This window comes from Macaca fascicularis, chromosome 13, assembly GCF_037993035.2.
Source record: "Macaca fascicularis isolate 582-1 chromosome 13, T2T-MFA8v1.1".
Taxonomy (NCBI): domain Eukaryota; kingdom Metazoa; phylum Chordata; class Mammalia; order Primates; family Cercopithecidae; genus Macaca; species Macaca fascicularis.
In genome coordinates this window covers 38,047,804-38,119,892 of record NC_088387.1, presented here as the reverse complement: position 1 = coordinate 38,119,892, position 72,089 = coordinate 38,047,804, and the positions used below count along the sequence as shown (strand labels likewise).

The window sequence follows — 72,089 nt, the reverse complement described above, 5'->3', positions numbered from 1 at the left end:
GCATTCTTGAGTTAAGGAAATTGTAATTTCTGAACCTTTCAGAAGAATGAAGTCACTAAAAATTATAAAGAGATAATTTCTTTTCTGCTTTGATTCATGTTCAATCTAATGAAACTATTATAATTATCCAGAAGGGGAAACACCTATTTGTTCAGTGCTTGTTGCAACTTTCATTCATTTCCTCTTCATCTTTCTCTGTTTAAACGTAAGTTTTGTGCTTTTATTTGTGATAATAAAATCAATTTGTATCAACAATAACTCAAAGAAAACTTGAACATTTTAAAAGTGGTTAGTCTAAAATAACACTCAGAAAACAATTCCTTGCCCATTGTAATTTCTTGCTTGGCTGCCCAACAATTTTCTGCCAGCAACTAAACTCATGAGAGAGCTAAAATATCTCTGATGTAGGTCATACACCTAAATTTCTCTTTTCTTTTTAAAGTTACTTTTATATTATCTGTGGAACTATTATTTTCCTTTCCTGGTAGGTATTCTTTCTTGACATTTTACTTTCTCTGTGTAGTAAATTAAATAAGTGCACAAAGTAGAAAGAAGTTTACATAAATTTTTCATTTAAAAATATTTAATATTCCGGCCAGGTGCTCTGGCTCACTCCTGTAATCCCAGCACTTTGGGAGGCCCAGGGGGAGGATCACTGGAGGTCAGTAGTTCGAGAACAGCCTGGCCAACATAGTGAAACCCTGTTTCTACTAAAAAATACGAAAAAATTAGCCGGGCATAGTGGCATGTGCCTGTAATCCCAGCTACTTGGGAGGCTGAGGAAAGAGAATCGCTTGAACCGAGGAGGCAGAGATTGCAGTGAGGTGAGATCATGCCACTGCACTCCAGCCTGGGCAACTGAATGAAACTCTGTCTCAGGAAAAAAAAAAAAAAAAAAAAAAAAAAATATATATATATATATATATATATATATATATAAATACATGATATATAAAATATATATACTTAATTTCCCATCTAGACAAATTAGTTAATACTTATTAATTTATAAAATATTATCATAACCTGAACATGCAAGGTGTATTCTGGGCTTATTTCGTTTTATGTATATTCTCCTGCCTAGTCCCACAGAACTCTCACCTGATAAACACCCATTCTAATACATTTGATTATTCCTTTGTTCCTTCTTTACTTCTTACACTCAATATGATTTATTTTCTGATATGAAAATGTATCTAATTCCTGTCTTCTATGTGCTCTAGAGCATTCCATGAAACACATCAGCTCATCTTCTAGCCATGGCCCCCTCATAATGGAAACATAGGCTGCCTTCTCCTCTGTACTTCCACAATCAGTGTCACATGGACAGCTTCCTAATGATCTATATGGAAATATATGTGCGATTCCTGGGCATATGTCCTAACATCTTTAATTTCACTAAGTGTAGCCAAATTGCTTTCCAGAATTTCTGTCCCAGTGTGCACTAAAACCCAAGCCTCTTTCATCCGACATTTGTTATTTACTTTCTTATATACTTCTCTAATTTTGGCTTTTTTGGCAAATGCAAAATAGAGAAATACGCACTGTTTAAGTGCTGCTTTAAACATAGCTAATAATAGATCATATTATGAATTCTCTATTGACTTTCAATGGTGTGTGTCCGTGCTTGCAACCATCTGACACTGAGATGAAGAAAAAGAAAAGCAGAGAGACTTAGACTGAGATTTCCAAAAGGGCGAAAGAGAAGGATTCTGTGAAAGAAAAAATGCTACAAATACATTAATTGCCTTTGTCTCTCCCAGTTATTTGATACCGAAATTGGCAATTTTTAAAAATGCCGTGAACGCCTAGAAGCTGACATTAATGGCCACAGCCAAAGATGCTGAAGAGGCTAATGTTGATGCTGTCATCCATAACACCTCTACCAATGCTTCTGGCAGGAACATGACTTTTGAATAAAAATCAATGCATTTACTAGCACAGTTGACATTATTGCTAACATGGACAATCAATCGTGCCACAGTAACAACTGAACTCATCCCCAGTGTTCTTGCTGTGGTCAGCACCATCACTGGCACCAACAGCACTGCCAATGCCGGTTAGTCCCTGTGTAATCTCTGCCTCAGCTGCCACTGGCAATGATGCTCTCATTACCTTTTATCACCTTTACAACCTAATGCTCTCCAGAAATCATAGCAAAATAGCTTTAATTTCATTTTTAATTTTTAATGTATGCTTTAATTATATATGCTAAGCTACAAGACTATCCGTGTAGTAGATTTGTAATGTATTCAGAATTATTTGGTCCTGAAAAAACTTGCTTTCCAAGTTCCTTTGTCCCATAGAATGAGATAGCTCCCTTCAGGCTCCCTATTTTGTCATATTATTATTCCCGAAATTGATAAAGGCCAGGTAGGCCTAGTTAATGGAATACACAAAACCATTTTACAGCCCAGAGCCCATGCTACGGAAGGTGGTAGAAATTAATAAGTACTATAGAAGAGATCCAGACACAATTTTTCTTCTCCAGAATGCAGAGTTTTTTGTAAGTATTTTTTCCATTATTTGAAAGCATCAAAAATTTTAATATTTCATAATTAAGGTTAAAAAATTTAGTAAATTGCCGGGCGCGGGCTCACGCCTGTAATCCCAGCACTTTGGGAGGCCGAGGCGGGCGGATCACGAGGTCACGAGATCGAGACCATCCTAGCTAACACGGTGAAACCGCGTCTCTACTAAAAATACAAAAAATTAGCCGGGCGTGGTGGCGGACGCCTGTAGTCTCAGCTACTTGGAGACTGAGGCAGGAGAATGGCGTGAACCCGGGAGGTGGAGCTTGCAGTGAGAGGAGATCGCGCCGCTGCACTCCAGCCTGGGCGACAAAACCAGACTCCGTCTCAAAAAAAAAAAAAAAAAAAAAAAAAAAAAAAGTAGTAAATTTTATAAGAGATATTAATAATAATATAGCAAATAAGTCATAAAACTTTAAAGTAATGTGACTGAGGTTATATTTTTATTTAGAATATTAGCTGAGAGATGAAATAGAAATAAAAAAGTGATAATAATATAATTACATAAAACATGGTAGACAGAAACTTTCAGTTACATTCTTGCCCAGCAATCTCTAGCAGGAAATGTATCAGGTCTTTCAGAGTTAAACCCCTGCTTTTTTATTCTATTAAAACATTTGACTCTAGAAATAAATATTTTGGTCTAGGACACTGTTTAATTTTAATACATAAAGCCATATTAAAAGGGAAAAGAAGTCTCAGTCTCTCAATATTGAGTTAAATTATTTTGATTATAACATTACTTAAGTCTGTACAAATACAAACCAAAGTATAAACTCCTGGTGTTACAACTTCTATATAACCACAAAACTAAAATATATGTATACATTAAATAAAAGAAAAACTACAAAACCAATAAAATTTAAATCAACAACATTTATTAAAAGTGTCAGTTGAGGGTATTTCTGAGCTACACTGCCACTCGCCATAGGAATAGGCGATTGACTGCCATGGTACAGATTCTTTTGAGTCAGCACTTAGCTACTTTTCTGTGCCCTTTGAGAACTTAATTTCCCACCACATTTCTCTACTCAAAGGACTGTGGAAACTTCATTTGTAAAGCATGCTGTGAATCAATTGGCTTTCACTTGGCACAAAGTCATGTTTTACTTATTAAGTTTGCTTCTTTTCTCATTACCCTAAGACAATTAAAGTCATAATTTGGGTGCCAGAACAATTGTAAAGTCAAAGAAAAATGCTGATTCTGAAAGAGTATAGAGTTACTGAATATAAATTGGTAGTCATCTAAATAATCTGATACTATCATTGTATCTTAGATACTATCATTGAAATAAACACACACATGTACACATACTTAGTTAAATCTCAAGACTACTTCATTTTGATTTGGGTTAAAGGCAGAAAGATATACAAAATTTTAATATGCACAAAAAGCTAGAACTCTGGCATTAAATGAACATATGGGAGAGAAAATATTCTTATTTTAATGTAGAAACCTGGAAAATTGTGTTAATGGAATGCCATCATTTTTGTTCATTACAAAAATATCTTTATTGAGGATCTATCATTTATCACACACAGTTCTCAAGAAGCTGGCATAAAGATGAATAATTCATGGCATGTACCTTCAAAGGGACGAAAACCTAAGGGTAGATGACTGCACAAAATAATGATTATCATATAAGGTCGCGATGACCCTAATCATGGTAGGTATAAGCTACATTCAGACATTAAAATAGAGTCCTTGGTAAATTATATTTGATACGATGATTTACTAAAATATATTTCTAACTCGTTGAATTGAATATCTATGAAGAGATGTTAAGCCGACACACTAATTTTACACTTGAAACAGCAAGGGAAAATTTTAAAAGCATCTCAACTTCCAACATTCCATTAATCTATTGCCCTCAGAAGTATTTTTAACACCATGTTGATTAGAATACTTGGATACAATGGAAAGAAACTAACCCTAAATAATGTTAGCAAAAATTAATTGATATGGAGGATACTAGGTGCTCACAAAATCAAAGACACAGGAGAAAAATTCAGCCCTCACACTGCAGAAAAATCAAAGTATTTCCGATTATATAGAGCGAAGGAATAAAGAGTCCTTAAGTCCAGCCAGTTACAATTATTTCTGTCCTTGTTTTGTCTTAATCAACATTCATATTTCTTAGAGAATTAGTCCAAATGTCCTAACTGGAATCTTAAGACTTCTTCATCTGAAGTTAAGTTCCATTATGATAAACTACTTATCTACTTAGTGTGTGAATTCCACATTAAAATTTAAGTGCAATGAGGGAAGAATCATTAGTGTTTGGTTTACTACTGGATCTCCAGCGGCTGTATCAGTGTCTAAAACATAGTATCAGTTTAATAGGGATTGGTGAATAAACTACAAAATAAATGTGCCATGCTCTTGGCTAGAGGAAGCATTCCTTGGTTCATTGTCTCACAAACACTGAGCACAATGGGAGGACAGTTCTCCATGGGAAAATCAGTGGGCCTGATACTAGAGATAGAGGAAATTGATACTGGAAAGATAAAAAAAGAAGGGGAGTGAACCTAGGTGTCCATTGAAAACAACTACAGATTGATGTCTAGGTAAGGGGAACCTTTTGAGACTACTCCTGTCCCATGTGTAGTTTATAAGCATATTGTTTTATCAGCATTAAAGCTAATATTAGAAAAAAAATGAAAGATCTTAAAACAATAATGTAAGCTTTCACCTCAAAAAATTTAGGAAAAAGCAAATTAAGAAAAAAATAGAAGAAGGGAAATTTTAAAAAGTGCAAATAAACAAAAATGAAAGTAGAATTTCCATAAAAGAAATCAATGTAAACAAAATCTGATTAATTAAAAAGACCAAATAATTGGATAAATTTCTGTCTATATTGATCTCGAATAAGAGACAAGACAAAATTCACAATATCATGAATAAGATAGAAGATGATACCACAGATATTTCCGACATTTAAAGAAAGAAAAGGAATACTATAAATAGATTTATGACAATAAAGTCAAGAATATATATATAAAATGTACAAATCCTTCAAAGATAAGAACTAACAAACCTCCCTCAAGATTGAGATAAGGGAAATAGTTTATGAAAGAAATTTAATTTGTGATTAACTCCTTTCAATAACAAAATGCCAAGCCCATGTAGCTTAAAAAGTACATTCTTCCCAATATCTAAGTAAAAATAAATACCAATTCTACACAAAACTGAAGAGAATAGTTCCCAACTCATTTCATAAAGTTAGGTTCTCTGACCTCAAAACCAGATGTTGACATTATAAGAAAATTGTAGACCAATATCCCTCATGAACATACACAAAAATATCATCTACAAAACAATACCAAACTGAGTTCATTAAATATAGAAAGTATTATAAATTATAACTAAGGAAGGTTTATCCCAAGGATATGAGATTGACTCCATATCTGCAAATTAATCATTGATATTTATAATATCTATCTATATATTCATATATATAATCATCTCCATATAGGCAGGAAAATAGTTTGATAACATTACAATGTATTCATAATAAATAATAAAAATTAGAAATTAAAGCAAGAATAAGCATCTTTTTCCCTGTAAAGCGCTAGATAATCAATACTTTAGGCTTTATGGGTTACTGATGTCTCTTGTAGATTATCTTCTTGTCCTTAAAAAATAAAAGGCCTTTAGAAGTATAGCTTGCAGATCGTATACAAACAATACATGAATCAGAATTGGCCTGCAGGTTTTAGTTTGCCAACATCTGCATTAAAGGAAATTTCCATCTGACAAAGGGCATGTATGCTACCTCAAAATAGCATAATGCTTATTGATAAAATACCAGATACCTTCCACTTAAATTTGCGAGAAAGGTAATAACATTCATTCCCACTACTCATATTTAACTTTGTACTGGAGTATCCAGTACAAAGGATAAAAGGATAAAAAGGATAATTACAAAAATAAAAAAAAAATTAAAGAAAGAAAAGAAGAATCCTTGATGATATCATATTCTATGTAGAAAATCTCAAACATATAACAAAATATTAGAACAAATTAATATGCTTAAAATGGAAGCAAGATATAAGCTCAAAGTACAAACATAAATTTTAATTCCATTTTAATTATTAATTGAAAATTTAAATGTAAAGCTAGTTTTGGCAATACTATTGAAAAACATATAGCATTTACATATTAATTTAACAAAATGCATTCAAGATTAATAGCCTGAAAACTTAAAAAATCTAATGGGGGCCAGGCGCGGTGGCTCACACCTGAAATCCCAGCACTCTGGGAGGCCAAAGTGGCCGGATCACGAGGACAGGAGATCGAGACCATCCTGACTAACATAGTGAAACCCCATCTCTACTAAAAAATACAAAATATTTGGCTGGGCTTGGTGGCAGGTACCTGTAGTCCCAGCTACTCAGGAGGCTGAGGCAGGAGAATGGCATGAATCCGGGAGGCAGAGCTGGCAGTGACCCAAGATCGCACCGCTACACTCCAGCCCGGGCAACAGAGCGATACTCCGTTTCAAAAGAAAAAAAAAATTGGAATAAATAAAAGACCAAGATATACTGTGTTTATGTATAGGAAGAATTCATATTGTTGAGTTTTCTAATTCCTTTCAAAATGACATATAGATTCAATGCAGTCCCAAAGTTTAGTAATTTATTTTGTAGAAATTGGCAGGCTCATTCTAAAATGCATACATAAAGATAATGATCTATAATAATCACTATTAATTTCAAGTAACAAAAATTAAGTTGGAAAGTTCATGCTATGTAATTTCAAGATTTATCATAAAACTACTACTTAAGTCAATAAAATCAATCAAGACCTAGTTATATGGTGTCTATAAGAAACTCACATTAAATATAAGGAAACAGATTAATATGTGGATATTCAGAATTATATACCATGCTAACACAAATCAAAATAAAGTTTAAATAGTAACTGTATTAATTCCAGTCAAGCAGACTTTAGAACAAGAAGAATTAGCAGAGGCAAAAAGGGACAATGCATAGTAAAAAGGTAGTTAATTCTCCAAGAAAACATAACAATTATAAACATGCATGCATCTAACTACAATACATCAAATACAGTAGGGAAAAACTTACAGGCATGCAAAGAAATACACAGACAAATTATTTTAGTTAGTGATTTCATCACATCTCTTTTGGTAATTGACATATACACCAAAAAGAAAATGAATAAAAATTATTTGAACTAAGGAGCACCATCTGTCAAAAGTATTTAATTGACATTTATAAAATTGTTCATCCAACAACAGCATAATACACATTATTCTGAAGCTTACATATAATGTTTACTAAAATAGGCCACATTCTGACAATAAAACACTCTTTAAGAAATGTATAAGAAATTATACGAAGTTTGTTTTCATAAAACAGTAAATAAAATAGAAATCAGTAACAAAAAGGTAGCCTAAAAATAACATATAAAGCATATGTGGAGATCAAGCCACAACATAATATATAGGTCAAATAAGAAGTCTCAAGAAAAATTTTTAAAAATATTTTGAAATAAATGAAAATTTAAAAAGAATTTATCAAGATCTATGGGATGAAGCTGTAGCAGTGTTTTTAGGGGCATATGTATAGCGTGGAATTTGTATGTTAAAATAGAAGAAAAACATAAAATCAATCATGTAAGCTTCCAGACTAGGAAACTAGAAAAAGAAAGACAGTATAAGCTTAAATCTAGCAGAAAAATATATAAATATTTCAGCAGAAATCAATTAAATTGAAAACAGAGAAAAACACAGAAAATCAATAAAAACAAAAGATAGCTCTTTGAAAGTGTTAATAAAATTGATAAACCTCTAGCCATGCTAAACGTGAAAATAAAAAAGATACCAATTACCAAGATCGGAAAAGGAAGAGGTTGTCATACTGAACCCATAGGCATTAAAGGATAATAAATGAATATTATGAACAACTCTATACTCGCAAATTGAAAACACACGTGAAATGGAACAACTTGAAAGAAAAAAACTACAAAACTCATACAATGTAGATAGGTAATCTGACTAAGCCTATCTACATCTATTAAAGAAATTGAATTAATAATTGATCACCTCCCACAACAGACAGTACCAGGTCCAGATGGTTTCACTGACAAATTCTACCAAACACTTAAGAAAGAAATAACACCAATTCATTACAATCTATTTCAAAAATGATAAGGAGAAGACTACTTCCAAATTCTATGAGACCAATGTTATCCAAATCCCAAAACCAAAGAAATTACAGAAAAGGAAAATGAAAGACCATTATCTCTCAAGAACACAGATGCAAAACTCCTGTACAAATTATTAGCAAATTAAATCTGAAAATGTATAAAGAGAATTACTATGAACAAGTACAATTTATTTCACATGTGCAAAACTAATTCAACATTTGAAAATTAACATGATCCATTACATCAAAAGACTAAAGAAGAAAAATCATATAATCATATTAATAGATGGAGAAAAAACATCTGACAAACTCCAACATTCATTCATCTTAAAAACTCTAAGCAACTTAGGAATAAAGAGGAATAGCCTCAACTTAGGAAAGAACATCAACAAAAACTTAACACTAACATTATACCTAATGGCGACTAACTAAATGCTTTCAATCTAAGATTAGCAACAATACAAGAGAGTCTCTTCTTCGTTCCCATTCAACATTGTACTGAGAGTTCAATGTACAATCTGTTCACAAAACAACAGATGATATGATTGTGAATGTAGATGATATGATTGTCAACATAGAAAATGTAGAATCAACAGCAAGAGCATAAAAATTAAACTACTGGAAGAAATGTACAATTACAGCAAGGTTTCAGGATAAAAGGTTAATGTACAAAAATCAATCACTTTCTTATATACCAGGAATTAATACTTGGAAACACAAATTTAAAAGACAATATTATTTATATTGGCACCAAAGAAATTATATCATTAGGTTTAAGTGTAGCAAAGAATGTAAAAGATCTGTATGAGATAAGCTACAGAAATCCAATAAAGTCATATAAGATCTAAATAAACAGATATCCCATGGTTATGAATAGATGATATTGTTAAGATAACCTTTATTTTCCACTTGATCTATAGATTCAATACAATACAATTAAAATCCAAGCAAATTATTTTGTGGACATTGCAAGCTAATTCTAATAATTATGAAGATTAGTGAAAAGACTCAGAATAGTCAACTTAGTTCTGAAGAAGAACAAAGTTGAAGAACTGACACTACCCAACTTTAACCTATTACTATGGATTAAGAGTAAATCTATAGTAATCAAGACAGTCTGATATTGGTGAAAGAATATACAAGTAATTCAGTGGAACCAAATTGATGCCCAGGAATAGACCAACATAAATACAGTCAATTGATCTTTGACAAAGAAGAAAGGCAATTCAATGAAGAAAGAATAGTCTTTTCAGCAAATGGTGCTGCAACAATCAGATATCCAAATACCAAAAATAAATAAATAAATAAATTTTGGCACAGAACTTATGTCTTAAAACTTAAATCAAAATAGATCTTAAAGAGAAATGTAAAATAAATTTTAAGATTTCTGCTAGGTAATACAGAAGCTTCTTCATATACAATTGAATTGTATCCTTATAAACCCATCATAAGCTGAAAATATTGTAAGCCAAAAATACATCCAATACAACTCATTTACTCAACATTACAGCTTAGCCTAGACTACTTTAAACATGCCTAGAACAATTACATTAGCCTACATTTGGGCAAAATTATCTAATAGAAAATTTATTTATAATAAAATGTTGAAAAATCATGTAATTTATGGAATACTTTACTAAAAGTGAAAAACAGAAAGTTAATCTATCTTAAATCAGGGACCATCTGTATAGAAGAAAATGTAGGTGATGATTTGTTTGGTATTGAGTTTTTATATATGATACCAAAAACATGCTCTATGAAAGTAAAAAAAAAAAAAAAGAAGAAGAAGAAGAAGCTGATATTTACTTAAATTAAAAACTTATGCCCTGAAAAAAAGAACAGCAAAGGAAAAAAAAAAAAAAAAAAAAAAGCCCAGGAGAGGGATAAAAACATTTGCATAATAAAAGGAACTCTTAAAACTCTTTAACAGGAAAACAAACAACCTGATTTAACATGGATATAAGATAGTCATTTAAAATGACTTAAAATAACAAATAAACATATAAAATATGTTCAATATCATATTTTATTAAATTTCAAATTAAAACTATAATGAGATATCACTATACACACATTAGAATGGCCAACATCCAAAACTCTGAGGACACCAAATGCTGGTGAAGATGTAGAGCTAAATGTCCTCTTATTTACTAATGGTGAGAATGAAAAGTGGTACAGCCACTTTGGAAGACTGTTTGCCAGTCTGTTAGAAAGTTAAATACAGTCTCAGCATACTGTCTGGCAAGTGCACTCCTATTTAACAAAAGGCTGAAGATCATGTCCACACAAAAGCCTGTACACAAATGTTTTGACAGCTTTATATGTTACTTCCCAAACTTGAAGCAACCTAGATGTCCTCCAATAGGTGAATGGACAATCAATGTAATATTCTGCAGTAAAAAGAAATGAGCTATCAAGTCACAAAAGACATGAAGGAAACAAATTGATATTGCTAAGTGAAATAAGTCAGCTTGAAAGGCTACAGACTCCATGATTACAAATCTGTGACAAAAACTGCAAGAAAGTTAGAAACTCTGGAGCAGTACAAAGTTCAGTGGTAGCCAGTGGTTTGAGGAGTTGGGTAGAGATAAATAAGTGAAGCACAGGATATTTTTAGAGCAGTCAAACTATTCTACATAATACTATAATGGTGTGTAAATGATAATATGCTTTTGTCAAAACTCATGGAACTGTACAACCCAGAGTGAACCCTATCCTATGCAGAATGTAGTTAATAATAATGTGTTAGTATCAGTCTGTCAGTTGCAACAAATGAACAATACTAAGGCAATATGTTAATGATTGAATAAATTTTGTGGGAGAAAGACAAGGCATATTGGAACTCTATAATTCTGCTCAATTTTTCTGGAAACTAAGGTGCTTTTAAAAACAAGATGTATTAACTAGAAAATCAATATGTGATTGCTCTTCATGAAGAAAGACTACATTTGAGAAATAACAAATGACACTTGATTAGATATATTAATTTTAATGCTTCAGTATGAACTACAATATTTGTTGAATATCATAGTGCTATTAATTTTAGAATTTCATATGAAATCTTTGTCTACTTCTTAAAATTATGTGTTGACAATTTCATTCTCTTTAGCAATTATATTTCTTAAAAGAAATGACAGAAAAGTTTAGGATATCTGACTTTATCCAATACATTCTTCTCACATTGCCTCTTTCATTAAACAGATTTCATGCAGCAATCCACTTCAATAAAATATATATAATAGCCTGTCTTTAAAAATTTATTAGTATAGTTGAGTTCCTTTTATTAGTAGAATAGTGTCAAGACTTGAAATTCTATGATGGGTTAATTAAGAAAAATTATTCTGAGAGATACATTATCAAGCTTGATAAGATCACCCATCTAATTACAGAGGATTCCCTTGTGGCGTACCTACATTGGTACTTCAATTACTTCAAGAAAAGACAATCCCCTGTTCCATTTCTTACAGAGCCATTAATGATATGTTGCAACAGAATTAGGTGTCTATTAAGAGTCTAGTAGGTAAAAATAATAAGTGATTCCTTGTCATTTTTAAATAATAAACCTGATGCCGTGCACTCTCTTTGTTGAAGGTAATTTCTCACATAAATTTTCTACTCAACTTTATGTAAAGAAGAAAGTTTGTCATAAATAAAAAATAATAGCCCCTGCCTCACTAACCATATCCCAGCATTTACTTTAATATGATCGCCTAAATGCTCACATTGTGATAAGTATCACAGGTCATCATCGTATGGGTGACTGATAACACATTGAGGTTGCCATCATTTGGTCTCAGGTTAAAGTTTCTTTAATCTCTCTTGTGGGTCAAGCAATTGTCAAACTGAAGATAATGTCTCTCTCTCTCTTTCTCTCTCTCTCTCATTCTCAGAATGCTTCCACACTTTTTTAGCAAGTTCCTTAATTTCTATCAGCCTACGAATTTTCTTATTCACTTAATTAGTCATTGAAAATTAGTCAGGTGATCATATTTCTTGGGTACTCAAGTTTGTATTAGCATATTGAAGAATATATAAAGGAGCAAATATAATCCTCTGTATAACTCATTACATTTTTATAAAACTGCAGTGCAAGAATTCAATATGAACTCAAGCCCAATACTAGGTATATTTCTCTATATATTTGCATATCATCATCAATAGTAATAAAGCCATCATATTAAATTAAGAAACAGACACAAATCCCTTAATGAATTTTCTCAGGGTCTTCATTGCTTTGAAGTAAAGAGAAAATGTGTTCCAAGAAAACAGGGGAATCAGCTCAGGAGTAATAAAGTATTTCAAGATTGTAATCATCCTCAGAGTATTTTCTTTTCCCATAGTCACAAAAATCAATGAAGCCTCTCTCAGGGCTTGGAACCTAGTAGTTATTGCTATTCTTGGTGGTAGATAATAAGCTCATAGTCAGTAGGCACTGCAAGTGATCCAAGACATTTGAGAAGGGGAACAACCCCTTATCTTCCATTTTTCATGTAAGTTGGCAATAGCAAGAGAAACAGAAGTTATTACAAAAATAGAAAGCAAGACAGAGAAGACATAATTTGACTTTATAATTTATTAGAAAACTCCTTAAATTCGCAGTGGCCCACACCTGTAATCTCAGCACTTTTGAGGCCAAGGCAGGCGGATCACCTGAGGTCAGGAGTTCAAGACCAGCCTAGCCAACATGGCGAAACTCCGTCTCCACTAAAAATACAAAAAAGAAAACGAAAAAAGAAAACTCCTTAAATTCAAGACCACCTACTATACACACACACACACACACACAAAAAATATATATATATATGCACAAATATATATACACACACACCATATGTCCATCATAAGGCAATACATATATATGTGTGTGTATATATACGTATGTATGTCTGTGTGTGTGAGTATATATACCTATATATGTATATGTATATATGGTTATATATCTTACATATCTATATATAATATAGATATATATATCTTACCTTGAGATGGACATATGGTGGCATATATATACACACACAAAAGGTATGTCAGTATATGCATATATACCCAAATATATGTGAGGATATTTATGTATGTGTGTGTTTGTGTGTGTGTGTACATATATATATATATGGGTGTGTGTGTGTGTGTGTGCTTGTGCAGGTGTGTAAAAGACACAATGCTGGTCCCCAGGGGATAAAGAGTGAAAAATGATATAAGCCTTGTTTTCAAGGAGGCGAGACTTTATTAAGAGACATACACAATAAAAATGCCTAATAGAAGTCCTTGTGACTATGTTGAAAAATAGCCCAGAGTTGATGGATTCTACCCAGGATCAAGGAAAACATCATCTTAAAAGGAGACATATACATTGGGTGGAATATGAATGAGAGTTCTTAAATAGAGTACAGTATGTAGTGAGGACAAGTGTGTTGTGTGAAGAAAGTTCTGTGAGTCCTTCTAGAGAATTATCCAACTTGAGGGGCATTATGAAAACCCCCTAGATTTGTACTCAGTTGGTCCAAAGTGTGAATAATCAAGGGATCCCCCACTTGGTGGATGGCACTTGAGTGGGGGCAGTGTTGTTGGGGACCATTCCCTTAAACCTGTGGAATCTAATGCTACCTCAAAGTGGCTAGTGTCAGATTTACATTCTATCATGGTGTGACAGTTGTAGTCAGAATATAGATTCTCTTTTACTTAATGGTATGTTGTGATGATTTGCGAATAAGTCTGACTGAACTTCAAGGTGTCAGGAACGCTGGTGGCTGATACTGTGTGTTGGAGTTAATGTTTTACTTGTCATCAAATTGGGCATTTTTTGACTTTACCTACAATTGGATCTCCTTCAAAACAATAGAAATTACCAATTAATATGCTCTTGATATTCAAGAAAATGAAAAAGCATGAGACAAAAAAAATAAAAAATACACCTAGTAGCTGAATATAGTTATGAAGATAAACTACATCGTAGTACAAATGTTTGTCAGATAAAAATAATCGTTAGAATACAAGATTTAAATAAGAGTATAAACTGGATGGAAGGTAAAACCTGGCACCCTTTTCTTTAGCACATTAGAAAAATGAAAACTTGTAAGATTTTTTTTGATCCATAGCCAATAAAACGTAACAATGAAAAAAAAAAAAAAAACTACATCACTTTAGAAAGGACCATCAAACAGATTTAAGATTACTCCAGAGTCAAACTGTATCTGAAAAGTTTTGGCAATTGTTTAAGGACACATCACTGTGGACAATCAGAATGTCTCCTGGTAAAGGAAAAATAAAGTCATTATATTTTTGAGAAACAGAAAAATGGAAGTTTTGAAAATAACGGCTTTTCAAAAATTAAAAATATCTAATTTTCTACAACTCTAAAAAAAAAAAAAAAGCAGAAGCAATTTTAATATGTAGAAAACACTTTTCTCCCTCTGGTGAAATCTCAGATGACACTGGCTTATCGTTGGCTCAGTTTCACCTGCAACTATCCATTTGTGATCCATGACAGTACTTGCTCTGCACTCCTGTTCCATCAACCCAGCTTTTCCAATTACATTAGCATTCACTTTAATCCTCTCTGTTTTCTACTTGCCTAAGGATAAAATCCTAGCTTGCAATCTCTTCTTGGAATACAAACCTCACAACATTTTGGCAGATCTCAAATTCTCGGAGCCACTCTCCTTAACAGCTAAGGTTTATTCTCTTAATTAACTTAACTTTTCACCATTCCACAAACATGCCATCATACTCTATGACTCCACTTTGGCTCAAGTTATTCTTTTTGAAATTAAAGATGTGTGTACTTTGTCCTTTTTCTAATAATCTCTTATTCCATGTACATTTCCATTTACTTGTCACATTTCCTATAACAATTGCTTATTGCATAAAAAGCAAATGACAATAAAAATTAAGAATATCTAAATTAAATATATAAAGTGCTTTAAATTCCTGATTGCAAGTATATGGATGCTTATTGTGATATGCTATATTTTCTTGTAGAGTTGATTTTCTTTTAGGTTTAAAACCAAGAAAAAATCAATAGTAAAATTCCATAATAATACTGATTGCCTCAAGTAATCATTGATAACAGTTATGGTGTTTTTTTCCCCATTCAGTTTCTTTAAAGTATTTGTTGTTTTTATAAAAATGATCCTAGTAGCACTAATGCTTTTTTCTACTACTGCCATTAATCATACTCAAAAGATAACCTATGCAAAACAACTCATTTTATATTTTTTGTCTAGAAAATCTTTAAAAATTTAAGTGTCTAAGATAAGAAACAAGCTAACTCTTAAAATGCAAAAATATGTTCAACATGACCAATGCAGGTACTTAAAAGAGAAATTTGTATGTCTTTGAAATTATGTATCAAAAGCTCTCTGATTAGTGTTTGATTGATGGGTACACATTCACATATTGATCATTATCTCCATTCTGTGACTTTCAAAGTAATAGACAACTGTGTGCTTGTCTCTAAATGTGTTCCTTAATCATATAAGTACTTAACTGAAGAGTTAGAGGGGATCCTTGGGAAATTCAGTGACTTTTGTTGTGTAAATACCTTTGCATTATTAATATTATTTTCAAATGCAGAATGAAATTACTTAAATTATTTATTCTCCAAAAGCACATTGTAAATGGATTTGGAGTGATCATATTTTTGTCCACTAGAGGAAATGTCTATCAAGACAATGGGGAGGGACTACAAGAAAATGAATGATCACAAGCATAAACATAAAAGATGTTGCCCTATATTTTAAAAATTGTAATTCTGCATATTAGCACTACTTGCCACACAGCCATTAACACCAAGGAGAGTAATTATGTCTATTAATACATATGGAACACACGTGGATTTTGTTTTTCAGTTTGCTATTGCATTGTGCTGTCACACTTACATATGAAAGTTTAAATATTTAGCTGGTTTTCTAACTAAAATTTTATAAACTCTGTTATCACAATGTTTTGCCATTAGGTAGCTCAATAGATTCTGCTTCCAGTACAAATGATTTTTGCAAGTTAAAATTACAAAAATCAATCATCTACTATTTCCTTGTTCAATTATAATCTTTGCTAAGACAATATGATTTATAAAATTAGTTATTAGTATAAGTATGATTGTAATATGCTTTAGAAAATTTACATTAATTCACAGTAGAAATCAGGAGTAATAAGTACCAATATTTGATAGCCTCATTTATATTAATTATTTCAAATCTCTTCAGTATTTGCTAAGCTAAAATTCGAAACCCAGCTGGAATTTTGCTTGGTGACTTGTCAGTTAGCTAATCCTGAGTAAAAAATGATACAATCCAACATATCATTATAAATTAATTGCTACACATTTCACTGGACAATGATCAGATCTCCTGGTACATTTTTTAGTAAATCTGGTCCCAGCTCTGGGAAACCCCATCTCTCCACCCTGTGTTAAAACCAAGCTTATTGTTTTGTCTCACAATTTAGTGAGAAAATTGGGACAAACACATAAAATTCATCTTTTGGTTTTATTATGCCTACGAATCTGCCTCATCTGTAATCATGTTTTCTCATTTCTTTTGTATGGACAGAAACATCTGGATCCATCTGAATTTGATCAGAGAAGCAGCACAACTACACATGATGAAAAAGGAGAGGTTTATGACAGAGATTAGTGGAGCTGATGGAGAAGTCGAGGCAGAACTATCATCTTGTGTCTGGTACTGTGCCTAAAGTCACAACAGGTCTGCCAAACCAGCTGTTGGGAAAGGAAAGCCTAATATAGCAAGAACAAGGATAATTAGAACAGGTTGAGAGTACTGGGACCCAGAAAGACAAACCCTAACTCTTGAATGACTCTCACCAACTCCCAACCCAGTGCTATGAGAGGCTTTCAGGAGAAGTTGCAGTTCCTGGAGCTGGACATGCAGGACTCAGTGAAGCTGATTCAGGAGATCTTGTCAGAACCATTTCAATCAATAAACCTTCTATCTAATTGCTCAGAAAAAAATTAAAACGTTAGCCTTAATTCATGTCTTCTTTTTGTCTAAACATATCTTATTCTTCTTCAAGTCCTGTTATTACTACTACAATGGAATGTGAAGCTTCCCATTTCTCTCCAGATAAGCAATTACTATCTGGTTCCAAGTTGTGAGCGTGTTTCACCTATAAGCATATCTTTCATAGTCCAAGTTTTGAGCCATCCCACCTCAAAAGCATAGACTCCACACAGCAGCCTTACCCGAGCCCCAAATTCGTCAATGATTTTCCTTGACATAGTGAAATCTGAAGTCCTTGCCTGAGCTCCAAATCTCAATGCCACTCCCTTCATCTAAAAATGTATCCATTCAGCCTCACCCCCTTCCACTTCTTTTTTCACTTTATTTCACCCCGCCACCTTAGTTTCCTTTATATTTTGAAATAATTCTGTGTTCTTTATCATCATAATTCAGTTGTTTTACCTTAAGCCAGTTGCTCTTCTATCTGCATGATTCTTTATCTCTCAAGTTTCATTTCAATATAATCTGCTTGCACATTAATTTTCTAATTACCATATTTTTGGTAAACATTCCCCATCTCTTATTCTTCTACACACAGACACATATACACACACTTACTCCCTTCTCTGTCTTCTTCCTGGGCCTTATAGTAATGTAACTTATGTTTTCATAAACCTTAAAAACAAAACCTGACAGAGAACAGTCAATATATATTTGTAGAAAGACAAAATTATTGCTTCTATTTGTATTCATTTTATTAATTGTAATGCTTTAAGTCATTTCACATATTCATTTGCAGTTGGTAAGTCTTATGTATGTGGACAGCTGAATTAGCCCATTTGTTTCTTTCTCGTGTTCTTTGTCTTCTTTAGAGTGCCTTACTTTTTGTGAAGGCTAAGTATACCTTAAAATATTTATTTTTAGGCTGGGTGTGATGACTCACGTCTGTAATCCCAGCACTTTGAGAGGCCGAGACAGACGGATCACTTGAGATCAGGAGTTTGAGAACAGCCTGGCCAACATGGTGAAACCCCATCTCGACTAAAAATACAAAAATTAGCCTGCCATGGTGGTGGGTGCCTGTATTCTCAGCTACTCGGGAGGCAGGAGAATCGTTTGAACCTGGGAGGCGGAGTTTGCAGTGAGCAAAGATCTCGCCACTGCACTGCAGCCTGAGCCAAAGAGCCAGACTCCGTCTCAAAAAAAAAAAAAAAAAAAAAATTATCTTTAATCTCTCTTATATGTAACATATTTTTCATCATTTAAAAATATTTTATAGTTTTGTCATACAGATATTTTACATCTTCTAAGTCCAATTTATCTTATGCTTTGAATTTTCTGACATATTTCCTATGAAGTTATTTTTCACCACAGTGATATAAAGACCTTGACTAAAATTGTCTAGCCATCACACAATTTTATAATTTAAATTCGTATCATTAATACATGTGTGATATATTTTGTTATATGATATGAGATAGGGCTCCTGCATTTTAAAAATTTATCTATATTTGTTGCCAATGACCTAATAATAACCTTTTTGTTTTACTGATCTGTCTTATATGAGAATCTTAAAGTTTTAGTGAGTATATCTTCAAATTCATCTCTGGCATCTTACACCTTTTCCAGAACTTTCCCAATTAGTGCCATATACACTCTTCCAAATGAAATTAAAACAATTTGAAATCACTTTAGAAATGTATAATTATGTTTCTAAGTATTGATGAATTACTTAGATATTTGTTTCTGTCTTTTTGTTGTTGTTTGCTACGGTTTACAAAATAAATTATCATTTTGTTAGATTTTGAAACATTGGAGTTTTTCTATCATCCATATAAAATTGTCTTTCTTAAATGAAATCTTTGTAAATAACTCTTTATATACTTTCCTTAAAATGACAATATGGGAAAAGTGTCTCACCCAAGCTATTTTCACATTTGTCTAAATTCAGATTCATATTTTTATTTCCAAGAGAAAGTGCTTATCATAAACTCAGGCAAGGATTGAAATAAAATTAAAAACAGCCATATAAATTTAGCCTTAATTTTTGAAACTAATTTTAAAATAACATAGAGTATATAACACCTAATCGCAATACCAAGTAAGATTTTTATTATAGATGTCATCTCATTTACAACATTACAAAACGTAAGTCAAATAATTGTACGCTTAAAATTTGTGTCTTCCATTACACTAACCATTACTAGAGATTAAGAACCTACTGGGATTCCTTTGTCTCATTTAATACTACCTTCAGAGTACAGACCACAGATCCGGACACACAGGTTCTTCAATAAATATCTGTTCAAAATGTGAAAAAGTTAATGAATAAACCTATAAATTCATGCTTAGGTTGAAATGATTCTGAATGAAAATTAGGTACTCCAGGAGCTTCTTGCAAATGTGGTTTAATGTTTGTCAAAGGGATTTTTTTCTAGAAACTAAAAACATCTTTAAATTATCACACAAAGGAATTTTCATAGAAAAATACAAAGATATCAAAACACATTTATATATGATTTATGTTTATCTGGAACATGTTATAACTTCTTCCATGTGACTATAAAATAAACAAGAGTGTGAAATTCACTTGGAAATATATTCTTAAGTAAAAATTGATGGGAAAGAAAAAGCATCAAAAATTACCTCTTTTCTACATCTTTTTCTTAGCCACTGACATTCTGTATTTTGAAAGAAACTGAAGGCAAATCAATTTAATAAATGTTTGCCATATCTTGACCTTAACAAAGACAGCACCATAATTCTTGCAAGTTATGAAACTCTGTGCACATAGATGTTTTGAAATGCATTTGAGGGAATATGCAAACACTGAATCAAAGAATTAATATGGTAATTATCCTGGAGGCTGTGCAAGTCTATGGTTGCAGACCATTACCCAAAATAGCCCTATTCTATTTCTAAGCTCCTCTTTCTTCTACAAAGATACAATTCAGTTTGTAGATCAGTTTAGTATTTAGTGCTCAAGCATCTTTGTCAATAACTTATCAACCATTTATCTAGAATATTTGGTTCACTTTGCCATTATAGCAGTCGCACTAACAGGATGAAATAGTAGCCTGTGTCAAATTAGCTCTGCAGTGGTCAGATGAAACAAATTCAATAAATAAGGATTTTTGAGAGTCATTTTTCCTAGTCTTTTTTTTTCAGTAACAGAATAAACCATTATAATTGAATTCAACTTTATTATCTTCTTTCTTGATTTTCTCTTTTTTTGATCAGTATTTAGCTGAATCACCTTTGTGGTTCCAGCGATATATTTTGGACCAATTTATTAATAATAGTTTAATAAAGGTTCAACAATGTACAAAAGTCCTGTTGTTTAGGATTTTATTTTATTTTACATTTTAATTCTAAACTATTATGTTAGGGGGTAGATATTTATTAGATCAGTGGAGGCTAGAGTAGAATAATTCTTTTCTAACCTATCTGGCTGAAAAGAGTATTATGAGGCTTAGAAAATGTAATTCCTGCCCCAGTTGAATTTGAGCTTTCCTCAATTCATGTTTTCAAATGGCTTACCTTGCCTTTTGATTTCTTTCTCCCCTGAGCTAGCTAATCAAATTTCTTCATCCCGGCCCTCAAATCCTCTGGCTGGTGTTCATCACACTTCATTCTCTTCTATTGCTTTGTCTTTTTGAAAGTGCTCTTGCTATTTCTTTCTTTACTTTGCAGTACCACTTCAAAGTTTTCCCCGTATCCCCTCTACAGGAAAACATCATGTCAGTTTAATTATTTAGTAAAAAAGACTAACAGAAAAGAAGTTCAAACATTAGCGATTCAGGACTGCATATCCCATTTAAACAACGATACTGCCTCTGTCTCTGAGAGGAAATGCTCTCTCAGACGTTCAGTTTCCTTTCTGTGTAGTGAGAATGCATGTAACTGTTTCCCAGCTCCCCAGATTCACAGGAGAAAAGGTGACATAAAGCACACAAAAACCATTAGGCTTTGGAACCAGAAAAAACAGTTTTCAAATGTCAGTTTTATTGTTTATAAATCAATTTTATTGGAGAAAAAAAGATTTCCTAAAAAGGTGAAATCATGTAGATTAAAATAAATTTTAAAGATTTTATTCTTCTCATTAATGAGAGACCCAGGCGAGTATCATAATGTGTTCAAAAGAGAATCCAATGACATGTCAATGTGGATTGTATATATATATGTGGTTTGTGTATATACACACATTATATCTATACATACTAACACACATACACATACATAAGGAGATACATATATATGTATATATGTGTACATATACCCATGTATCCACACACATCAAGAGTATTGGAATTTGGGTTTCTGCATATCCAATTCAGATTTGCCATTATTGAAATTAATTTTTGACATATTTTAAAATACTTTCAGACCCTAAAGTGAATGGATTTCATTTTTAATTACTGAATTTGAATATAGACAATAAACTTAGGAGTGAAATACTACTGAATATATTTCCAATTTTCCTGCACAGTGTTTCATCAATATTATAGTGTTGTCTTTGCTGCTTTCATAGCAATATACCATTTCCTTTGGTCTATATTCTCAGAGGATGCTTTGAAAATTCCCAATTTTATCTATTTATATTAAAAAACGTCCTTGAGAGAAACATGCCTGGCTGCAGATTTTTAGCAGATCCTTTACAATCTAGAAAACTATCAAGGTGATGTTTAAGAGGAGAAATAGTTGTACCAATTTTGATATTCTGATTAATTAATACATCACTGGAAATATTAAATACCATTTATATTTGTTATGAAAGCTCCATGGGCAACAAATATGTGTAGGCAGCATTAAGGCAAATGCTGATCTTGTTATCTACAATTTGACAACACTCTTCCAAAGACCACATGTACTTGTTAGAAAAAATGCCATTTTCTGAGATGTAGAAGTGGACACACATGAATATAAATCTGAAAATGTTGAACTTTGCAGGAGCCCTAAGAGTCTAGAAAACAGTCAAGGTTAGGAATTTGCTCTGTTCTTCTGTGCTCTAGAAAAGGCATAAACCAAAGGAACAGCCCTCCCGATACGACTTAGATCAAAGATGTGGAGCCTTCTTTGTTTAACCTACTACAAGTTCAGACACAGAACCTTCAAACTCCCATTCTTTGTTTCATAAATGATGAACTAAATTGCTTGTCCCCACTGATCAACAAAAACAAAATGCTTGTTAACAAAACTTCAGTTAAGTTCCTCTTCTTCTTCAAGGTCCCTGAACTTTAGCCCACCCTCAGCCCAAGCCATCCAACTGCCCCTCTTGAGAACAGGCTGGCATCAGAATAAAACATCCTCTGATCAACTGTTTGATAATACTATGCTTTCATCCCACTTCCACACAGCTGGCTCTTTTTAGCCTTATTTACTCCTCCCTGTAAAAGAAAATCCCTTTTTGTCTAATTCTTGAGATACTTGTAGATCTTATCATGAGAGCATTTTTCCTATTGCAATAGTCCGTTCAACACTCCTTGCAAAAATTCTTTTGAATAAAGTCTCTATTTATGAAATCTTGATTTGATTTTTGATATCTCACAGACTGTTATACACTTGGGCATTTTGACTTGGAATAGTTTCTGAACATCATAATGGCCCTATTATTATTAAAGACTGGTGTAAAAAGGGTCTTGAAGAGGAGCTGGAATAGACACCCCACTAAAACAGTAGCTATGATGATGAAAATGTTGACATTGTTGATATTGCTGTTGCTGCTGCTGCTGATGCTGCTGCTGATGAAGCAGGGAGTATGCAGGGAGTATCCTCTTGGATCCAAATTTAGAGCTCAGAAGTCAGGTCTTCATGCGATATTCAAAAGATAAATTAGGTAAAAAGAAAAACTCAGCTGCCACTTGAGACGTCCAGTGCATAAGTAAAAGATCAATGTTTCACTGTTGCCTAATAATTGCCTACCCATTATAACCTGTTACTAGTGTGCTCAAAACTGGCTCCTCAGAGGAAGCCCATGGTCCATTGTGCATGTTTGACTATTTTTGGACAATTATACACACAGATAGATAGATAGATAGATAGATAGATAGATAGATAGATAGACAGATAGATAGAGTCATTGTGTGTGTGTGTGTGTGTGTGTGTGTGTGTGCATGCATATGTGCATAAAGTCATTGCACTTCTTACTGACCTAGGCCTGGTGCTGGCATTTATCCAGGCACATGACTGATACTTATTTAACTTTCAGAAACTCTGTTAACTAATTAAACCATTAAAATTATTTTATTCATGGAAATATGACTCTTATTTTAACTCTTTCTAGGAAACCTCTAGATTTCACAAGTAAATTTTTATGAAAACTTAAAAGAAACAGATTAAGTGGGGAGGAATTCTTTACTAAATTAGGCAATTTCAAGTGTCCCTAGAGAGCTGATGACTCGGCAACATGTGAGGATTCCCTTACGAACTGTAAAATGATCTAAATGTATTCTATTTTTGAATATAATAACTTACAAATGCATATTTACTATGTCCTATAAAAATAAATGCAAGTAACTTCCAAATCTAACAGAGCATTGTATGTGTGTCTATATCAAAGTCAAAAGCATGTTGATTATGCACAGTGCTTGACAGAAAGAACAAGGTTAACTCATTTCTGGAGTGTAAAGAATACCCATAACCAATTTATTTTTCCCCACAGACCGTGCTTGATAGGCTTATAGTATCACAAAGCTGCCACACCATTCACTACACTTTGACTCACATCCAAATCATTCTCAGAGAACCCACATAGAAATGTGAGTAAAGGGCTACACTGTAAATGCAGAAAAAATACATAGTTTTTTATTTAACTATGTACTCTTGGGTTGTGTCATAATAAATGGAGACTGAGAGACAAAATGATATATTCATATTGTTGTATAGTGTGTTAGTAAGTGGAGAACACGAGGACACTGTACAACATTATTAATGAAAATAAGAGATTGATTAATCTATCATCTATCTATCTATAGACCTATCTATCTATCTATCTATCTATCTATCTACCTACCTACCTACCTATCCATCCATCATCTATCAAGAGACAGATACAGAGACAAAGGCAGAAAGAGGGAGATTTATTATGAAGAATCAGCTCACACAATTATGGAAGTCAAGAAGTCCCTCAATCTGCCATCTGCAAACTGAAGACACAAAAGACCCAAAGTTCTAATTTCAGTCCAAGTGCAAAGACCTAACAAGCAGGTCGGCCGATGGTGTAAATCCCAGGCCAAGGGCAGAAGAAGACTAATAGCCCAGCTCAAAGCCAGGCAGAAAGAAAAAGGGATAAATCCCTCTTTGCTATGCCTTTTAGTTCCATTCAGGACCTTAAAAGATTTTATAATGTCCACTCACACTGGGGAGATAAATCTGCTTTACTGAGTTCATGATTCCAATACTAACTTCTTCCAAAAACATCTTCATAAACACACAGAGAAATATTTTCAATCTCGGCATCCTGTGCAGGAATCAAGTTAACATATAAAATTAACCATCACAGTTAGCTACAAGACCTAAGCTTAATGGTCACATTGCAATCACTATCTTTCACATATGTGTAAGCTCTATGCATGTCTCTTTAACACTATAAGCCATTGTGGAAGTGGCAGCAGACTTTACTCATCTTCCTTCCTCTCTTAGGCTCTTAATCTTTTTTCCTTCTCCTTTCATTTGTCTTTCTTTTCTTTCCTCCATTTATTTCCTTTTTCTTCTCTCCCTTTTTTCGTTCTTTGTTCTTGCTTCTTCTTATTTTTCTGTTTATTTCCCTTTATTTTTTTTTTTGTTTGCTTTCTTGATATTTACCCAAAGGAGTTGAAAACTTGTTCTACACAAAAACCTGCACATAGTTGCTTATAGCAGCTTTATTTATAGTTGCCAAAACTTGGAAGTTACTAAGATGTTCTTCAATAGGTGAAAGAATAAATAGACTTTAGAACAGCCAGACCATGAAATATTACTCAGTGCTATAAAGAGATGAGCTATCATGTTATGAAAAGCCATGGAAGAAACTTAAATTCATGTTTCTATGTGAAAGAAGTCAATCTGGAAAGGTTGCATACTGTATGTTTCCAATCATATTATATTCCAGAATAGGTAAAAATACAAAGAGAGTAAAAATATTGGTAGTTGCCAAAGGTTAGAGGGGATGGAGGGACAAATAGGCAGAAAATGGATGATTTTTAGGGCAGTGAAACTATTCTGTTTGATACTATAATGGTGGATCATTTAATTCATTACACATTGTTCAAACCCATAGAATGTACAACCCCAAGAGTGAATTCTAATGTAATCAATGGACTGTGGTGATTATGAGGTTTCGATGTAAGATGCACTTCAAAAAATGTACAACTCTAGTGTGGGATGTTGATGATGTCAGTTTTGCTGTGAAACTAAAACTGCTCTGAAAAATAATGTCTTATATATAAAAAGAGTCCAGACACAAAAGGACAAATAAGTGATTCAATTTATGCAATACCTCAGACAAATTTATAGAGAAGGAAAAAAAATTAGAAGTCACTAGGATCCAAGAGAAATGGGGAGATAAAAGAATATTTATTGCCTTATGGGTACAGTTTCTGTTTGGGGTAATGAAAAATTTTGGATAGACAGTGGTGAAGGTTGCACAACTTTGTAAATATTATCAATGCCACTGTATTGTACATTTATAAATGGTTAAAGTGACAAATTTTATGGTATACATAACCACAATAAATAAAAAAAAGCAAGAAAAAATAATTTTAACATACCAAAGGACATTTTACTGACAAGTATTTCATAAACAGTTAAGAAGGATGAAGCCAATAATCAATGCCTAACAGCTCACTGACCTTGGAAACAGAACTCCCCACCTGCTTTACTATGCCTTTTGAAAATCTTTGCACTGCAGTCCTTTGGCCATATTTGGAGTGACATCATATGCTTCATATTCTTAAAGTAGATATTACTAAAACATTCTGTGTGCTCATCCTCTACCTTGATCATTGCCGCTGCTCTAGTGTTGTGTGACCAAAATGCTGAATTCATTGCATTTGTTAATCCAAAGGCAGTGTGGAATTCTTCCTTGGCAAGGAAACATCTATGTATAGGTCTGTTTCCTCGTCAGATGGTTATTTCTGTGAGGTTTGATGGGTGAAACTCTTCACTGATAGGTTCCTTACATACTTCCACAAACAAATACCTTTGATCCATTCTTTGTTTCAGTACACATTTAGACACTGTGCTAATGTGTTTGGAATAGGATCATTACTAAGAAATTGAGAGATAAGAATACCAGTTTTGGCTTTGGTACAAGGTAAGTGACTGACCTTGGAAAAAACATTTGTTTCTCTTGGCCTTAATAGCCCTTTTGCTAAATGAGGGTTTGGCTTAGCTCAGTAATTGACAAACGTGTTAGCAGCAAAAATCCTTGTGCACATATACAAACAATAGTGAATCTGTTCTGTTTGACATTTCCTGATTCCCTTTCTTCATCTATGAAGCACCAGAGCAAAAGCATTGGACTCAATGGTATTTAATGCCTATACTTTCATGTAGCAATCCTCTTGAGAACTGATTGTGATTGTCTCCATTATATATTAAAGCATGTGTATACATACACACTGGAGATATCATTAAGAAAAAACTTCAATATAGTAATTTTTATTAAAATTAAATTCATATAAAATAAAATTAACTTTTTAAGAGTGAGTATGTAGTGGCATTTAATACATTCATGATGTTGGACAACCACCAACTCTATTTAGTTCTAAAATATTTTCATTATATTTGTCATTTTTAAATGACTTTTCCTGTACATTAAATAATACATTTTAAATAATGTAAAAAGATAGACTGTGATGGAAACCAAAATTAAATTAACTTGAATACTACAGCAGAAGGCTAAAATTAAAATTTTTGAGCAAACATGTACACACACACACACACACACATTTAATTAATATCATTGATACCTCTTTATTATAATGGGAAATAATAAGAACCCAAACTAACAACCTAATCTATTTGGATGTTCAAGTTCAAATAGCATTTCAGATATAAAAATATAGAAATATTTATAATCTACAGAAATACATATTATTGCCAAGAAGCAGGACAATATTTCAAAAGCTGAGGGAAACCCTGAGTCCCCTTAACGGACTTTCGATTGATAAGATGTAACACAACCTAAATATAGTTTTATTCAGAAGCCCAACTTGATTTCACAAACATTCAAATATAAAATAATATTAATGTATTACTTCCAAGAATGCCCCTGTAGACCTTTCCCTAAGACATTATGACCCTTCCCACGATTAAGAAAATAGTAACATAAAGAGAGGAATACATATAATAGTAATTTTTATGCAAAATTACACAGAACTTTGGGGGAGGAACTGGGAATTAACCAACACGTAATCAAAAAAGATAATAAAAGATGGAAATATTGTTATGTAAATAACAATATTCAAGATTACATGTTTAAGGATTTTTGGAGCACTCTAAACTTTTGCTTTGTCTATTATCTTTGGTCAACGTAATGATCCAGAAGTTGTATATCACAGAGTTGTATGTCTATATTGGTTCTCTTATTCTACTGATCAACATGACGCAAAAGCAAAGAAACAAATAAACAAAAAAACATGTTTTTCTGAGGTCCTCCTAGTACTACCTCTGGGTGAGGAGTAACCAATCTGCTGAAAAACATTTCCCTTTCTGAACATGGATTGCAGACACTCCTCCTTGAGAGCAGATAGAGTGTTGGAACGAGACATCAATACCATTGTGCATTATAATTTCTCCCAACTTGTTAAGATTCTGTAAATATCTCCTCATGACATTAAACGTTCTTCTATGAGATCATTTTAATGACTAAACCATCTTTTATCATATGGTTGTTACTATAATTTAGTGAGACTGAGGACTTTGAACTGGTATTTCATGAAAAAAAAAATACCACCTTCATAGTTGGTATATGATGACAGAACAAAACTACTTGGAATTGGTGGAAATTTAGGTTATATTTCCATGGCTTTCTGACCAAATCCCATTTTAGGTGTTTTTTTTTTTTCTCCATCATGTTCTGCATTAATGGTTTTAACCTGGAGGTTAGTTTTCTCCCACAGGACATTTGGCAATTACTGTAGACAATTTTAGTCCTCACAACTAGGGTGGGAGGTAGAGAGGCGGTGTTAACTAGAATTAAGTGAGCAGAGACCACAGATGCTGCTAAACACCCTACGATGCATAGGACAGTGCCCCCACCTACAACAAAGCTAATTAGCTGACCAAAAAGTGTCTCTAGTGCTGAAATTGAGAAACTCCACTCCACGTGAATCACAAATAAAAGGAAGGTAAATATTTCAGATAGCCCACTTACCACATTGTCTTCCTCATAAACACATTTTGGATTTGGGTTAAAACGAATTTAAATCACTAACGGTGATTTACATGTGTGTGGTGTAGAGACAATTTCAATCATCTTAATACAAGAGTGTGTTGGCCCTTGCTCCTGTGCTTGGTCTATTCACCTTTTCTTAATAAGCTTCCAAGTGTGCGCCACTACATCCTCTCTCTCTTTGAACCAGAAATTCAGGAGAGGACCCATAGACCCTCTGAAGGAAGTGGACTGCTCCTGCAGGGCCCGGGAGACACCACAAATACAGTGAGTGCCCAACTGTGGAAGTGGGAAAGGGAGACCCTCCTCTCCTTAGCACACGGCCCGACTGGGGAAGCTGAAGGTCTGTTTGCGGGATAAGTTTCCGATCTTACCTGGAGCTGAGCCAATTTAGAGAGCGGAAATACAGGGGTAGAGGAAGCAGCAGAAATGCCCTGGGAACTCGCTGTGTCCCCTTGCTAGGGACATTCCTTCCTGGCACCGCAGGGATCCATCAGGTGGGTGACCAAAGGAGCGTGGGGTATAACTCCACAGGGAGAAGAGAATCTCTAGCTGAACTTTGTAACAGTCTGAACAGGGTGAGAAGCCTCCTGGCCAGAACTCGAGGGAGAGCACAGATCTGTTGTGCAGACTCCACAGGCAGGGGAAGAACTAAGCCCTTTTCTCTGGCAGCTGGAGGTGAGTAACCCAGGGCAAGTTTTCAAGCCTGTCACACCCTCCACCTGGAAACAGACTCAGGGCTGTTGGTAGGGGCATGGTGGCAGTGAGACCGGCCCTTTGGTTTGCGTGGGAGCTGGGTGAGGCCTGTGACTTCGGCTTTCCCCTACTTTACTGATAACCTGCATGACTCAGCAAAGGCAGCCATAATCCTCCTAGGTACACAACTCCAGTGACCTGGGAATCTCACCCCATCCCCCACAGCAGCTGCAGCAAGACCCACCTAAGGAGAGTCTGAGCTCAGACATGCCTAGCTCTGCCCTCACCAAATGGTCCTTCCCTATCCACGCTGGTAGCAGAAGACAAAGGCCATATAATCTTGGGAGTACTAGAGTCCTACCCACCTCTGGTCCTTCTCTATACTAATTGATGCTTTCTGGAAAGCACCACCTCCTGGCAGGAAGCAATCACACAAAAATAGAGCATTAAAGCATAAGAACCCTCATGGAGTCCATTGCACCACCCCCCACCTTTCAACTCCATCTGAACAGGTGCTGGTATTCAAGTCTGAGAGACCCATAGATGGTTCACATCTCAGTACTTTGTGCAGACAATCCTAGTAACAGCCCGGAGCTGGGTAGACTTGCTGGGTTGCTAGACCCAGAAGAGAGACAGCAATCACTGTTAATTCAGCTCACAGGAAGCCACATCCATAGGAAAAGGGGGAGAGTACTGTTATCAAAGGAACCCCCCATGGGACAAAAGAATCTGAACAACAGCCTTCAACAATAGACAGTCCCTCTGACAGAGCCTACCCAAATGAGAAGGAACCAGAAAACCAACCCCGGTAATAAGACAAAACAAAGCTCATCAATACTCCCCAAAAATCATACCAGTTCATCGACAATGGATCCAAACCAAGAAGGAATTCCTGGCTTACTTGACAAAGGATTTCGGAGGTTAGTTTTTAAGCTAATCAGGAACAGACCAGAGAAAGGCGAAGCCCAATGCAAGGAAAAAAAAAATTGATAAAAGAAGGGAAGGGAGAAATATTCAAGGAAACAGATAGCTTAAAGAAAAAACAATCAAAACTTTAGGAAAATTTGGACACACTTTTAGAACTGTGAAATGCCCTGGAAAGTCTCAGCAATAGAATTGAACAAGTAGGAGAAACAAATTCAGAGTCCAAAGTTAAGGTTTTGAATCAACCCAATTCAACAAAGACAAAGAAAAAAGAATAAGAAAATGTGAACAAAGTCTCCAAGAAGTCTGGGATTATGTGAAATGACCAAACTTAAGAATAATCAGGGTTCCTGAGGAAGAAGAGAATTCTAAAAGCTTGAAAAACATATTCAGGGGAATAATCGAGGAAAATTCTCCCAGCCTTGCTAGAGACTTAGACATCCAAATACAAGAAGCACAAAGAACACCTGGAAAATTCATCACAAACAGATCTTCACCTAGGCACACTGTCATCAGGTTATCCGAAGTTAAGACAAAAAGAATCTTGAGAGCTGTGAGACAGAAGCACCAGGTAGCCTATAAAGGAAAACCTATCAGATTAACAGCAGATTTCTCAGCAGTAACCCTACAAACTAGAAGGGATTAGGGCCCTATCTTCAGCCTCCCCAGACAAAACAATTACCAACCAAGAATTTTGTATCCAGTGAAACTAAGAATCATATATTAAGGAAAGATACAGTAATTTTCAGACAAATGAATGCTGAGCGAATTCACCATTACCAAGCCACAACTACCAAGAATTGCTAAAAGGAGCTCGAAATCTTGAAACAAATCCTGGAAACACATCAAAATAGAACCTCTTTAAAGCATAAATCACACAGGACCTATAAAACAAAAATACATGTTAAAAAGCAAAAACAAAAACCAAAAAAATAAAGTACAAAAAAAAATTAAAAAACAAGGCAACAGAAAGCATGATGAATGCAATGGTATCAAGATGGAAATTAAAAAATTCTTCTAACTGAATGACAATAATGACACAACCTATCAAACTTCTGGCATTACAGCAAAGGTGATGCTAAGAGAAAAGTTCATAGCACTTACATTAAAAAGACTGAAAGAGCACAAACTGACATTCTAAGGTCACACCTCAAGGAACTACAGAAACAAGAACAAACCAAACCCAAATGGAGCAGAAGAAAGGCAATTACCAAGTACTTACAGTCAACTGATCTTTGATAAAGCAAACAAAAACATAAAGTAGGGAAAGGACACCCTTTTCAACAAATGATGCTGGGAGAATTGGCTAGCCACATGTAGGAGAATGAAACTGGATCCTCATCTATCACCTTATACAAAAATCAACTCAAGATGGATTAAGGACTTAAACATAAGACCTGAAACTATAAAAATTCTAGAAGATAACACTGGAAAAATCCTTCTAGACATTGGCTTAGACAAGGGTTTCATGACCAAGGACCCAAAAGCAAATGCAATAAAAACAAAGCTAAATAGCTTGTACCTAATTAAACTAAAGAGCTTTTGCATGGTAAAAGGAACAGTCAGCAGAGTAAACAAACAACCCACAGAGTGGGAGAAAATCTTCACTATCTATACATCTGACAAAGGACTAATATCCAGAATCTACAACGAACTCAGACAAATCAGTAAGGAAAAAACAACTCCATCCCAAAGTGGGTTAAGGACATGAATAGACAATTCTCAAGAGAAGATATACAAATGGCCAACAAACATATGAAAAAACTGCTCAACATCTCTAATGATCAGGGCAATGCAAATCAAAACCACAATACGATGCTACCTAACTCCTGCAATAATGGCCATAATAAAAAAAAAAATCAAAAAACAGTAGATGGTGACATGGATGTGGTAAACAGGGAACACTTCTACATTGCTGATGGGAATGTAAACTAGTACAGCCGCTATGGAAAACAGTGTGAAGAGTCCTCAAAGAACTAAAAGTAGAACTACTACTTGATCCAGCAATCCCACTATGGAGTATCTACCCAGAGGAAAAGAAGTCATTATTCAAAAAAGATACTTGCACATGCATGTTTATAATGGCACAATTCACAATACCAAAATCATGGAACCGACCCGACCCAAAGGTCCATCCATCATACGTGGATAAAGATATATACATATGAATGATGGAATACTATGCAGCCATAAAAAGGAATGAATTAACAGCATTTGCAGTAACCTGGATGAAATTGGAGACTGTTAGTCTAAGTGAAGTAACTGAGGAATGGAAAACCAAACATCATATGTTGTTCTCACTGATATGTGGTAGCTAAACTATGAGGACACAAAGGCATAAGAATGATACAATGGACTTTGGGGACTTGGGGGGAAGAGTGGGAGTTGGGTGAGGGATAAAAGACAACAAACGTGGTGCAGTGTATAGTGCTCAGGTGATGGCTGCACCAAAATCCCACAAATCATCACTAAAGAACTTATTCATGTCACCAAATACCACCTGTACCCCAGTAACTTATGAAAAAAGCTAAATTAATTAATTAAACAAAATGGAATAGAAAATAAAAAACTAAAGCACAATTTTACTCATGATTGATATGCAAGAATCATAAAAGTTGTGTGCTGATAAACTGTAGAATTAATGTACCAAAAGCAAATAAAAATTTCAATTAAAAGTAAAAAAAAAAAAAAAAAAAAAAATCAGCCTTCCCCACTTTGAGTATTGAGAATGATGGATTTACCCATGGGGAAAAACACATTTAGGATTTTAATTATTATTTTAGCTAATTGGCTCCTGCTACATACTACTGGGCTTATTCTCCTTATATTTTATTATTTGGCTTTTTATCTTAACCCCTATTGCTACATGGAGTCAGTCCTAACGTCCAGGTTTTGCACTGGTGCTTTCAATTTGTTTCATTTCATTTACAAATCTGGATCCTACGCTTCCTTCCTTCTTCTTCCCCAGTGGAAGCCATTTGAATGATTTAGCTCATCTTCACAATGTATTTCTGAATCCATCACTGAGCACAGTTTCTCAAGATAAGACCCCAGCACAACTAGTTTACTTGCATCTCTTGTTTGGTTCCCATGAACAACATCTTCCCTCTCCTGGCTTGTTGTTGCTCTGGCACGTGAGCAATTTTTGTGAACATATATGTGATCCAAATATTGACAGTTCACTATGCCACACCTTACCCCAGCCTCATCATAGCATACACTAATAAGTGGTCAATGTAAAGAAAAATTTTACCTTGTTGCTTAAATGTGCTATTTTCAGAGAGACTGCATAACCACTAATAGGTAACTTGCTCTCATGTTCTTGGACATAAAACATTAGAATAGTGGTCAATCTCTGGCCCACATGCATCAATTAGAATCTGTTGATTAAATACTTTGTTCATATTTTCTTATTCTTTTTTCTTTGTCTTTGTTGAATTGGGTTAATAGATTTCCAATTGTCATTCAGAGACTAATTCAGGAACCAGACAATTAACTTACTTTTATGAAAAGGAAAGAGGTAATGGGAGATAGTAGCAAATTAGAAAGTGTACATCTACTTTCTAATTTGTGCCCGTTACTCAGTTTCTAAGGATGGTTGATCTCTAGAAACCATGTCAAGTATTTCTACATTTTCTAATCTAATTATTAAAAAAAAACTAGACATTATATTTCTCTAAGAATTATCCTAGCAATTTGGGAGGTTGATGTGGGAGAATTTATCGAGGCCACGAATTCAAGACCAGAGTGAGCAATATGGTAAACTTTGGCTGTAAAAGATAGAAATAAATTTTAAAAATTAGCTGGGTGTGGTGGCACTCACCTATAGTATCAGCTACTCAGGAGGCTGAGGTAGGAGGATCACTTGAGCCCAGAATTTGGAGGCTTTAGTGAGCTATGATTACACCACTGCACTCTGAAAACAAATAAACAGACAAACAAAAACAAAAAGAATTATCCTAATTTTGAATTGTTGGCAAATTTTAACTTAATTTAAATTTAATTGTTGGCAAATTTCATGTTTTTGCCCCTGGACATGAATTTCTAGTTTGCAACTTTTATTTCTATTTGGTTTATATTGCCTTATTTTCTATTATTTTTTTTTACCATGCATGATATTTTTACAGCATATTTTTGCAAATGTTACCACAAACTATGCATAATCAATGTACATTGCTAGATCAAAATTCTTAATCTTTGATCTACAAAATAGCCATTATCACTTAAGAACACTAAAATTATATTTTAATTAAAAGTTTTGATAACTTAGCCCAAGGGAATAAATGATGTGGAATTACAAATGCTACAAGAGAATAGTAGGTAGAGAATTCTTATAATGTGGGACATGAAACTTTTAGGCTTCTCTACAAAATAACTAAGATTTGCCTAATAATTCATAATTAGTATTCTATGTCATAACATTAAAGAATTTGTTACACAGAATAATCTATGCAAGGACCTACTATTATCTATAATAGTAAAAAGTAAAAAGTAGACTTGAAGACTTGGTCAATCTTATACAGATTTAAGCAAAAGTTGTAGAACCAAATATTGATGATCTGACTTCAAGCTTCAGGTTTCCCCCATGACACAAGGCCAGTTGTATTTGAAACATACCAATTTTCATAAACCTGCCCAAGGGAATTGGCAAAACAATTAATTGACGCAATGACTTTGAAACATGGTACCTGATCTTAGTGCCTCTGAAATATCACTTACAGATGAAGAAATTTTCAGTATTATCATCTTCTAACACTTCGGCACTGAGGAAATTGTAAGAAAGAGGACCACGAAGTGGCCTGACACTTGCTCCTGGCTTTTAATTTAATATTGTTAAAAACAATTTAATAAAATAATATTGTTAAAAATAATTTAATAAAATACATGCTGTGCTGGCAACTTACAACTGTGAGCTATCCTGAGATTCAAATATAATGATGACCAACGGCAATTTCTTTCTTTATTGTGTGACATATGTGAGTGTGATTATATAACTTCCTCAAGGCAAAATGCTGTTTTAAAGGCTTACCTAAAGAAAACAAAACTATTTTTGTTTCTGAGTTGATTATACTTTGATTTTTGTTTAACCTATTCTCCTAATTAATGGTCTGAAAGAGATATTTGACTTTCCAAACACTCCTAGTCCTCGTTCATGGATTTCACATTGTGTAGACAATTGGAGAATTTTCTAATGCAGTTGGTGGAACCTGATTTCTGTTGGTCTTTAGGGAAAGCATAAACTTTGCTTTTTTTTTTTTTTTCTTTCTAAACCTCGCAGGAAGAAATTCTAACATTGTACTCACTGCTGAAGGTCTGTCCTTTACAAAGAGGCAAAAGTTGTGTCATTCCCTTGGCACATTGACGTGTACCTGTGAGATTCTCCAACACTGAAGATTTATTTTCCCCAGTGGTTGCTGGTTAAAGACCTGCCTGGGGCCTCCTGCTTTCTTGGGTGGGCCTGAAACCTGAGAGCTAGGCAGAAATGTAGGTGGGTCCCAGAAAAAAAGTATCTATGGGGTGAATGGCTTATCTTCTACTTTGTATGATGAGAAGAAAATATCATTTCTTATTTCCGTTCTTCCTTAGCATCATCTTTCTTTGCCACTTTACATTAGAATAGTAGTAAATTCTTAGAAGCCATGTAAATAAAGTGTGGGCCTAAGGGATAACTAACAAGATAAGACTCAGTGTTTATTCAAAAGTGGTCCTTACAGGTTTGGATATCTCACAGGATTGTGATGTGCAGATAAGAGTTTGGGACTTTGAAATATATGCATATACAGTAATACACAGAGCAAATTTACCTGGACTTTTTATTTGGCCATATACCTACACATTTTTAGTATTCTAGAATTATATCTGCCATATTCTTTTTTCTATATTATGCATGAGAAATATGTGGATTAGTAAACTAGGGGCAGACATGCACAAAGGCCCAGGCTTTATAAAGGAGTCTTACTCCTCAAGCAGTTTTCAGCAGTTTAACTATGGGCAAAATCCCATGCAAAATTCTTGTTCAATAAGACATTCTGGAAACCACCTAATTTTAAAAGAGTCTGTGTCTAGTTTTAGAGTTAAATTAGGCTCGCATGGAAGCTCAAATCGCAATGGCAACCACTCTTCTCATGTGCAAATGTATGCATTTAGAAAGGATACTGAATTTTGTATCTAAGGTAATTAGTTTTTGGTAGGAATGGGATTCTTTTCTGGAGATGCATTTACTGTGCTGATAAGTTGCATAATATATGAAGCATGGCACTATATCAATATATTTATAGGTATTTCAGTGTTCATATTTACTGCTGGGAATGGAGAGGAGGTGACTTGCTTTTGACAATGTAGGTGTTTAAGGCTGATATCCATATTCAGACAAACATTATTCACTATCATATTCAGGCAAACAGTATTGATTCACTGGAAGTTAGAAATAGAAGTATTTCCAACTCAAAGTATTTATCTTCCCTTACGTATTCCAAGGATTCTAAAAAGCTATCTGTTGTACAAACATTCTCCAAAATAGTTAGAATTATTCTATTAGATTTTTCTAGTAGGACAATATAGCATGATCTTTCCTAAAATGTGTTTTCTTTGCTTCTGCCTTGAATCTGATTCAGTCTTTGAAATCAAGTCAAGGATTCCGAAGTTCAAGATCCGGTCATTTATTTTCTTTTCAAACTCAAATATATGCAAAACCCTACCCATAACACTGCAGGGCTATTACCAATTCCCTTAACCACCAAATAGTCTTAATCCTCTATTTTGAGGAAGCATCAGTTCTATCCCAGCTCTGATGCCTATAAAAAGATAGCAGCGGGAATCAGAAAGATTCTCTGTTCCTCACAGAACCAGATTTCTGAGACAGAATGATGAGGGTCAGAGATGACATTTAGGATGACAAGCTTAAGGGTAAGAATGTTGCCTATCCTGGGTTGAAACTGTTTCATACAACGTCAAAGCAAAAACTTCAAAGCTATGTCAGAGAGAAAAGTATTGCAAAGAGTTATACAGAAAGAGATGAGTTTTTTTAAACAAGCAAACTGAACAAAGGTACATAATGGGGCAGAGTTTGTGTTCCTTGGTTGACATCCCATGGGTATTAACCAGAATGATAATAGTTCTTTGGTCCATTCACCTTTGGCTGTAATGCAAGATTAAGATGATAGTTTCAACTTGGGAACATTTGGAGTTTGTGAGTAGGGTTATTTGTATGCATCTATGTGCCCTTTGGAAGAATTTGTAAATGATTTGCTTAATAACTTTTAAAATCTGGTTTTGTTCTGACATTGCTCCTAGGTAATTGGTTGTTACAAGAGAAGAGAAAGAGCAACAGTGAAAATAAACACACGCACAAAGCAAAGGCATTTTTTTCCACTTCAACAGAGCTCCTAGGCCTAAACAGGGCAGGGGAATTGTGAATGTCACAGTGCCATTAACAGCAAAGCCCAGTGACATGAGTTTGTCTATGTAACAAACCTGCACATGTACTCCTGGATCTAAAATAAAAATTTAAAAAATAAATAAATACAGTTAAATTAAAAAGAGTACTCTCACTTAATCAGCAAGGTCATGACGCTATTGCCAATTGATTATTTTTTGTCATATAATGACATTTGATTGAGAACATGATTTATTTCATTCTATTACCATATAATTAATTTATAATTAATAGCTGCAATTCTGTCAATTATCAAACATTGAAAGGTGGGCATTATTAGTTTTATTGATGTTGAAACCTTTACTGTGAAACCTATAGAAACTTGCCCAGAGCAAGGTGGATTTGATCCTAAAGTCCGTGTTCTTTCCCTCAGACCACACATGTGCTCTTCAAGCCCATTCCACCAGCAGAGTTCCTTTCACTTATGGTAATTACTTTATCAATTTAAACAGTTTGGCCAAGTCTTTTTTGGAGAATGACAGAACATTTAGTGGCCTTTTAGTAGCTTTCTAGGCCAAAATCCCATCCAATGAAAGAATAACATCTTCATATTATCTGAAGAATGGTCTTTCATCCTTGATCTGAACATGTCACATAATAAGGAAGTATAGTATTTCAAAAGGATGCTATTATTTAGCAGAAATCACATCGTTTGAGTAACTATTTCCCTCTTTTCTTCATCCTGTTTTTTGGTGTTATTTAGAAAAAAAAATCAAGTCTTTCTTATACAAAGCCTGTAAAATATTAAGCAATAGCTAAATCATTCCTTCTCTGAGTCAAACCTCTTTAATATCTTAAGCTACTCCTATGCCAGGAAACCCCTAGGAAATCTTCTATTCAAATCACAGGCATCTCAGTCACTCGCCAAATAACATCCTTTTCTTCATCTAGAAAATAAAGGTTTCATAAAATGTCACTAAAGTAATTTATCTAAATTAAAACTAATAAAGGAAGTAGAAGCATGTAAGGTTCTGCCAAGCTCTAACATCTTGATTTCTGTCTAGACAAATTACAAACATTCTCTATTTTAAAATTATTTTTAGTCTTCAATAGAGGCCCCTTTTCTCAGGGTCTCAAATTAGGAAAGATATAACTGGATACCACTCCTATTTATCAGAATATTAAAGAAGGGCCAAGAAACCTCAGTCCTGAGAAAACAGAGAAAGGCTACATCCACAGATTGTGGTTCTAGATGATTCACTCTAAGTTGAGATGCAGGAAGAAGGCTTCGCTTCCTAAACATTGGCAACAAAAGAAAGTTGCCATACAAACATAAATCACAAAATCTTGTGTAGTGATATCCAATTATTATCTCATATTCATTCATAGAAAATAAAAGTGACATTTAAAAATCATTTTGATTTATGAACTTAATATCCTGAATGCTCTCATTGGTATATAAAAAGAACCAATTAATTAGGGCTTCAGTTGTGTCAAAATACTGTAAAATAGTAACTATAATTTATAATGTATAAATCTTTGTTATATGATCACAGATATCTGAATTTTATCTTGTTTGTTACTATTTCTTATTATGCTTTTGCTGACAGAAAATCCAACTAGTTATAAACTATTAATGAGTCCTTCTTTTAGGGTGTAGCTCTAATAATTAGAAAGAAAAATAAACTTTTTTCCCCATGCAAAAAGAATGAAACTATGTCCCATGCAGCAATGTGGATGAAACTGGAAGTCATTATTCTAAATGAACTAACTCAGAAACAGAAAACCAAATATCACATGTTCTCACTTATAAGGGCGGAGTTAAACAATAGGTATATACAGACACAAAGATGGAAATAATAGACACTGGGGACTCCATAAGCCGGGAGGGTGGGAACAGGGTGAGGAAGAATTATCTATTGGGTGCAATGTTTAATATTTGGGCGAGCTGGGTGCAGTGGCTAACACCTATAATCCAAACACTTTGGTAGGCAAAGGTGGGAAGATTTCTTGAGCTCAGAAGTTTGAGGCCAACTCAGACAACATAATGGGATCCTGTCTCTATAAAACAAATACAAAAATTACCTGGGCAGGCACCTGTAGTCCCAGCTACTTGGGAGGCTATGGTGAGAGGATCCTTGAGCCCAGGAAGTCAAGGCTGCAGTAAGCCACAATCACACCCCTGCCCACCAGCCTGGGTGACAGAGCTAGGCCATCTCAAAAGAAAAAAAAGTCGGGGTGATGGGTACACTAGTTCAATCTCCACCACTGTCAATATATACCCATGTAACAGACATGCACATATACCCCCTGAATCTAAAATTTAAAAAAAATAATAAAAACAAATACATTGTTTTCTTGATTCTAGAATTCCTCTTCCCTGGTGGAAAGACTAAGGGATACATCATAATTTTCAGAAAAGTACAGGGTAATGGCAAAATGCCTGCGTTACTTTTACTCTCAAATACATCCAAGGAAAGGGGAGCAATCAGAAGTAAGCATGAACCAGAGAGTTAAGGGAGGTCCTCAGAGAAGAGTGTGATTAGGTCAGCATAAACCAGGATGAGGTCCAGCAGATATTGAATATCAGAGATAAATTCAGTGCCCATAGAGACAAGAGGACAGGGTGTTAATAACAGTAGTTCAAAGAGGCAAGAAATCTGTCCTAGGAAAAATGCTGCCTAAGATGGAGCTGCCAATGGTTAGGGATGTATTGCTGAGGAAACCTGGACTCTTTTGCTTCTGGGAAGCCCAGGCTGAGAGAAGATTTCTAACCTGAACTACTCTGACCACTTATTTACATGAATGACACTAAAAATGGCTACTTAACTGTATACGTATAGGTAGTTTTATGTAACTATATGTGTATAGACACACATATATATTCATATATATATACATATATACAGAGTAGATAGATATCACTTTGGTCACTCAGATCACATAAAACTATTATATGAACTCCTAATCTGTCACTACTCTGTAAAAATTGGCTTTCTTTAAAGATTCTCTATGTGAGTACATTTCCTAAGTCCTATTGAAAGAATTACTAGGTGGGAATGGTCATGACCATTATGCCTTTTCTGCAGGACATTAATGTCATGATTACAAAGAGTGAAAACAAGATAACACAATAACTACAACAATGAAAATAGCACTGCTTTATCTGATTGTATTACCCTAAGGCTGGCATAACAACGTACTGGACACCAGTTTACTTCAAACAACAGAAAATTATTGCCTTACATTTCCGGAGACAGAAGTCCCAAATTAAGTATCAACAGGGTCATGCTCTCTCTGAAATCAGTCAGGAAGAACCCTTCCTTGCCTCCCGCTAGCTTCTTTAGGGTTTTGTTTTGTTTTGTTTTTGCCATCCTTGGTGTTTTTTGACTTGTATTTGCAACAATTCAACATACCTGTCATCACATGGCATTCTCCTTGTGTGTCTGTCTCCAAATTTTCCTTTTCTTTCAAGAACACCAATTATAAGGCATTAGGGACCCATTCTATTCCAGTATGACTTCATCTTCTTGAATTATGACTGATTAACCTTCAGTGAACCCATTTCCAAATAAAGTCACATTCTGAGGGACAAGGGGCAAAATTTCAACATATTTGTGGGAAGGTCTCATATCAATCAAGTCAAGATAGATTATGCTGCAGTAACAAAGTCCAAAACACATGTGGCTTGCAGTAACAAAGACTTACATTCTATTCATGCTAGATGATAATGTTCTGCCTTATCAGAGTCACTCAAGGATCCAGGTTATCAGGGAAGTAATAATTTCAAAAGTTTTCAGTCACTGTGCCAGAGAGAAAAGAGCACACTACCAGGTGTCATAGGTAACCATTGAGTGTTTATGGGCCTAAGGGAGCCAGAAAGTGTAGGATCAGAACACCAGTGATTTCAGATGCCTTCAGCCATAAGAAACAAAAAATCCAACTAACATTGACCTAAACTTTAAGGTCATTTTTTGTAACTTAGCAAGCTATTGAGTGACTAGAAGTCAAAGAGTTGATCTGTTGGCTTATTGATGCCACCAAGAACCCAGGACAGGAGGACTGCTTGGGTTGCAGTGAGCTATGACTGTGTCAGTGCTATCCCACCTGGGTGATGGAGCAAGACCCCATCTCTGCTAAATTAAACATTAAATAAATAGAAAGAGCCCAGGAGTCAACCTCTGTTTCTCTTCTCCCCTTCCCAGAGCTATGTCATATGTCTAGTCCTTAACCATATCACCACCACAGGTGAAACGAGATAACCATAATTAGCATGGACCCATTCTATCTCTTGAGGCCAAGACCTGGTCACCCAAACTAAACTGGGTGCAAGGACAGGGAGAGTTAATAGGTGAATTACTGTAGAGTAGGAATAAATGTATGACACAAAAAAAGATGATTTTCAGATTTAGCATTATTTTACATCTCATTCAATGTGTGGATATGTGGATAAATAATAATTTTTCTCAACTTAAATGTTTTTAGTGTATTAAAAATAAGTAAAATTTAAATGCCATCCCTAGTTGGTTTATTTGCTTAAGTGTGTTTAACAATTTTTAAGCAAATAACAATAATAATAATAATTTCTTCCATGTGCATAATATTTTATTATGTGTATTCTCACATACATGTTTTGTTGTCATTTCTCAGAAAAATTATCATAATGAAGGCAGGGAGAGGGAATTATCCTTTGTCTTTATTTAAAAAATAAATTATATATATGTATACACATATATGTGTATATATATATGTATAGGCACTAAGTATAGGACTAAGAACTGAACTTTCTTACTCTCACCAGTGCATTTTCAGCTATCCCCTGGTGCCTCCTGCTCTTCTTGTGCTTTGCCTGTTTCTGTATTAATGCACATTCTGAAGAATAAAACCCACAGGACCAATTAAATAGACCATATGGTTAATCTTTGGATTTCCCTTAGGCCAAACACAACTACAATTACAAAATACTATGTTGGAAATTACTAAAATATCAAAGAAATAAACCCTATCAAATATGTATTGTGTTTCAAATGTATAGGTAAGATTAGATATCAAAGAGTAATAGAAATTTTAAAAATATGTCTGATTTTATAAGATTTCATTTTAAAATGTATGCTACTTAAATATATATTTATATAAAAATGAAATATATATAAATATATACTGATATACTTGTATCAAATGCAATCTTATGAAATCAGACATATTTTAAAATCTGTTTATTACTGTTTTGTATCAAATCTTACCTATACATTTACATATATACATAAATATACCTACATATATATATGGAATTTGTGATGTGAATAGCACCTAAGCCAGCATTATAAAAGCCTTCCACATTTGCTTTAGAAATGCCATGGTTATCACAGTCACTCAAGGGTGACTCAATGCATTTGATTGCTCAGAACTGCAACAAAAGCAACTGTAACTCCGATAGGATATTATCATGCTGAAGGATCTCAAGGTATTTTGAAAATATATTAAAAATAAAATGTGAGTCCAACTTGAAATGTTTGTAATTCATGAAAGGTTTGATGCGCAGGTCTCAGCACCCGCATCATGATCAGTGTTAAGTGTGTGCCTGTGGGGATTGTGGTATCGTCGTTAGATACCCAGGACAATCATGTCATACAAAACAGAGACGGCATGTGTCCCTGCCTGACAGATGCTGATAAAGTGGTGACGAGAATAACAAGTAACTAAAGAGATCATTAAGCCAAAATCCTCTGTCTGCGACTACACAGAATGGTATAAACATCAGCTGTAGTGTTATACAATGTCTTCCCAAACCAATAGAAACCGTCATGCCCTGCAGACAGAGATACAACAGAATTAAAAGGCAGGGATACCAGACCATACCAAAAGATAAGATGTGTAACTTGTAGCGGTTTTATGGGCCAATATATAGAAGCAGGATCAAAAGGACTGAGTGTTAAATGCTAAAGAAGCTACTTAAAGTAAGGAATAGAGATGTTGGCAGTTTTCAGCAGAGTTGACCGGAAATAAGATACAAATGAAGAAATTCAATGATATGCCACGAATCCTACACAACTGCTCAAGATGTGTCTTCCTGGATGGTTGGCTCAGGCCTAATTCATAACAAATACTAAATAATCATGTACTGAATGAATAAAGGTAGATTTTAAAGAAAGTATGTTGCAGTCATAGAAATTAAAATTTTTGTTCTTTCTTTATTTTTTTCCATTGGCTTATGGTTCCTCTCTCTCACTGGACCATGAAGAAGAAAAGACATTATGTTATAGTGGCTATAACTGAGACTATGTTATATAGTCTCAGCACAAAGGCCAGTACCTTTTTGGCAGAGCAAAGCCAGAGGGTGTAAACGTCCATTGCTCCTTGGTGATCAGTGAGCGATATTTACTAAAGAGAGGGAAGAGCTGCTGGATGACAAGGATAAGAATGGTGAGCATAGGCCCTGCCAGCTGCTCACATGGAGCTTGGGCAGACTACAAGTGCTGGTTTACTTCTTCCATAGCTCCATGTATCGGTCACAGTGTTCACTTCATGGCCAACTAGGGGCCATGGGTGTCCTCTGCTGCCAACACCAGATGTTCCTCTCCATGAGATTTCTATGTGTATGACTTTGCCATCCTGAGCTCTACTGATCTCTCTCCTTCTTTCTCATTTTGGTTTTTTCTTCCTCTCAATATTGGGAAAATCTTTTCTACTTTCTAGTGCTAAGACATTAATTTTTATCTCTGCAGATTTCCTAAGTCCACAGGCATCTTAGGGCCTTTCTATGAAATTAAAGCATATATTTCTGCTTTATCATTTTTTTCTCCATGCTATTGGATATTTCAGAATTTAGGTATTTTAAAGAGGATAGGAGAATCAGGGTAAGCAGAAACTGGGAATTTTGACTTCCTTTCTCTCACAGCTTTTCTCTCTCATTTGTCATCCTCTAGCCACACTCTCCTATGCTCATTTTCTTAAATATATCTGTCCCCTTGGAGTTCAGTGTCTTCACACATTCTGTTCCCACCTCCTGTGCCTGTCTTCCTTCCCTCCACAAAGCTGACACTTCTCCTCAAGTCTCAGATGCAATGTCATTCCTTTTAAAAACTCTTTCCTGATTACACAATTAAAAGTTGGTCACATCTTCCCTAACATTCTGATATGGTTTGGCTCTGAGTATCCATCCAAATCTCAACTTGAATTGTAATCCCCATAATCCCTACATGTCAAGGGTGGGACCAGGTGGAGGTAACTGAATTATGGGGATGGTTTCCCCCATGCTGTTCTCATGATAATGAGTGACTCTATGAAATCTGATGGTTTTATAAGAGGTTTGGCATTTCCCCTGCTTGCACTCATTCTCTCTCCTGCCACCCATGAAGAGGTGCCTTCTGCCATGATTGTAAGTTTCCTGAGGCTTCCCCAGCCACGTGGAATTGTGAGTCAACTAAACCTCTTTTCTTTATAAATTACCCAGTCTCAGGTATTTCTTCATGGCAGCATGAGAACAGACTAATACACACTCACATATTCTGTATAATAGAATTTGTTTTTCTTCTTATATAACATTTATCAAAATTTGCAATCGTATGAGTATGTTACTTACTAGCTTACCATACATTTTTTTCATTACCATAAATTTTGTAAGGGTGGGAACTAGGAGCTATTGAGGCAGGAAATTAAAAAAAAATTAAATTAAAAAGAAAGAGAAATAAGTTTTCCTGTATTAGGCTGACTTGTCCCAGAGGCAGCAATAGTCACAGCCCAGACCCAGGAAAAGTCTTGATAATATTATCTAGTGTGCCCTGGAGATTCTCCCAGCATTCTCTCTACATAAGGAGAAGAAAAACAAATATTCCTTTGTTTTATGGAATAAGTTTATAGATTCCTGTTCTCTGTAACTAGTGACTTCAAGTATTCTGTTTTATCTACAAAGTGCAATGAAGGTCACGAGAAGCCTGAGTAGCCCTTAACTACAGCTTCCTGGGCACCATAGTGAAGGTTAGGATAAGTCCACACCCAGGTAAACCTAGATAATGGACATCTGGGTTGCTTGGCAACAGTCATGTGCAATCCTGTCTTTGTCCTGCCTCTGTATCCCTGCTTTCATGCCACTGTACTTCAAGCTAGCCCACCCCCTTCTGTGAAGCGTGTATAAAAAGTACTGTCTTTGTTTTGGGTCCAGTCTTTCGGATGTGAGTCAGCTAGGCCTGAGTGCATTCAATAAAGATTCTCCTGTTTCCAACTCGAGGTCTCTCTCATCCTCCTAAATCCCACAACACTATGTTGATTTATTTCAACATCTTATAATCTGAGCCTAGGACAAAGGGATGCTTAATAAATATTTGTCAAAGAAGCATGCAACAAACATTACGATATGCAATATCCACTCTCTCCTTTCTGTAACTAGCAGAACCCTAGTTTTTGGAGATTCTTCTATTTTTTATATGCCCAGTTACAATACTTTCTTCTCCCTTGTCTGAGGATAAGAGCACACAGTTTTATACAACTCAATTTAAGTCAAATTATACCAGGAAGGGTCAGACTCAGTCTTTCGTTTCTTGTGTGTTTTCTTTTATTTATTTATTTTTGCGTACTCTTTGTTGGCTGGAATGTGAGTATGATGTATCAAAGAGAAGAAGCCATCACAAAAGCATTGGTGAAAAAGCCACATGCTAAGGATAATGTAATAGAAAGGAAGAAGGTCTGAGTCCTTACTGGCTTCTTTAAATCCTCACCCAAGGCATGGGCGGTACCACTAGAGTTCTTCACCTGTGAGGAAAATCAGCCTTATTTGGGTTAAGCTAGTAGAGTCAGGTTTCTATTAAGTGCAATCCCAATTCAAAATGTGATTTTAGGAAAGTCATTTCCTATGACAACTTATCCAGATTGTAATTTAATCACTTTGCCATTGCATAAGATAATTTCTAAGATCACCCAGTTCTGTCACAGATTTTCCTTTAACATAAAAACACTATTACCTAACCTTCAAATTTTAATTATTCCTCTCATTTTGAAAACTAATGAGCTATATGAATTTTCAAATAACTACTATGTGTAAGACAATATGCCAGATGGCTTGATTAATGATATTTCCTTTTTAAATGTACATGTTGTACATTTTCCCTATTTTCTACTTTTTCTCTGACTTTTTTAAAGTTTCAACACATCATTAATTTAAATGTTTATAATTAAGAATTCATGAGAAGACTGAAAGGGTCAGTTTTCAGATTTAATTGTATGGAATCAAATATTTTCTTCAGCAAATTATACTGAAGACCAGCTTGTGGTAGGGCAGAGACGTGTAATTTAAAGCAGTGATTTCAAAATGCTGCTTCATAAACCAGTGTTACACAAGGTACATGAAATAACTTGGGAGTGTTTACAATCCGATATCAAACTCCCATGTGCAGTAAATAATTTAACTTTGCCTAAAAAGAGGTCTGGCCTTTATCCTTGACTTCTTGGAGGTAACATCCAAGTCCTTGGAATGTCATACACGATAAGATCCTTTCTTTGTCTGTGAACCTAATAATGTCATTTAGGATGGGATTATAAATCATACCATAAATGTGGTTTGAGTTACAAGGTGTTAGCAAGATCTCCTGAGAGGCTGGAAAAAGAGATCAGCTGATGGACAATCAACCATGCCTAAATGATGGAGCACCAATAAAAATGCCTGACACCAAGGTTCAGCTGAACTCCCCTGATTGACAATATCCTATGTTTTCACACATCAGTGTTGGCAATAATTATTGCTGTCTATAATTCCACGGGGAGAGAACATCTGAATACTCCATGTTGGATCACTTCTGGGCTGTGCCCATGCATCTCTTCCCTTGGCTGATTTTAATCTGTATCCTTTCTCTGTGATAAACCATATCTGTAAATAAAACAAATTTCATTGAGTTCTGTGAGTTCTGCTAGTGAATTATCAAAACCAAGGGCCATTTGGGTAATTTTCTGAACTTGTAGTTGATGTTACAAGGGAAGGTACATTATGTGGGCCCTGTTCCTAACTTCTGGTTGCCCAGCTGTTGCAGCCCAGATACCCTAATTTTGTAGCTATGGGGTGTTTATAGACACTTTGATTTGGTAGCTATTAAGAAATCAGTTGTGGCCGGGCGCGGTGGCTCAAGCCTGTAATCCCAGCACTTTGGGAGGCCGAGACAGGCGGATCACGAGGTCAGGAGATCGAGACCATCCTGGCTAACACGGTGAAACCCCGTCTCTACTAAAAAATACAAAAAACTAGCCGGGCAAGGTGGCGGGCGCCTGTAGTCCCAGCTACTCGGGAGGCTGAGCCAGGAGAATGGCGTGAACCCGGGGGTGGAGCTTGCAGTGAGCTGAGATCTGGCCACTGCACTCCAGCCTGGGCAACAGAGCGAGACTCCGTCTCAAAAAAAAAAAAAAAAAAAAAAAAGAAATCAGTTGTGTTTAGCAATTGGGAAAGAACCATTTCTATATTAATAATTTGCACCATACATATTAACAATAAGCATTTATTTAGTGTATATGTGTACTGTGCCTGTATGTTTGTGCATGTATAAGTAGTTGTATGAATAATCACAATTAATTCTGTAATTAAGCCAGGTCAATTGCATTCTTCTTAGAAAAGTATTTCTTTTGATTAAATAAAGTTACTGTAAGTACTTGACTACATGAAACATCATTTTCCTTGGAAAATTATACATAGAAAGAAAAGATAAATTTAGTTAATGAATCTGAATTCAAATTATATGATTTAACAGCTGTATATCTTAGTAAAAAAGTAGTGTTTTAGAAAGGCAAAGTGTTAAATTTAAATCACATGCAAACCCTTTTTAAGATATTTAAAAATCTTTGTTTCTTCTCTAAAAATTCTTTTACATTTCTCAAAGACTGCCTGCATTATCAAAGTGCTCTGGGGACACATAGTTTGCCATTTTTGTTTTACTTCTGCAATGAATTAAAACACAACCTGTACAATCAAACTCATAGCCCAGTCTTGCCATCCAAGCTTGTTGTCTAATTCCTTCAATAGGAAAGTAAAACAGCTAGGGACCATGGTTTCAAAGATTTTTGTTATGTTAATAGTATAAATTAAATGAAATAATTTCCTTGCCTAAGAAGGGGAAAATCATACAAACTACATTTCATATTTGCCTATTTTCTTCCTATTGCTTATGCCAATAGAGGACACAAGAGGCGATTTCAAGAAACACTAGTAGGATTGTGAGAAAGTTGGTCAAGGAAGAGGAACAGCCAATAAACGGTGACTTGTCAATACAGTTAGGACCTTGGGAGCTAAATCTGCCCGGAGAACTCTGGAAATCAGTGTGGAACACATACTTCAGCATTATTTCAGCTAAGGGACAAGTAAGGTGGGATATTTATACCCTAATTCTTGTCAGTCATTGGTTGGTGGATATTGCAAAAGGGCATTAATTTTGCAGCCTTTCTGGCCAGCTGTGGTGGTAGGCAGAAAGATTTCTAGCCTCCAGAGAAATCCCTCAAACAAATGGCATCTGAACCCACCATATACTATGATAGTAGGACATGAGGGCACAGGAATTTGCAAAAACAGTGTTTACTATACGGGTTGATACAAACTTGGCACCAGAAATGGTTGTTAGAAATAGTCGCAAAAAGATGCACGCCAAATCTAAATGAGAATCATGCCTAAAGATAATTTTGCTGGTTGTAGAATTGCAATGGAAGTTGAATTCACTACTTTGCATGCTTCTTATGTAAAAATAAGGGCATATTTTTAGCAAAGAATGAGATTCAAAAACACTTAGAATAGAGACATCTGTGTGTATTCAAAGTTGGGAATCTTGAATCCATAACTCTCTCTGAGATATCATTCCCAGCATAGCAGCTTGTACCCTCATATCTGAAGACATCCTAACTTAATGACTGTGTAATAACATCATTAAAGTAAGCTGGATTACAAAGGGATTTCTATCTTCTCAGGACCCACCGCAACCACTCTTTATTCCTTCTATTACTGAGATGCTAGAGTGACAGGGGCTAATTGAGAGCGCTGAAGCTCCAGAACACGTGGGTTTGATTACTTTAATAGACAGCAAGACTGAGGATATTTTGACCAACATAGCTTTTTGCAACACTTAATTGATCATGGTGTTCCTGAAACCAAAACACATGAATTATCTACTAGGCTTAAAAGGTTAACTCAGCAGACCTCAGTTGCTCAAACTCTGCACATTCCAAACAAGGCCCATTTTAGGATTGGTCCTTGACTGGTTCCTGGGAGATAATCTCTGAGCCCTTGGAATATTCTGCCTGACAAGAGTGTTTTTGTACGCCTGAAGCCTTGGGTCTTGTGCAGATTGGAACAAATGAGTTTATTCTAATGACATGATTTATGGTGAATGTCTATGTTTGCTCTGAGGGTAAGGGTGAAGTTTGAGCAGCTGAGTTCAGTTATGTGGGTGCTGTGTATCCACATGACTTGCCCTCAATAAAACCCCAGAACACCAAGGCTCCAGTGAGGTACCCTGGTTGGCAACGCTTTACACATGGTGTCACACATTATTGCTGGAAAAACTAAGCACCCCCTTTGAGACTCCACTGAGAAGGACACACCTGGAACTTGTTCTTGGTTTCTCCTAGACTTCACCCTCTCCATGGCTTCAGATTGCTCTTTTTGATATTTGCCTTTTCTCCATAACAAACCATAACCATGAATATAACAGCTTTGGGGAGTCCTGTGCATCCTTTCAGTCAGTCATTGAACCTGAGGGGAGTCTTGAGAACCTCTGATACACCTGCTAAAATATCACTTCATCTACATAAAAGAGAAAACTCTAGGTCCAGTCTCTAGAAACCTGACCTGAATCAACATAAAGGGCAGCCATGGCTTCTCCCCCAGCTTTCTGATTGAAGCCCATGTTTTGATTGGAGCACCTTGATTAAACAGAAGACCCTCTGAGGAAACACCAGAGACAAAAGTGTACTTGGTAAATATTCCTCCAAGATTTCCCAAAGGGTCATATGGCTGTTTTCATCATGATAGAAAAGTAAATATGCAGACTGTTCATGGCTTACTAGACCGTGTCTTTGAAATGATGCTAATTTCTAGGAAACTAAAATGTCATTGTGATCCACCAGTCAAAGTAGGAGCTTAAAGTTGAGGGGGAGAAAGTGAAATAAAACAAATGTCCCCACACATGTAAAAAAAGATTATTTTGTAGTTGATGCATACATATACAAGTCTCTATTTTTGATTCATCATCATTTATTCTATTTGAAATAAAATCTTTATTAATTTTCGTGAGAAAAAATAGTATGTTGTCACAAGAGAGTTTGTTTATCAGAATCTCCTCCTATACAATGGTTATAAGTTGTCACTATAAATCACTAAGACCATATTGGTTTAACACATATACCATAACTTCTAATAACTTTAAATCCCTTACATCCTCGGGCACTCATCTTAAAAGGCAATACATTAATTCAAGCAAATCAGTGCTCTCATTAAATTTGTGGATAATCTATGGGATTGTTTTAGCTTATTTTCTTAAGAGGGACTGTATTATGTTCATTTATGTTACTGTTATCATTTGAAAGATGATCTTATTTTCTAGAAAGGACAAACAAGTATTTATAGGCAAATATAGCCAATAAGCAGCTATTAACTGAGGAACAGAGGTTTGGTTAACAAAAGGAAAGGTCTTTTAGGAGTCAAAAGTGCACGAGAGTGTTTGCATATAAAAGAAGTCAATCAACCAGTCATAAATATTGTCTTCAAAACGTCTGCATTAAGTTATTTTTTTCTGATCGACCCTGTGGGCTGGGATTCCACAATAACGTCAGGAATGTCAGAGAGAAAAATCATTATGCTCTTCACATATTTTGACATATAGATAGTCTCAGGTCTCCCAGGGCCTGCGTGGTTTTCACCAGCAAGCTATGCTGTTTTCTCTCTAGGTCATTCTAGAAGCACCATATTTTATGGCTAGTTGCTACCTTTTCACAAATATTGTTTTTTGCAAATCCTATGGAAAAATAAGAATAAATGTCAAACTCGCTGTGTGTCTTTGTCACTCAAAATAAACAGCATGATACGGTTTTTCACATCAAAGTTTTTTTTTTTCAAAAATATTGCTTTATCTGATTTTTTATCTTTGAATATCATACACATGGCAAATTGTCTACTGAATGAACTAAATCTCTGGAATTTTTATTTTATCACATATTGGGAAATTGTCTGCCTATGCCATGTACCATAATTGATATCTTTCCTCTCTTTTTATATGTTTGGAGGCAGTTCAGATATGTAATCTCTTGACATAATTCTCATCTTATTGCTAAATCTATGGACAGATTTGCTTAACTTCACATAAAAAATTATATTTAGATTTTGCTCTATATAATTGTTGCTCATTTTTATACTGACACTGAACACTACCCACATCTAGTCCCACATCTGTTCAGAACAGAGAAAAAGGACCAAATACCTATTAGTTCACCACAAAGGCTCTGCTTTTGCTTCTTGAATCCCATTGTAAAAACTCTTGTTCAAAATATCTTTATTCTACTTTTTAAGATCCAAAACCCCAAATAGAAAACCTTTCATTATCCTACAGTTAACTGGCTTTATCTAATACATAAAATTAAAGAAACTCCATTTGTGATAAAGGAAGGCCTCACTTCAAATAATACAACCTTCTGAGGTATCAGGTGTAAATAGCAAAGTGTCATTCTTTGTGAGTCAGAGAGACTAATCTCTGTTTTAAGAAAATTAAATGTGTTATCTACCCAAGAATTAATCTAGGCCAGGCGTGGTGGCTCACGCCTGTAATCCCAGCACTTTGGGAGGCCGAGGTGGGTGGATCACAAGGTCAAGAGATCGAGACCAGCCTGCCAACATGGTGAAACCCTGTCTGTACTAAAAATACAAAAATTAGCTGGGTGTAGTGGCATGCACCTGTAGTCCCAGCTACTTGGGAGGCTGAGACAGGAGAATCACTTGAACCCAGGAGGCAAAGGGTGCAGTAAGTCGAGATCACGTCACTGCATTCCATTCTGGCTATAGAGAGAGACTCTGTCTCACAAAGAAGAAAAAAAAGAATTAATCTTATGCTATACCACCTTTATTCACCATATCTTTAATTTTCATCCTGTATAATTTTCTCTTTATTCTGTATATTTTTTTACTCTAAATTCCATACAGCATGCACTTAATTTTTATTTGCTGAGATATCTTGTGAATGTCATTTTTCAGCAAACAAGAAAATAATTAAAAATTAAACAAATAACAATACAAACTTGTGACAGGCCTGCTGGCATTGCTACTCCAAGCTTCCCTGGGTCTGTTACTCATCCCCACAGACCCAGGAAAAAATAAACTCCTGTTTCCCCGCCCTTCAAGTCAACTTGCTGAACTTCATTCCAAGCTACAGTTAGAACTACAGCCTTCAGTAAGCAATCACCTCTAAAGTCAGCATGACTTTCAGATTCCTTCTCCTTGCTCATCTCTACAGTTTTTCTGCTCATTCATCAGTTATAACCATTAACTTTATTTCATGCTTAACAAGGTAAACAAATAATCAGATTGAAATTATCATCAATTTCAACTCCCAGATGCATAAAACTATCAAATTCCAAGCCCTTCAATGCCTCTTTCTGTCATTGCAATAAATGAACGTCCTTTGTCTTATCTAATATCAACTCTCCATCTGTGCTCTAGACTGAGAGATCTAGACACCCCCACACAACTTCTCATGGATTAGACCATCTCTCTCCTCCAACATCGTCCTATCTCCTCCACTAGTATTTCATATCCTCTATTACTGCTTCAGCACTGTGGCACCATTGTCTCTTATTATCTTTTAACTTACCTCCATTCTTTTCTCTCTAGGGAAAAAAGAAGGAAGAGGGGGAGTGAAGAAAGAAGGAAGGAAAGAAGAAGTAGGAGGGTCTAGAAAACAAGGGAGAAAAGAGAAGAAAATAAAAAGAAAAAGTCTCAAGTGTACTTATCTATGGTCTCATCTTGGTTCTCTCAATTCCTTCAGCTAGACAAAAATAAACTTCTTGGCAGAATCCCTGTCTTTATTTTCCAGTCTTCTGTGTCATTTGGGATGTTTTTCATTGCACATCACAGAATACCCAGTATAGATGACTGGGTTAAAAATAGCCCTTATGGGCTAAAGTCATAAGGGTCTTACATCTCACATAATATATAAGACATGCAAAGGCAGGGCTATGTTGATGGGTTAATTCAGCTACTTGGCAATTTGATTAAGGGCTCAGGCAATTCCATTTTGACATTTTATATATATTCCTATATATATCATATTATGTGGACATCACCCCATAACTGATGTCCTTTTAAGAAACCCACCAGGATTGGATGCACAGTGGGACAACCACATGAAGAGGCAGTGAAAGGATGCCATCTGCAATCCAAGGAAACAGGGCTCAGAAGAAAACAGTCCTGCTGGCACTTTGATCTTGGACTTCCTGTGTCTAGAACTATGAGAAAATGAATTGCTCTTGTTTAAGCCACTGAGTCTGTGGCAGTCTTAGCAAACTGATACATCCAAGTTGTGTTTTTAAGGAATGAGGGCACATTTGAGAACACAGTACAAGTTTTATAACAAGGCTTCTTCTTAAAAAAGAGTGTACTAGGCCTCCGATTTTTGTTTGTTTGTTTGTTTTTGCATCTGGCTGTACTGTTTACTTATTGTCTTCAGGGAAAATTTCTAAACTCCCTTGTTTAAGAAGCAGACATTCTAGTTGAGAGTAGTCATCTACATGGAGATAATAACAGCATCCCTATTGGATTGGTGAAATGATGATGAAATGAAACAAGGTTTATACATTTCTGAACACAGGGTCTGCTTATAATAAGTTCTCCATAAAAGTTATATACTTAATTTGCAATAACTTTCAACATAATAGAATTGATTCTCTCATAGAAGTTTTTATTTCCTTGAACAGTGATTAAGCTTTCTGAAATTTCATGCAAAAATACACAGATACCATAGCTCTCTTTTAGAATTCTTTAATGTCTACTCTTTTTTTTTTTTTTTTTTGCAGAAAACATTTGTTAGGGGTTGCATAATATAAAGGTAGTTAATGCCACTGAATTGTACACTTATAAATGGTTCAAATGGTAATTTTGTTTTATATATGTGTATATATTTATACAGCTTTTTGTTTTATATGAGTATATATAAAACAATACATATGCACATATATGGTGTGTATATATATATATGTATATATAAAAAAACACAAGATAAAAAGTAATAATGAAATATACCAAAAATCATTTAATATTATATTTTAAAAGGATGAATTGTACAGTCTATCAGGAGTGATATTTATTTGATTAAGGACATTTTATAGATATTATCAATAAGATAAATGCCATTTAGGATAGCTTCAATTAATTCCTTTATAAACTATTTTTTTACAGCAAGAAGAAAGTAAAAAATAAGCTTTCAGCAATTTAAAATGCAGCAAAAGGAGTTACATGCCATTTTCCAGAAAAAATATCAACCTGTAACAGATTTGCAATCTGAACCTGAGGTTAGTGCTTAACAGTAGTTGTTGGAATTGGAAATACCACCTGCTTCCATTTCTGCAGTCACTTGATAGAGACCAAATACAAAGCATGGTACCAAATAGAGTTGAGGGCATTGAAGTGGCAATCAAACACGCTGCAGAAACAAATGGAAGAGAGTGATACCACAGACTCAGGGAGGATACAGTTCATCCATCACATAACCAGCCAAAATTGCTATTTGTTCTTTTCAAACTTATGAAAAGATGAGACTCACTTCTCTGTCTTCACATGGAGAAGCGGCTCAGGAAATTTAAAATCCCCAAATACACCACATGTTTCAATGTAACCTTACATCAAACACTTAAAAAAAAAGAAGGAAGTAATTGAAACTATAACACTAATTAAAATAACGTACTGGATCAATTACAAATATTTGTGGTTTTTCAATCATTTTTTGCACATTAAGTATTTACTAATTTTATATCCTATTTAATTTTATATCCTAGTTTAGATATCCTAGGATTTAATTCTTATTATTATTCTGAAAATATGGGGAAATTTGAAAAGAATTTTAATTATTCAAGTACTTTTTAAAAAATTTGTTGTATGCGTCACTTCTTACATGTTGGTTTGAATCCTCTCATCAATACTTGTCTTATTTTCATCTGCGGCTGCTGTGATTACCAGCTCTTCATGGACATTGCCAAACTTCAAGCCAGCAAATCAACCTGAGAGAACATCTCCTGAGGTCCCTGCCTCCTGCCTCACATCTCATACATCTTGATTACCTTGCTGAGGCTGCTTTGTTGACCCTTAAGCAAGCCTCAGAGCAGAGAAAAGATTTCTGGAAAGACTTTTATTTATAGTTCTGTGGAAAGAACCTTTGGCTATAGTTGATGAGAATTAATTTGTCTCCCCTATCACCTCCACGCAAAATGCAATTCTGAATAGTTTCTTAGTAGATGGTACAGAGACTTCAAGAGATCTAACAATTAGCTCTTGAATTGCAATTAGCAATTAGTGGATGCTTTAGTAAGTGGCTTGACATAGCCTCAAATGTTTCTATGTCCTTTTATAACTTAATCCTAGCCTTGTCTTGCTCTCCTGTTATTTAGAATTGCATGCAAACCTAGTATCAGGCTCTGTTTCAGGTGAAGCTGGGCTATAATCTTTTTTTTTTTTCCTATTGACACCCTAAGAGTGTTACAGCAACATACCCTTCCCTGTGTTCAATTCAATTCGATAACTTATTTCCATGGCCAAGCTCACTGAGAGCTCATTATATATATATTCTGAAGAGAGAGGGTCCCATCTGAAGTGTCATGAGGATGCCATCTTGTTTCTAAAGACATTCATTCATTGGTATGCATCTGAAATTAGAATTAAGATGAAAATAAAAATAATATTGTGTGAATTTCTATGCCAAGATGTTATATAATTTGCTAAATGTATTCCTCATATTCAATGTGTATAATGCATATGATTGATAACATAAAATAGCTATTATTATTGCTTTCAAGGATTATCTTCCTTTTCTATTTTCTCTTTTAAAATGCAGCTGGTCTCTGAACCAGGGGATGACAAATCCTCCCTGAAAGAACAGGTAATAAATATTTTAGGGTTTGTGAACCAAGAAGTAAAATCAAGGATATTATGTAGATATTTACATAACTATTTAACATGTAATCATGTAAAAATAGAAAACATGGTTTTATTTGTGGGCCAGATAAATGTGTAGATTGGCCAGATTTAGTCTTATAGCTTGAGAATCTCTAAATCTAGAAAATACAAATTATTTTATATGTGTATTATACTTCAATAAAAAGCTCTTAAAACTCAGCCACTCAGAAAAGGTAGCACAATAAGACTGACTGACTGAAACTACTTCCAATTATTTTCCTGGAGGAACCTGAAGCAAAAGATCAAGGCTGATCCTGAGCTGGAGCACCAGCACAATGAGGGGGCTAGCATCCCTTCTGACTCGCTGGTCCTTCAGGATTACCACTATTAAATATTTTAAATATCACTCCCGATAAGACATACTGTACAATTCACCTTTTAAAATGTAATATTCAATAATTTTCCATATGCTTCATTATTATTTTTAACTTGTGTTTATATATCTGTGTATGTGTATTTATATGTATGTATGTATTTTGTTTTATATTTACATATATGAAACAGAAACTGTATATATATATACACACACATTATATATAACACAATTGCCATTTTAACCATTTATAAGCATACAATTCAGTGGCATTAACTACCTTTATATTATGCAACCATCACCTCTATCTATTTCCAAAAATGTTTCATGTACTCCAACAGAAACTCTATAACCATCAAGCAATAAATTCTCAGCCCTTGGTAACCTCTAATGTACTTTCTGTCTCTTTGGATTTGCCTATTCTAGATAAATTACAAAAGCAGTATCATACAATATTTATCCTTTATTACCTTGCTTAACATACTGTTTTTGAATATCATCCATGTTGTAGTATGTGTTAGGATACCATTCCTTTTTATGGCTGAATAATATTCTGTTATACATATACACTACATTTTGTTTATTCATTCATCTGTTGATGGACACTTAGAATGTTTTCGTCTTTTGCCTACTGTGAATAATGTTGAGATAAACATTGGCATACAAGTATTTGTTCAAATCTCCATTTTCTTGTGTGATTTTTTAAAAAATTAGAATCACTTTAATTGTTGTGATATCTTATCATGCTTTTTGATCATCATAACAACCTAAACATACTTGAATGCTTACTGTTTGCCCAGCATTGTGCTAGACCTTTAATCTATTTTATCTCATTTAATGCTGATAGTTGCTCAATAACATCAGTGTTATAAGGTTCATTCTATAGACTGATGACTGATCTCTAATGTAAAATGATTTAAGAAAGGCCATATAACCAATAAGTAGCATAAGCAAACTTGAAATCCAGGTCAGTTCTGAGAAAATCCTCTGTGATATAAGAGGAACAGAAATTCTGCAATCAGAACTACTCTCTGCTTCCACAAATTCAGAGGCCTGGGAGTTGGAAGAGATTCCCTGAAAGTTGTCCATTTACTAATAATTTATTTAATTAATTTATACATCCAAATACATATGTATTTTACCAATTTATATGTGTATCGGTTGTTCTGTTGTGATATGTATGATGTTAGTGTAATAACTCCATCTGCCAAATAATCAATCTATAAAGATGTTAAATTAATGGAAAAGACATCTGCCCTCACAACTACCCTCTGTCCTACACCAAAGAGATGAACACCTTTAACAATTTCTTGTATTAGTTTTTCTGTTGTCTAACAGTAGAATTCCAAATATTATGCTTCTTAATTCCTTGATTTTATTTATATCACCAAAATATCTATTGAATCAGCATAGAGCATTTTGTTGGTTATAGTTTTAATTATTCCATTGTGAACATATATAGCCATATATAATACATGTAAATATACATGTATGCTATATGAATTACAGCGCTCATTTAAAATGAGTGGGTTAGGTTCCCTCCACTACCTATCATCTCAACCTTCTTTTATGATTCTCAACTTCACATTACTTTAACATAGTCATTTTATGCAACTCTAATTCTTCTTTGTTTTGCCTATAGATTAATTCTAAAACAATAAGTTCAAATTTATGATTACATAAGTTTCATTTAGACTCATATGGGGTTATTAGAACTATGCAGTAAGAATGCAATCAAATATTTTAATCTGTGACATTTTGAGAACAAATATTTGTCATTATTTTTCTAGAATGCATCAACTCAAAAATCCTCAAAAATCATAAAGTCAATTCTACTATACATTGTATACTATATATTGTACCATTAATTTTACTGGCAGCTTTTATAGTAAAGCTTAAATTTAAATATTAAAGGTGTCTTTTTAATTTTCTACAGAAAAAAATTAAATGTCTTCTTCTTTATGTAAGATCTTCATCTAGCTTTTCAATTACATTGAGTAATGAATGGTAAAGTATAAGCTTATTTTCTAGGTCTTTCAAACAGTTGTCATTTCAGAAATTCTTCTATTGCATCCCTGTTTTAATATGATTCTTTTATGTATTCTATCTTCCCCTCGCTTGGTTTTCTTTTTGTTTTGATTTAGTAATTTCTAAAGAATTTCTGAGACCTCAGAAGTATGAAAACATCTTTATTTTACTCTCATATTTTATGAATAGTTTGATTTGGCAGAGAGGTCTTCAAAGTCAGTCTCCCATAGGCTTTTGAAGATGATGTCACATTGCCTTTTTAAATTCAATATTCCTGGCGAAAAATATGATACGTGTTTGGTTGTAAGTAACCTAGGTTTTCTTCACTGGAGAATTTTCTACTAATTTTACGTTTTTAAATTCTGTATTCTAAAATTTCTGGAGAACGCATTTGATTTTTTTTGAAATTTCCCTGTCCAACAATCTGCGTGTTTTTAATATGAAGATATATGTACTATCTCAATTCTAGAAAATTATTTTTTATAATTTTGAAATTATACAGAGAGACGTCAGTAACTAGCAAGTCATGTATTAATATATGGGTCAACACAGGAGTTGCAGAGAAATCCAGATAAAGCATTAGAAACAGAAGGCTCAGGCTGACTATCAAAGAATGTGTTAACATCTGGAAAAAAGCTGGCCATGCAAGCTACAATTCTGATCGTTAGACTTCGATTCATTCACAGATGTTCCAATGTGGGCTGAGCACAGCTCTGGAGAATGAGCACAGAAGCAGGTTCTGGGAATGACTGTCATCCTATAAGGTGTATCAGCCATTGGGAAACAGAGATTGAAAAACAAACTTGAATTATTGAGAAAATTCCCAATGGCTGTTGAACTTAAATGTTGTTAGACAGGTCAGTATATCTTTAATACTGAGAAATGGGTAAGACAAAATAGACATCCAAACTAGCATGCAAAGGTAAGGCCAAGGCTCAGAAATGATATAAGTACCAGGATATCAGCCCTAGAATAGAAATAAGTACGAGGATAACAGCCCTATGACTGCTGGATAAAGTGATGTCCTGTCCTCAAAAGTGAGGCCATTCTACTTTAATATCTTGTGCTTCAGGCTTCCTAGTTTTATAAAAATGGGTCTTAGTCAACATATCTGGATGAAATAGAATTGTAAAAGTAGAATCAACAAAATAGGATGGCTCCAAAGGTATCTAGAAGTACAAGGATACAAAATAAAAATAAGATTTCCCTAGGGTTAGTGGTTAACAAGGCTCAAGTGTCCAATGGTGGCCCTTGGCTTGGCTTTTATGGAAAATATATAACATATGTGCAATAAGGATTCTTTTTCTTACTCTATTATGAGTTTGCCGTTTAGCTCAAACATGTAAAAATCCTTAGTATTGATAAATCTTCAGGAATATCTTTTCACCATACCATTCTTTTTGACATTTTTCCTTTTTTCCTAATGACAAGAAGATGAGTGATATTTAGAGATTTTTTCCACTGCCAAAAGGTTCCATGAATAATAACATTTGAGATGCATAAACTCAGGAAATTCTGTCAGCAGTTATGTTCTTATGTAAGATTACTTGAAGTGCTGAATTTCCATTTTTGAGTATCAGAACTAGAATCTAAGGATAGAGGTTCCATCACACATTAACCATAAATGGTTCAAGGTTACTTACGTAAGTTTACCGGGCCCCAGTTTCCTCATCAGTATTATTACAGTAATAGCAAATAGGTTCAAGAGTTGTAATTCATGAAGGATGTAATAGAAGTTTACTATTGTTATTTTATTTTATTTTTCAAAGGCCAAGGCTTACACATGATAGATACCACTATGATTGATAACAGACTTTGCACATATATTTGGGTAAGTCATTGAATCTGTCATTTGTCTAGATTCTGTTATGCTCCATGGAGTATAGATATGTTTCGTGTCTTTAGAGCAGGGAGCTAATCGAGTTAAACTCAAAGTCTAAGCTCTTTCTCCCTTGTAGTAGGCAGAAGCTAAACTATTCAGTTCTTTTCCATTTAGCTGGGTTTCCTGGAGTTTGTCACACACATTTGTATAACATAGGTTACCAGATCACTGAACAGTGTTTATGTCTCACTTTCCAGCTGCTGTGGTCACCAGGAACACTATCCTCTCATTTCTCAAGCAGTAAGAATATACTTTCTTTTCCTTCATTATAGCCAACCGTAGAGGCCACATCTGGGAACTGCACCTAGATGAAGTCATAAAACAGAAAACCTGATCCATGACTCACACAAAAAGCCTTAAAACCCGGAAACTTCAAGTGTTACCACTTTTCTAGATTTTGCCTGCATCTGGCAACTCTCTATAGTGACTTTTGATATTTTAAAAGTATTTTGATTAGTATTTTTAATTATTTTGGGAAAGAAGGTTGATCTGATATGAAATACTCTGCCATTACTGGAAACAGTACTTCAGAATTATTTCTAATGCAACATTTCTGAAGCTTTTATTATAATGATTGCTTTTCTTGGAATATAACCAAAACACATAAACAATGACTCTACAGTATTTAGAGATAGTAATAAACAAAATATTCAACTTTCTCTGCCATTTTATCAAAATAGGCCAATAATAAATATAAATGGGTTGACATGCATTCTATCAGTGACCACATGACAGCTAGCATATAGCAAGTGTAGAATTATATGTTGACCTTCATTACCTATCCTGTCTTTAATCAAATTTCTCAGTGTGGGTATGAGGTCTGTGATTAAAAAGACTGACCCATGACAGCAATATAAAGTTATGAGAGGTAACATGATCTTAAAGGCACTTGACTAATTTGAAATATTCTTTCACTAAAATAGGAAAAATGATTAAGCCTACAGCAGAAATCAGGTAGGATTATCTATCTTATCAATAATTTTTGTTTCATCTGGAGGGAGAATTTGTTGTAAAAGGTTATTTCTTAAAGGTCAGACAAATTATGGTTCAATGCTGACTGCTTAAAAGGCTTTCATGCAATAAACAGTAAAGTCTCCAGAGGTAGACGTCAGAGGTTGAGAATTACAGTCTCAGGGGTTACAAGCAGTGAGAGTATTGATGAGGCTTTAAACTGGTTAAGTAAAGTGACATTTGACTTGGCATTTGGATTATACTGCTTCTTCCTTTGTTTCTTTCTTGGATCCTGTTTTAACTTTGCTTGCTTTTTTTTTAGTTTTAAAACAGTAGAATGCATTATTATGAGGAAATTCATTATCATTATAATTTAAATATCAAATTCATTATGAGTTATTATGTTAGTCAATTTTTTTTCTAACCTGAACTGCCCCCAGGCACTAAAACTTACTTGTTGCCCACTCTTCTGATTACCTCTTTTGACTCCAACAGCACAATAAAAAATTCCAGATATAGACTCTTCCGATACTCCTCATTTAACATTTTTGTTACCAACAAAGTTACACATGGACAGACTTCATCTTAGGTAAGTCTTGTATGTAAGGCATAGAAATTTAAAAAAACAAAAACAAAATGAAACAAAACCAAGAAAGGCAAATAGGAAGCATTGGTATATAGAGACAGGGTCCCAATTTTAAGAACTACTCACATTATAGATGTGCAACACAGCTTGCAATAATTGAAACCTGGACCATTGTCCTTCTGGTAAATGGAAATATATGATACTCTATTATCATAAAATAGAAATAATTAGAGGAATTTGAAACAATTTTTTGCTAAATGCACTTAAAATTTTTAGTAAAACTAAAATACATGGTGGATACACTTGGAAAAAATGCAAAAAAGTAATTCTACTATTTCAATATCTGCAGATGGGCATAGCCACAAATGATTAAAACATAAAATTCAAGGAATATTCTAGATAAATTTGAGGAAATACAAACAATTTATTCTAACAGTGGGACATAAAATTATGAACTGATAAAATTAGTTGTTCCTGGCTTAACAGACCAACAAAACCAAAATAACTAGATTAGAAAATGGAGCTTAAATACTACATTTTCAGATAAAGCCATTGAGATAGAGAATTTTGACTGTCTAAAGACCAATGCTGAGAACTTGCCTGGTATTCTGATAGCCCCGTATATCAATAACCACATGTTCAATATTGCCATGTTTCTAACATTAGCCTGAGAGGTATTACCTATTCTTCATCAGATATACCCCAAATCTACTTTATTGTTGCTTTGCATCAGATGAACTCAAATGTTGACAGGGTACTATCACAGTAGGTAGTATAAACAGTGCCAAAAGAAAAAAAAACAAAAGAAAATGAGACAAAGGAAAGGCTTCTACTACGCTCATTAATCCAGTAATTTTGAACTTTTACTTGGCTTTCTATTTTTAGGGCCCCCAAATAAGAAAGGTTTTAATTTGAAAGAAAAATAGGAAACAACATTTATTGAGTTATAACTTTTCTCTGCCCATACACAAACTAGCTGGGGCCTTTTAATACCACAAATTAACTCAAATTACATCATATATGTCAAATGCACTCTTGGTGTGGCTGGTCTTCCCTTTTCCACTATGTTCCTCTATACAGTGGGCAGATGTTCTGGACATAGAAATTTGAGGGTTCAGTTGATGAGTTGTCTCATTTAGGTCATAAGATTAAAAAAAACTTTTTTAAAAAATTAAAAAATAAAACAACTCCTTTAATTTTTTTGAGCAAGCAACCAGGGAGGAAAATAAGTGGTCAAAGTGAGATATTAGGATTTATGATCGGTAAATGTTCTGATGGTGAAAATATTTTAAAAAATATGATCCTAAGGGAAATTGGAGAAAAATTCAGTGAGTCATGTTTATTGATTACATCATTCTCATAGATGTTGAAGACAGTCAGAATGGTAGCGTAATCGGTATAGAAAGCAAAACTGGACTAAATAGAAGAGTCTTCACTGAATGCGAGGCAGAGGGCTGAGTAAGGCGAAGAAGGAGCCAACATTATGGACATAAAAGACAGGGACTGTGCCACACGCAGATTATTCTTAGTAGGCTGCTCTTTCTCATGCCATCTCCCCAACACACAATGACTTCTGTATAATTCATTCTGGAAATTATTTCTGTCTCCTAACACAATGTCCAGGTAGCCTAGTTCTCTATATTTCTAAATTTTTTTGTGCAGTTCTCTAATGTAGTCTGTTTCAGGAGGTTTCAAGCAGTTTTAAGCTTCATTAGCTTACAAGTATAAATATTATAGACTTAAACATCATTGAAAAGGTTTACTATTTCAACTTTGTATATATATGTATATATATATAATTTATAAAAAACTAACATTTTGGTCAAAATGTGCTACTTTAATCAGATCCACCAAAATAAAAAAATAAAATGAAAAATTTATTATACAAAATGTGCAAAACTAAATAAGGGTATGAAAACACAACTTTCAGATTTTCATAAGTTTTTATTATTTGTATTTCTGAAGTTGCTAAAGTTTAGAGCTGCCTCAATACATTTAGAAAACCCTGAATTAAACTTTCCATACTGGAATTTATTATAATCATTTGCTTGTATATCTTTTTATATAATAAATTATAATTATCTTGAAGGAAGTGCCTGTAATATATTTATCTTCTTTATTGTCTGGACCATAATGGGACCCAGAATATGGTAGAAGCCCAATAAATAATATTATTCATTGATGAAATAAATGAGTAAATGTGGGCCAGGTAGTGTGTGAATACATATATATACTATATACTATATATATATAGTGTGTGTGTGTACAGATATACTATATACTATATTATGTGTGTGCGTGTGTGTGTGTGTCACTTTTTGTTTATCTGAACAAAGATAAACTTGACTTTTCATATAAGGAGTGCCTTAAATCACAAATGGTTGTAGGCCAATGTGAGGTGGCAGGCCAGCAAGAATATTAGAATGCCACAATCTGGGAACTTACAACAAACCCTACATTGGTAACTCTACACTTCCAACATCAAAGGCAAGACATTCCTGAAAGTGAGAAACCAAAACTTTCTCCCTTTCTTAATCCTCGTTTTGTTTAGAGCAAACATATGGCGCTATAGGCTCAAAGCTCAGGCTGTGAAATGGATACTATACTGAAAGTATATCCTCACATTTCCTGATTCATAAACTAGCATTTCCTTTATTCAACCTTCATGTATATGTGTTTCTGGGCCTATACAAACAGTATGGCCTGGCTCATGAATTCCATGATTAAAGTGCACCAACACACTTGCACTCCTGATGAGAATATCCTTTTTATAGAGAGATTCACAGTAGAATGAGATAAATCCATTCTTTATTGGTATAGATGATACTAATAAAAAGCCAGTGAATAAATTGAAAGATACCTATTTTTACTGGGGATGGATTAAATGCCTCTAAGAAGGATATAATCAGAGAGGGAATGATATTTTAAAAATACATGTGCTTCAGAATATTGCAGTCATGATTTTGAATAGTGCCCAAATCACTTACAATCTATGGGACTGGATCGAAGCTATCCAGATTATGTGAACTCATTTCTTTTATCATGAAAGTAAATACGGCAACATTAGTTTTAAAAGTTGTTGAGTAGGATCATGAAGGATACAGATAAAATACAATCAGGCATATACAGACTCTCTATAAATAAATGATTCTGCTATTAGTCTGTCTATGCAGTTCATTGCTGTTTTAAATAAACACTCAAATTAATTGTCAATCCCCTGATACCCTAACCAACAAGGAACTGGTTTTGATGTCCAATTTCTTAACAATAAAATTACCTCAATGTAATTGCAAAAATATTTGATATTTTCTCTTATTTGCCTGGTAATTTCTATATTTGTTGATTAGGGAAATACCTACAAGTGAAAGAGGTAGCTAGAAATTAATATCACATCAAAAGGAAATTTAGAATTGAGAAAATTCAACCATATACAGTGAAAATCTTCGTTTATATTGAAAAAAAGTGGAATCACTTTATTCAACCAAGACTGAAATTGAACATTTTAAGTATATTTTTAATTTTATTTTGAGGGTTTTTATTTAAAAATATTTATGAGGCTGAAATAGAGACATAGAGACACAGTTTGACTGTATGAATTGCTTTTGTGTAAAACTGAAGTACAAGAAATTCATGAAAACATGATCAGGGAATAGTTATCTTCCAAGGCTCTCAGAAAGCTATAAATTGCATGGGAGTTTCTAAGCCAAAAAAATGAAAACCTAGTAAGACGTGTTGAAATAATCTTGTTGATTCTCAGGCATGTTCCCAAACCTGTGATAGCATTTTATTACTAAAAAGAAGAAAAAATTCAAGTTCAAAATGAATATCTCTCAACTTCCAAATCAAGCTAGATAAGAAATAACTTTTTAAATCTATTTGAAGTTATATTATTGAATTTTCAACAAGTGCTCCTGACTTACCAGGAGGGTCATGATAACGGTGCTCTTATGAGTTCTAAAAACTTGGTTATTTCTTGAAAGGTTTAGATAATATAAGATGAGATTTAATCTTATGTCAATCTAAAATTAATCTTAATTTAAAACATTAAACTTAATATTATAAAAATTACATAATGAAATATTGAGATTTATAAATGTCTGCTGTTTTATGGGCAAAACAAAAGAATCAATCACGCAAAATAGAATATTTCTGTATCAGAGCTATTATGGTCTCCATTTAGTGAAAACATTCCAGAGAATATTCGAGTTAGAAATAATATTAATGATACTGAATCTGTCATCCTCATTTTATCAATGAGAGCACCCAGTATTAGGGGCCAATTTGACTCAAGAACAACAGAACTTTATGCCCAGTATAGCACACAGAACTTATAAAAACATAGAGTTCTGGATTTTTCTAGGCAATTTGGGAAGTTATAACTCAAAAGTAGTTGAGAGTGGTATGTATACAGTCTTGATTTGAATGTAAGTCAGAAAAAGCATTTTTGTAAGGCAATTCAGAATTGTAACTAGCAAAAATTGTGGCAATATATAATAATTTTCTTGCATTTGTGGCAAGGAATCATAGAAATATTGTCTCAGTCAGAAGTACTCATACTTAAATGGCTGAAATGGGCGAACATTATCTTCATCCTACATTTAAAGGGTTCCCAGACATATAAGTATTGATAGAAGGCAAAGATTGTCTTCCAATAAAGATGAAAGGGTTAGATATTAATTTTCCTAGCATTTGCAGCTAGGGTATAGGCATGTGGCTTTGAATTAATTTGATGTGGGAGCTCACCACACAGAATATTTGCCTTAGAAATCTCTTTTGGTGTTGATGAGAGCATGCTATGGAGAACTCAGAGGTAACAGTGAAACAATCTGCAGCACGTGGCTTTTAATTGAAGCATGTGGCTTCTAACAGTGAAGATGCCATTGTCTTTACCATAATGGTGTGTAGCAGGATTGTGAGCATGGATTCTGTAGCTTACCTTATCCTTCTATAAACTAACCTACAGCTTTTAAATAATTTTCTTGTGTGTCTTTATATTATATTGTATTTATGTAATTATATATGCACAATATATAAGTATAAAATTATAATTATATATATAATCGTCGTGTGTGTATATGTGTGTGTATATATCTCTAATACAGCCATGTTCCATTTTTATGGCATAAATATAAAAACTAGGGAGAGTGCAAGAGTGTCTCAGTACAAGCAACCCATATATATATACACCACACACATATATACACATATATACACACATATATATACACATATATACATACCAGCTCTCTGTAATTACTAGTAAGCTTACTATTAGATTTGTAAGATTATAATATAAATTTGTTAAAATCTTAATAACTATTCAGCTATTTCCTATAATAGATTTTCACGGCACAATATCATTGACTTGGGAATTTACACAAAAACACTTATAAAGTCTATCATTTTTTCCAATCCAAGCAAACATGTTTGTCCTTAAAGTTTTATCTTTTTCTTTCTTTTTTTTCTTTTTTTTTTTTTTGTTTTTTTTTTCTTTTTGAGACAGAGTCTTGCTCTGTTGTCCAGGCTGGAGTGCAGTGGCATGATCTCGGCTCACTGCAAGCTCCACTTCCCGGGTTCACGCCATTCTCCTGCCCCAGCCTCCCGAGTAGCTGGGACTACAGGTGCCCACCACCACGCCCAGATAATTTTTTTTGTATTTTTTTTTAGTAGAGACAGGGTTTCACTGTGTTAGCGGGGATGGTCTCAATCTACTGACCACCATGCCCGGATAATTTTTTTTGTATTTTTTTTAGTAGAGACAGGGTTTCACCGTGTTAGCCGGGATGGTCTCAATCTCCTGACCTCGTGATCCACCCGCCTCGGCCTCCCAAAGTAAAGTTTGTTTCTGGCTGTCCTCTTTGAACCTTTTTTGGTATATTATTATGCCTTTATTCTATATATATAAAATAATTCCTAATTTAGGAAATTGCTAGAAGAAATAAATGACATCGATATCATGCACCACATCAATTTAGCTATTTAGACTTACTTGGTAAGCAAATTATGCTACATATTTTAGATGATGTTCAATGATTTCATTTGACTACTTTGTCTAATGGAATATGTAGACAAACCACCAGATAATAACTACTACTACTAGCCCTCTTTCTTATTGAAGAATCACTAAGTCTTGAAGGGCCACTCTTCATTTTCAGCTGTATCAAGTCAGCGTTGCTTGCTTCCTCATGTTCTTTAGCAATTTTTCAGTGTGTCCCTCAGTGCCCTGTGGCCCAGCAACAAACAGTACAAAGTACTTATTAAGGGAGGCTCATGTTTATTTCTTAGGCATTCATAACTATTTTAAATAAATAATTGCTGAAAATATTTCCAATTTTATGAAAAACGTAAGTTCACAGATTCAATTGAAAGCAGTTAACCAGCTTGCTTTAGGTGAACAGTAAGAGAAGGGTTTGCAGAGAACCTCCAACCTGTGTTTTGTGCAGATAAGGGAATTTGTACAGGGGCTTGCTTAAACATGCCCCCAGAAGACTAAGGGCCCGCATGTGCACTGGGGGAACTGGGTGGAGACACCTGGAATTCGCGCCTTATACAAACAGTGAACCCAGGACCATCAGCTTTTACATAAAAGCACTTGTATTCAACTGTGAAGAGGGCAACTGGCAACCTGCTTTTCAGGACCCCTTTCTCTGTTGAGAGCTTTCATTTTGTTTAATAAATTCTATCTTTTTAAAATTATTTTACTTTCAGTTCTGGGATACATGTGCAGAACATGTAGGTTTGTTACATAGGTATATATGTGCCAAGGTGGTTTGCTACTGTTATCAACCCGTCATCTAGGTTTTAAGCCCTGCATAGATTAGCTATTTGTCCTGATGTTATGCCTCCCGTCGCCCCCACCCCAATAGGCCACAGTGTGTGTTGTTCCCCTACCTGTGTCCATGTGTTCTTATTGTTCAAACCCCACTTATGAGTGAGAACCTGCAGTGTTTGGTTGTCTGTTCCTGTATTAGTCTGAGGAGGATGGTGGCTTCCAGCTTCCATGTTTCTGCAAAGGACATGATCTCATTCCTTCTTGTGGCTGCATAGTATCCCATGGTTTATATGTACCACATTTTTATTATCTATTCTATCAATGATGGGAAATTGAGTTGGTTCCATGTCTTTGCTATTGTGAATAGTGCTGCAATAAACATACGTGTGCATGTATCTTTATAATAGAATCATTTATATTCCTTTGGGTATATACCCAGTAATGGGATTGCTGGGTCAAATGGTATTTCCAGTTCTAGATCCCTGAACAATTGCAACACTGTCTTCCAAAATGATTGAATTAATTTATATTTCCACCAACAGTATAAATGCATTCCTATTTATACACAGCCTTGCCAGCATCTGTTGTTTCTAGACTTTTTAATAATTGCCATTCTGACTGGTGCGAGATGGTATCTCATTGTGTTTTTGATTTGCATTTCTCTAATGATCAGTGATGTGGAGCTTATTTTCATATCCTTGTTGCCATATGAATGTCTTCTTTTGAGAAGTGTCCGTTCATATCTTTGCCCATGTTTTGAAGGTGTTCTTTTTTTTTTTTCTTGTAAGTTTGTTTATGTTTCTTGTAAATTTTGTATATTAGACCTTTGTCAGATGGGTGGATTGCAAAACTTTTCTCCAATTCTGAATGTTGCCTGCTCACTCTGATGATAGTTTCTTTTGCTGTGCAGGAGCTCTTTAGCTTGATTAGATCCTATTTGTCAATTTTAGCTTTTGCTGCCATTGCTTTTGGTGATTTTATTATAAAATCATTGCCCATGCCTATGTTCTGAATGGTATTGCCTAGGTTTTCTTCTAGGGATTTTATGGTTTTGGTTTTTACATTTCAGTCTTAAGCCCATCTTGAATTAATTTTTGTATAAGGTATAAGGGAGAGGGCGGAGCAAGATGGCCGAATAGGAAGAGCTCCAGTCTGCAGCTCCCAGAGCCAGCAACACAGAAGACAGGTGATTTCTGCATTTTCAACTGAGGTACAGGGTTCATCTCACTAGGGAGTGCCGGACAATTGGTGCTGGTCAGCTGCTGCAGCCCGACCAGTGAGAGCTGAAGCAGGGTGAGGCATCGCCTCACCTGGGAAGCGCAAGGGGGAAGGGAATCCCTTTTCCCACCCAGGGGACCTGAGACACACAACACCTGGAAAATCGGGTAACTCCCACCCCAATACTGCACTTTACCAAGGGTCTTAGCAAACGGCACACCAGGAGATTATATCCCACACCTGGCCAAGAGGGTCCCACGCCTGCGGAGCCTCCCTCATTGCTAGCACAGCAGTCTGTGATTTAAACACAAGGCAGCAGCGAGGTTGGGGGAGAGGCACCTGCCATTGCTGAGGCTTAAATAGGTAAACAAAGCCCTGGGAAGCTTGAACTGGGTGGAGCCCACAGCAGCTCAAGGAGGCCTGCCAGTCTCTGTAGACTCCACCTCTGGGGATAGGGCACAGCTAAACAAACAAACAAAAAAAAACAGCAGAAACCTCTGCAGATGCAAACGACCCTGTCTGACAGCTTTGAAGAGAGCAATGGATCTCCCAACATGGAGGCTGAGATCTGAGAACGGACAGACTGCCTGCTCAAGTGGGTCCCTGACCTCTGAGTAGCCTAACTGGGTGCAGACTGACACCCCACACCTCACTCGATGGGGTAAACCCCTGAGACGAAGCTTCCAGAGCAAGAATCAGACAGTAACACTCACTGTTCAGCAATATTCTATCTTCTGCAGGCTCTGCTGCTGATACCCAGGCAAACAGGGTCTGGAGTGGACTTCAAGCAATCTCAAACAGACCTACAGCTGAGGGTCCTGACTGTAAGAAGGAAAACTAACAAACTGGAAGGACACCCACACCAAAACCCCATCAGTACCTCACCATCATCATAGACCAAAGGCAGACAAAACCACAAAGATGGGGAAAAGGCAGGGCAGAAAAGCTGGAAATTCAAAAAATAAGAGCGCATCTCCCCCTCCCAAGGAACGCAGCTCATTGCCAGCAATGGATCAAAGCTGGATGGAGAATGACTTTGACGAGTTGAGAGACGAAGGCTTCAGTCTATCAAACTTCTCAGAGCTAAAGGAAGAATTACGTACCCAGCGCAAAGGAACTAAAAATCTTGAAAAAGAA

General features: G+C 34.8%; 1 long non-coding RNA gene across 1 annotated transcript; it reads left to right on the top strand.

Moving 5' to 3' along the window:
- Positions 1-37,501: 37,501 nt before the first annotated feature.
- Positions 37,502-38,171, top strand: LOC107127197 (uncharacterized). Its single transcript, XR_001484725.3, has 2 exons — positions 37,502-37,559; positions 37,947-38,171. It is a non-coding gene; the product is annotated as an uncharacterized lncRNA (long non-coding RNA).
- The last annotated feature ends 33,918 nt before the right edge of the window (positions 38,172-72,089 follow it).